General features: G+C 40.0%; 24 non-coding genes and 1 pseudogene across 24 annotated transcripts; 15 read left to right on the top strand and 10 right to left on the bottom strand.

Annotated features, from left to right (window-relative positions):
• The first annotated feature begins 37,922 nt into the window (after positions 1-37,922).
• LOC135004635 (U1 spliceosomal RNA) lies at positions 37,923-38,086 on the top strand. Its single transcript, XR_010205366.1, has one exon. It is a non-coding gene; the product is annotated as a U1 spliceosomal RNA (small nuclear RNA).
• Positions 38,087-39,058: 972 nt separating this feature from the next.
• Positions 39,059-39,223, top strand: LOC135005048 (U1 spliceosomal RNA). Its single transcript, XR_010205740.1, has one exon. It is a non-coding gene; the product is annotated as a U1 spliceosomal RNA (small nuclear RNA).
• A 152-nt stretch (positions 39,224-39,375) lies between these two features.
• LOC135004906 (U1 spliceosomal RNA) lies at positions 39,376-39,538 on the top strand. The gene has a single exon (XR_010205623.1). It is a non-coding gene; the product is annotated as a U1 spliceosomal RNA (small nuclear RNA).
• Positions 39,539-40,209: 671 nt separating this feature from the next.
• LOC135004843 (U1 spliceosomal RNA) lies at positions 40,210-40,374 on the top strand. The gene has a single exon (XR_010205566.1). It is a non-coding gene; the product is annotated as a U1 spliceosomal RNA (small nuclear RNA).
• A 152-nt stretch (positions 40,375-40,526) lies between these two features.
• LOC135004826 (U1 spliceosomal RNA) lies at positions 40,527-40,689 on the top strand. Its single transcript, XR_010205549.1, has one exon. It is a non-coding gene; the product is annotated as a U1 spliceosomal RNA (small nuclear RNA).
• Positions 40,690-41,363: 674 nt separating this feature from the next.
• LOC135004669 (U1 spliceosomal RNA) lies at positions 41,364-41,527 on the top strand. The gene has a single exon (XR_010205399.1). It is a non-coding gene; the product is annotated as a U1 spliceosomal RNA (small nuclear RNA).
• A 152-nt stretch (positions 41,528-41,679) lies between these two features.
• LOC135004917 (U1 spliceosomal RNA) lies at positions 41,680-41,842 on the top strand. The gene has a single exon (XR_010205632.1). It is a non-coding gene; the product is annotated as a U1 spliceosomal RNA (small nuclear RNA).
• A 674-nt stretch (positions 41,843-42,516) lies between these two features.
• LOC135004734 (U1 spliceosomal RNA) lies at positions 42,517-42,680 on the top strand. Its single transcript, XR_010205462.1, has one exon. It is a non-coding gene; the product is annotated as a U1 spliceosomal RNA (small nuclear RNA).
• Positions 42,681-42,832: 152 nt separating this feature from the next.
• On the top strand, positions 42,833-42,995 carry LOC135004888 (U1 spliceosomal RNA). Its single transcript, XR_010205606.1, has one exon. It is a non-coding gene; the product is annotated as a U1 spliceosomal RNA (small nuclear RNA).
• Positions 42,996-43,669: 674 nt separating this feature from the next.
• LOC135004763 (U1 spliceosomal RNA) lies at positions 43,670-43,831 on the top strand. The gene has a single exon (XR_010205490.1). It is a non-coding gene; the product is annotated as a U1 spliceosomal RNA (small nuclear RNA).
• Positions 43,832-43,985: 154 nt separating this feature from the next.
• On the top strand, positions 43,986-44,148 carry LOC135004886 (U1 spliceosomal RNA). Its single transcript, XR_010205604.1, has one exon. It is a non-coding gene; the product is annotated as a U1 spliceosomal RNA (small nuclear RNA).
• Positions 44,149-44,822: 674 nt separating this feature from the next.
• LOC135004754 (U1 spliceosomal RNA) lies at positions 44,823-44,986 on the top strand. Its single transcript, XR_010205482.1, has one exon. It is a non-coding gene; the product is annotated as a U1 spliceosomal RNA (small nuclear RNA).
• A 152-nt stretch (positions 44,987-45,138) lies between these two features.
• Positions 45,139-45,301, top strand: LOC135004863 (U1 spliceosomal RNA). Its single transcript, XR_010205585.1, has one exon. It is a non-coding gene; the product is annotated as a U1 spliceosomal RNA (small nuclear RNA).
• A 674-nt stretch (positions 45,302-45,975) lies between these two features.
• On the top strand, positions 45,976-46,139 carry LOC135004739 (U1 spliceosomal RNA). The gene has a single exon (XR_010205467.1). It is a non-coding gene; the product is annotated as a U1 spliceosomal RNA (small nuclear RNA).
• A 152-nt stretch (positions 46,140-46,291) lies between these two features.
• Positions 46,292-46,454, top strand: LOC135004885 (U1 spliceosomal RNA). Its single transcript, XR_010205603.1, has one exon. It is a non-coding gene; the product is annotated as a U1 spliceosomal RNA (small nuclear RNA).
• An 825-nt stretch (positions 46,455-47,279) lies between these two features.
• LOC135004815 (U1 spliceosomal RNA) lies at positions 47,280-47,442 on the bottom strand. The gene has a single exon (XR_010205538.1). It is a non-coding gene; the product is annotated as a U1 spliceosomal RNA (small nuclear RNA).
• A 152-nt stretch (positions 47,443-47,594) lies between these two features.
• LOC135004746 (U1 spliceosomal RNA) lies at positions 47,595-47,758 on the bottom strand. Its single transcript, XR_010205474.1, has one exon. It is a non-coding gene; the product is annotated as a U1 spliceosomal RNA (small nuclear RNA).
• Positions 47,759-48,432: 674 nt separating this feature from the next.
• On the bottom strand, positions 48,433-48,595 carry LOC135004833 (U1 spliceosomal RNA). The gene has a single exon (XR_010205556.1). It is a non-coding gene; the product is annotated as a U1 spliceosomal RNA (small nuclear RNA).
• A 152-nt stretch (positions 48,596-48,747) lies between these two features.
• On the bottom strand, positions 48,748-48,911 carry LOC135004678 (U1 spliceosomal RNA). Its single transcript, XR_010205407.1, has one exon. It is a non-coding gene; the product is annotated as a U1 spliceosomal RNA (small nuclear RNA).
• Positions 48,912-49,596: 685 nt separating this feature from the next.
• LOC135004972 (U1 spliceosomal RNA) lies at positions 49,597-49,748 on the bottom strand (annotated as a pseudogene).
• A 152-nt stretch (positions 49,749-49,900) lies between these two features.
• Positions 49,901-50,064, bottom strand: LOC135004769 (U1 spliceosomal RNA). The gene has a single exon (XR_010205496.1). It is a non-coding gene; the product is annotated as a U1 spliceosomal RNA (small nuclear RNA).
• A 674-nt stretch (positions 50,065-50,738) lies between these two features.
• Positions 50,739-50,901, bottom strand: LOC135004832 (U1 spliceosomal RNA). Its single transcript, XR_010205555.1, has one exon. It is a non-coding gene; the product is annotated as a U1 spliceosomal RNA (small nuclear RNA).
• Positions 50,902-51,053: 152 nt separating this feature from the next.
• LOC135004935 (U1 spliceosomal RNA) lies at positions 51,054-51,217 on the bottom strand. The gene has a single exon (XR_010205645.1). It is a non-coding gene; the product is annotated as a U1 spliceosomal RNA (small nuclear RNA).
• Positions 51,218-51,891: 674 nt separating this feature from the next.
• Positions 51,892-52,054, bottom strand: LOC135004846 (U1 spliceosomal RNA). Its single transcript, XR_010205569.1, has one exon. It is a non-coding gene; the product is annotated as a U1 spliceosomal RNA (small nuclear RNA).
• Positions 52,055-52,206: 152 nt separating this feature from the next.
• LOC135004638 (U1 spliceosomal RNA) lies at positions 52,207-52,370 on the bottom strand. The gene has a single exon (XR_010205370.1). It is a non-coding gene; the product is annotated as a U1 spliceosomal RNA (small nuclear RNA).
• Between the last annotated feature and the right edge of the window lie 16,797 nt (positions 52,371-69,167).

Here is a 69,167-nt window from a genome sequence, read left to right as displayed (position 1 = left end):
GATATCTCTCTTTTGCAAAGAGATAGGCATTGGAAAATTCAGGGCTATAACGTGTAGATGAAGCACTAACAGGAGGCTTTAAAATTTTCATTCTAGTGTTTTTCGTTTGGGAGAAAAATGCAAAGGTACAATACAGCTTTTCCTTGCCGATATCTCTCTTTTGCAAAGAGATAGGCATTGGAAAATTCAGGACTATTACGTGTAGATGAAGCACTAAAAGGAGGCTTTAAAATTTTCATTCTAGTGTCTTTCGTTTGGGAGAAAAATGCAAAAGTACAATGCAGCTTTTCCTTGCCAAATTCTCTCTTTTGCAAAGAGCTAGGCATTGGAAAATGCAGGGCTATAACGTGTAGATGAAGCACTAACAGGAGGCTTTACAATTTTCATTCTAGTGTCTTTCGTTTGGGAGAAAAATGCAAAGGTACAATGCAGCTTTTCCTTGCCGATATCTCTCTTTTGCAAAGAGATAGGCATTGGAAAATGCAGGGCTATAACGTGTAGATGAAGCACTAACAGGAGGCTTTAAAATTTTCAATCTAGTGTCCTTCGTTTGGGAGAAAAATGCAAAGGTACAATACAGCTTTTCCTTGCCAATATCTCTCTTTTGCAAAGAGCTAGGCATTGGAAAATTCAGGGCAATAACGTGTAGATGAAGCACTAACAGGAGGCTTTAAAATTTTCATTCTAGTGTCTTTCGTTTGGGAGAAAAATGCAAAGGTACAATACAATTTTTCCTTGCCGATATCTCTCTTTTGCAAAGAGATAGGCATTGGAAAATTCAGGGCTATAACGTGTAGATGAAGCACTAACAGGAGGCTTTACAATTTTCATTCTAGTGTCTTTCGTTTGGGAGAAAAATGCAAAGGTACAATACAGCTTTTCCTTGCCGATATCTCTCTTTTGCAAAGAGATAGGCATTGGAAAATGCAGGGCTATAACGTGTAGATGAAGCACTAACAGGAGGCTTTAAAATTTTCATTCTAGTGTCTTTCGTTTGGGAGAAAAATGCAAAGGTACAATACAGCATTTCCTTGCCGATATCTCTCTTTTGCAAAGAGATAGGCATTGGAAAATTCAGGACTATTACGTGTAGATGAAGCACTAAAAGGAGGCTTTAAAATTTTCATTCTAGTGTCTTTCGTTTGGGAGAAAAATGCAAAAGTACAATGCAGCTTTTCCTTGCCGATATCTCTCTTTTGCAAAGAGATAGGCATTGGAAAATTCAGGGCTATAACGTGTAGATGAAGCACTAATAGGAGGCTTTAAAATTTTCAATCTAGTGTCCTTCGTTTGGGAGAAAAATGCAAAGGTACAATGCAGCTTTCCTTGCCGATATCTCTCTTTTGCAAAGAGATAGGCATTGGAAAATGCAGGGCTATAACGTGTAGATGAAGCACTAACGGGAGGCTTTAAAATTTTCATTCTAGTGTCTTTCGTTTGGGAGAAAAATGCAAAGGTACAATACAGCATTTCCTTGCCGATATCTCTCTTTTGCACAGAGATAGGCATTGGAAAATTCAGGGCTATAACGTGTAGATGAAGCACTAACAGGAGGCTTTAAAATTTTCATTCTAGTGTCTTTCTTTTGGGAGAAAAATGCAAAGGTACAATACAGCTTTTCCTTGCCGATATCTCTCTTTTGCAAAGAGATAGGCATTGGAAAATTCAGGGCTATAACGTGTAGATGAAGCACTAACAGGAGGCTTTAAAATTTTCATTCTAGTGTCCTTCGTTTGGGAGAAAAATGCAAAGGTACAATACAGCTTTTCCTTGCCGATATCTCTCTTTTGCAAAGAGATAGGCATTGGAAAATGCAGGGCTATAACGTGTAGATGAAGCACTAACAGGAGGCTTTAAAATTTTCATTCTAGTGTCTTTCGTTTGGGAGAAAAATGCAAAGGTACAATACAGCATTTCCTTGCCGATATCTCTCTTTTGCAAAGAGATAGGCATTGGAAAATTCAGGACTATTACGTGTAGATGAAGCACTAAAAGGAGGCTTTAAAATTTTCATTCTAGTGTCTTTCGTTTGGGAGAAAAATGCAAAAGTACAATGCAGCTTTTCCTTGCCGATATCTCTCTTTTGCAAAGAGATAGGCATTGGAAAATTCAGGACTATTACGTGTAGATGAAGCACTAAAAGGAGGCTTTAAAATTTTCATTCTAGTGTCTTTCGTTTGGGAGAAAAATGCAAAAGTACAATGCAGCTTTTCCTTGCCGATATCTCTCTTTTGCAAAGAGATAGGCATTGGAAAATTCAGGGCTATAACGTGTAGATGAAGCACTAACAGGAGGCTTTACAATTTTCATTCTAGTGTCTTTCGTTTGGGAGAAAAATGCAAAGGTACAATGCAGCTTTTCCTTGCCGATATCTCTCTTTTGCAAAGAGATAGGCATTGGAAAATGCAGGGCTATAACGTGTAGATGAAGCACTAACAGGAGGCTTTAAAATTTTCATTCTAGTGTCTTTCGTTTGGGAGAAAAATGCAAAAGTACAATGCAGCTTTTCCTTGCCGATATCTCTCTTTTGCAAAGAGATAGGCATTGGAAAATTCAGGGCTATAACGTGTAGATGAAGCACTAACAGGAGGCTTTACAATTTTCATTCTAGTGTCTTTCGTTTGGGAGAAAAATGCAAAGGTACAATGCAGCTTTTCCTTGCCGATATCTCTCTTTTGCAAAGAGATAGGCATTGGAAAATGCAGGGCTATAACGTGTAGATGAAGCACTAACAGGAGGCTTTAAAATTTTCATTCTAGTGTCTTTCGTTTGGGAGAAAAATGCAAAGGTACAATACAGCATTTCCTTGCCGATATCTCTCTTTTGCACAGAGATAGGCATTGGAAAATTCAGGGCTATAACGTGTAGATGAAGCACTAACAGGAGGCTTTAAAATTTTCATTCTAGTGTCTTTCGTTTGGGAGAAAAATGCAAAAGTACAATGCAGCTTTTCATTGCCGATATCTCTCTTTTGCAAAGAGATAGGCATTGGAAAATTCAGGGCTATAACGTGTAGATGAAGCACTAATAGGAGGCTTTAAAATTTTCAATCTAGTGTCCTTCGTTTGGGAGAAAAATGCAAAGGTAAAATGCAGCTTTTCCTTGCCGATATCTCTCTTTTGCAAAGAGATAGGCATTGGAAAATGCAGGGCTATAACGTGTAGATGAAGCACTAACGGGAGGCTTTAAAATTTTCATTCTAGTGTCTTTCGTTTGGGAGAAAAATGCAAAGGTACAATACAGCATTTCCTTGCCGATATCTCTCTTTTGCACAGAGATAGGCATTGGAAAATTCAGGGCTATAACGTGTAGATGAAGCACTAACAGGAGGCTTTAAAATTTTCATTCTAGTGTCTTTCGTTTGGGAGAAAAATGCAAAGGTACAATACAGCTTTTCCTTGCCGATATCTCTCTTTTGCAAAGAGATAGGCATTGGAAAATTCAGGGCTATAACGTGTAGATGAAGCACTAACAGGAGGCTTTAAAATTTTCATTCTAGTGTCCTTCGTTTGGGAGAAAAATGCAAAGGTACAATACAGCTTTTCCTTGCCGATATCTCTCTTTTGCAAAGAGATAGGCATTGGAAAATGCAGGGCTATAACGTGTAGATGAAGCACTAACAGGAGGCTTTAAAATTTTCATTCTAGTGTCTTTCGTTTGGGAGAAAAATGCAAAGGTACAATACAGCATTTCCTTGCCGATATCTCTCTTTTGCAAAGAGATAGGCATTGGAAAATTCAGGACTATTACGTGTAGATGAAGCACTAAAAGGAGGCTTTAAAATTTTCATTCTAGTGTCTTTCGTTTGGGAGAAAAATGCAAAAGTACAATGCAGCTTTTCCTTGCCGATATCTCTCTTTTGCAAAGAGATAGGCATTGGAAAATTCAGGGCTATAACGTGTAGATGAAGCACTAACAGGAGGCTTTAAAATTTTCATTCTAGTGTCTTTCGTTTGGGAGAAAAATGCAAAGGTACAATACAGCTTTTCCTTGCCGATATCTCTCTTTTGCAAAGAGATAGGCATTGGAAAATTCAGGGCTATAACGTGTAGATGAAGCACTAACAGGAGGCTTTAAAATTTTCATTCTAGTGTCTTTCGTTTGGGAGAAAAATGCAAAGGTACAATACAGTTTTTCCTTGCCGATATCTCTCTTTTGCAAAGAGATAGGCATTGGAAAATTCAGGGCTATAACGTGTAGATGAAGCACTAACAGGAGGCTTTACAATTTTCATTCTAGTGTCCTTCGTTTGGGAGAAAAATGCAAAGGTACAATACAGCTTTTCCTTGCCGATATCTCTCTTTTGCAAAGAGATAGGCATTGGAAAATGCAGGGCTATAACGTGTAGATGAAGCACTAACAGGAGGCTTTAAAATTTTCATTCTAGTGTCTTTCGTTTGGGAGAAAAATGCAAAGGTACAATACAGCATTTCCTTGCCGATATCTCTCTTTTGCAAAGAGATAGGCATTGGAAAATTCAGGGCTATTACGTGTAGATGAAGCACTAACAGGAGGCTTTACAATTTTCATTCTAGTGTCTTTCGTTTGGGAGAAAAATGCAAAGGTACAATACAGCTTTTCCTTGCCGATATCTCTCTTTTGCAAAGAGATAGGCATTTGAAAATGCAGGGCTATAACGTGTAGATGAAGCACTAACAGGAGGCTTTACAATTTTCATTCTAGTGTCTTTCGTTTGGGAGAAAAATGCAAAAGTACAATGCAGCTTTTCCTTGCCGATATCTCTCTTTTGCAAAGAGATAGGCTTTGGAAAATTCAGGGCTATAACGTGTAGATGAAGCACTAACAGGAGGCTTTACAATTTTCATTCTAGTGTCTTTCGTTTGGGAGAAAAATGCAAAGGTACAATGCAGCTTTTCCTTGCCGATATCTCTCTTTTGCAAAGAGATAGGCATTGGAAAATGCAGGGCTATAACGTGTAGATGAAGCACTAACAGGAGGCTTTAAAATTTTCATTCTAGTGTCTTTCGTTTGGGAGAAAAATGCAAAGGTACAATACAGCTTTTCCTTGCCGATATCTCTCTTTTGCAAAGAGATAGGCATTGGAAAATTCAGGGCTATAACGTGTAGATGAAGCACTAACAGGAGGCTTTAAAATTTTCATTCTAGTGTCCTTCGTTTGGGAGAAAAATGCAAAGGTACAATACAGCTTTTCCTTGCCGATATCTCTCTTTTGCAAAGAGATAGGCATTGGAAAATTCAGGGCTATAACGTGTAGATGAAGCACTAATAGGAGGCTTTAAAATTTTCAATCTAGTGTCCTTCGTTTGGGAGAAAAATGCAAAGGTACAATACAGCTTTTCCTTGCCGATATCTCTCTTTTGCAAAGAGCTAGGCATTGGAAAATTCAGGGCAATAACGTGTAGATGAAGCACTAACAGGAGGCTTTAAAATTTTCATTCTAGTGTCTTTCGTTTGGGAGAAAAATGCAAAGGTACAATACAATTTTTCCTTGCCGATATCTCTCTTTTGCAAAGAGATAGGCATTGGAAAATTCAGGGCTATAACGTGTAGATGAAGCACTAACAGGAGGCTTTACAATTTTCATTCTAGTGTCTTTCGTTTGGGAGAAAAATGCAAAGGTACAATACAGCTTTTCCTTGCCGATATCTCTCTTTTGCAAAGAGATAGGCATTGGAAAATGCAGGGCTATAACGTGTAGATGAAGCACTAACGGGAGGCTTTAAAATTTTCATTCTAGTGTCTTTCGTTTGGGAGAAAAATGCAAAGGTACAATACAGTATTTCCTTGCCGATATCTCTCTTTTGCACAGAGATAGGCATTGGAAAATTCAGGGCTATAACGTGTAGATGAAGCACTAACAGGAGGCTTTAAAATTTTCATTCTAGTGTCTTTCGTTTGGGAGAAAAATGCAAAGGTACAATACAGCTTTTCCTTGCCGATATCTCTCTTTTGCAAAGAGATAGGCATTGGAAAATTCAGGGCTATAACGTGTAGATGAAGCACTAACAGGAGGCTTTAAAATTTTCATTCTAGTGTCCTTCGTTTGGGAGAAAAATGCAAAGGTACAATACAGCTTTTCCTTGCCGATATCTCTCTTTTGCAAAGAGATAGGCATTGGAAAATGCAGGGCTATAACGTGTAGATGAAGCACTAACAGGAGGCTTTAAAATTTTCATTCTAGTGTCTTTCGTTTGGGAGAAAAATGCAAAGGTACAATACAGCATTTCCTTGCCGATATCTCTCTTTTGCAAAGAGATAGGCATTGGAAAATTCAGGACTATTACGTGTAGATGAAGCACTAAAAGGAGGCTTTAAAATTTTCATTCTAGTGTCTTTCGTTTGGGAGAAAAATGCAAAAGTACAATGCAGCTTTTCCTTGCCGATATCTCTCTTTTGCAAAGAGATAGGCATTGGAAAATTCAGGGCTATAACGTGTAGATGAAGCACTAACAGGAGGCTTTACAATTTTCATTCTAGTGTCTTTCGTTTGGGAGAAAAATGCAAAGGTACAATGCAGCTTTTCCTTGCCGATATCTCTCTTTTGCAAAGAGATAGGCATTGGAAAATGCAGGGCTATAACGTGTAGATGAAGCACTAACAGGAGGCTTTAAAATTTTCATTCTAGTGTCTTTCGTTTGGGAGAAAAATGCAAAGGTACAATACAGCTTTTCCTTGCCGATATCTCTCTTTTGCAAAGAGATAGGCATTGGAAAATTCAGGGCTATAACGTGTAGATGAAGCACTAACAGGAGGCTTTAAAATTTTCATTCTAGTGTCTTTCGTTTGGGAGAAAAATGCAAAGGTACAATACAGTTTTTCCTTGCCGATATCTCTCTTTTGCAAAGAGATAGGCATTGGAAAATTCAGGGCTATAACGTGTAGATGAAGCACTAACAGGAGGCTTTACAATTTTCATTCTAGTGTCTTTCGTTTGGGAGAAAAATGCAAAGGTACAATGCAGCTTTTCCTTGCCGATATCTCTCTTTTGCAAAGAGATAGGCATTGGAAAATGCAGGGCTATAACGTGTAGATGAAGCACTAACAGGAGGCTTTAAAATTTTCATTCTAGTGTCTTTCGTTTGGGAGAAAAATGCAAAGGTACAATACAGCATTTCCTTGCCGATATCTCTCTTTTGCACAGAGATAGGCATTGGAAAATTCAGGGCTATAACGTGTAGATGAAGCACTAACAGGAGGCTTTAAAATTTTCATTCTAGTGTCTTTCGTTTGGGAGAAAAATGCAAAAGTACAATGCAGCTTTTCCTTGCCGATATCTCTCTTTTGCAAAGAGATAGGCATTGGAAAATTCAGGGCTATAACGTGTAGATGAAGCACTAATAGGAGGCTTTAAAATTTTCAATCTAGTGTCCTTCGTTTGGGAGAAAAATGCAAAGGTACAATGCAGCTTTTCCTTGCCGATATCTCTCTTTTGCAAAGAGATAGGCATTGGAAAATGCAGGGCTATAACGTGTAGATGAAGCACTAACGGGAGGCTTTAAAATTTTCATTCTAGTGTCTTTCGTTTGGGAGAAAAATGCAAAGGTACAATACAGCATTTCCTTGCCGATATCTCTCTTTTGCACAGAGATAGGCATTGGAAAATTCAGGGCTATAACGTGTAGATGAAGCACTAACAGGAGGCTTTAAAATTTTCATTCTAGTGTCTTTCGTTTGGGAGAAAAATGCAAAGGTACAATACAGCTTTTCCTTGCCGATATCTCTCTTTTGCAAAGAGATAGGCATTGGAAAATTCAGGGCTATAACGTGTAGATGAAGCACTAACAGGAGGCTTTAAAATTTTCATTCTAGTGTCCTTCGTTTGGGAGAAAAATGCAAAGGTACAATACAGCTTTTCCTTGCCGATATCTCTCTTTTGCAAAGAGATAGGCATTGGAAAATGCAGGGCTATAACGTGTAGATGAAGCACTAACAGGAGGCTTTAAAATTTTCATTCTAGTGTCTTTCGTTTGGGAGAAAAATGCAAAGGTACAATACAGCATTTCCTTGCCGATATCTCTCTTTTGCAAAGAGATAGGCATTGGAAAATTCAGGACTATTACGTGTAGATGAAGCACTAAAAGGAGGCTTTAAAATTTTAATTCTAGTGTCTTTCGTTTGGGAGAAAAATGCAAAAGTACAATGCAGCTTTTCCTTGCCGATATCTCTCTTTTGCAAAGAGATAGGCATTGGAAAATTCAGGGCTATAACGTGTAGATGAAGCACTAACAGGAGGCTTTACAATTTTCATTCTAGTGTCTTTCGTTTGGGAGAAAAATGCAAAGGTACAATGCAGCTTTTCCTTGCCGATATCTCTCTTTTGCAAAGAGATAGGCATTGGAAAATGCAGGGCTATAACGTGTAGATGAAGCACTAACAGGAGGCTTTAAAATTTTCATTCTAGTGTCTTTCGTTTGGGAGAAAAATGCAAAGGTACAATACAGCTTTTCCTTGCCGATATCTCTCTTTTGCAAAGAGATAGGCATTGGAAAATTCAGGGCTATAACGTGTAGATGAAGCACTAACAGGAGGCTTTAAAATTTTCATTCTAGTGTCTTTCGTTTGGGAGAAAAATGCAAAAGTACAATGCAGCTTTTCCTTGCCGATATCTCTCTTTTGCAAAGAGATAGGCATTGGAAAATTCAGGGCTATAACGTGTAGATGAAGCACTAACAGGAGGCTTTACAATTTTCATTCTAGTGTCTTTCGTTTGGGAGAAAAATGCAAAGGTACAATGCAGCTTTTCCTTGCCGATATCTCTCTTTTGCAAAGAGATAGGCATTGGAAAATGCAGGGCTATAACGTGTAGATGAAGCACTAACAGGAGGCTTTAAAATTTTCATTCTAGTGTCTTTCGTTTGGGAGAAAAATGCAAAGGTACAGTGCAGCTTTTCCTTGCCGATATCTCTCTTTTGCAAAGAGATAGGCATTGGAAAATGCAGGGCTATAACGTGTAGATGAAGCACTAACAGGAGGCTTTAAAATTTTCATTCTAGTGTCTTTCGTTTGGGAGAAAAATGCAAAGGTACAATACAGCATTTCCTTGCCGATATCTCTCTTTTGCACAGAGATAGGCATTGGAAAATTCAGGGCTATAACGTGTAGATGAAGCACTAACAGGAGGCTTTACAATTTTCATTCTAGTGTCTTTCGTTTGGGAGAAAAATGCAAAGGTACAATGCAGCTTTTCCTTGCCGATATCTCTCTTTTGCAAAGAGATAGGCATTGGAAAATGCAGGGCTATAACGTGTAGATGAAGCACTAACAGGAGGCTTTAAAATTTTCATTCTAGTGTCTTTCGTTTGGGAGAAAAATGCTAAGGTACAATACAGCTTTTCCTTGCCGATATCTCTCTTTTGCAAAGAGATAGGCATTGGAAAATTCAGGGCTATAACGTGTAGATGAAGCACTAACAGGAGGCTTTAAAATTTTCATTCTAGTGTCTTTCGTTTGGGAGAAAAATGCAAAAGTACAATGCAGCTTTTCCTTGCCGATATCTCTCTTTTGCAAAGAGATAGGCATTGGAAAATTCAGGGCTATAACGTGTAGATGAAGCACTAACAGGAGGCTTTACAATTTTCATTCTAGTGTCTTTCGTTTGGGAGAAAAATGCAAAGGTACAATGCAGCTTTTCCTTGCCGATATCTCTCTTTTGCAAAGAGATAGGCATTGGAAAATGCAGGGCTATAACGTGTAGATGAAGCACTAACAGGAGGCTTTAAAATTTTCATTCTAGTGTCTTTCGTTTGGGAGAAAAATGCAAAAGTACAATGCAGCTTTTCCTTGCCGATATCTCTCTTTTGCAAAGAGATAGGCATTGGAAAATTCAGGGCTATAACGTGTAGATGAAGCACTAACAGGAGGCTTTACAATTTTCATTCTAGTGTCTTTCGTTTGGGAGAAAAATGCAAAGGTACAATGCAGCTTTTCCTTGCCGATATCTCTCTTTTGCAAAGAGATAGGCATTGGAAAATGCAGGGCTATAACGTGTAGATGAAGCACTAACAGGAGGCTTTAAAATTTTCATTCTAGTGTCTTTCGTTTGGGAGAAAAATGCAAAGGTACAATACAGCATTTCCTTGCCGATATCTCTCTTTTGCACAGAGATAGGCATTGGAAAATTCAGGGCTATAACGTGTAGATGAAGCACTAACAGGAGGCTTTAAAATTTTCATTCTAGTGTCTTTCGTTTGGGAGAAAAATGCAAAAGTACAATGCAGCTTTTCCTTGCCGATATCTCTCTTTTGCAAAGAGATAGGCATTGGAAAATTCAGGGCTATAACGTGTAGATGAAGCACTAATAGGAGGCTTTAAAATTTTCAATCTAGTGTCCTTCGTTTGGGAGAAAAATGCAAAGGTACAATGCAGCTTTTCCTTGCCGATATCTCTCTTTTGCAAAGAGATAGGCATTGGAAAATGCAGGGCTATAACGTGTAGATGAAGCACTAACGGGAGGCTTTAAAATTTTCATTCTAGTGTCTTTCGTTTGGGAGAAAAATGCAAAGGTACAATACAGCATTTCCTTGCCGATATCTCTCTTTTGCACAGAGATAGGCATTGGAAAATTCAGGGCTATAACGTGTAGATGAAGCACTAACAGGAGGCTTTAAAATTTTCATTCTAGTGTCTTTCGTTTGGGAGAAAAATGCAAAGGTACAATACAGCTTTTCCTTGCCGATATCTCTCTTTTGCAAAGAGATAGGCATTGGAAAATTCAGGGCTATAACGTGTAGATGAAGCACTAACAGGAGGCTTTAAAATTTTCATTCTAGTGTCCTTCGTTTGGGAGAAAAATGCAAAGGTACAATACAGCTTTTCCTTGCCGATATCTCTCTTTTGCAAAGAGATAGGCATTGGAAAATGCAGGGCTATAACGTGTAGATGAAGCACTAACAGGAGGCTTTAAAATTTTCATTCTAGTGTCTTTCGTTTGGGAGAAAAATGCAAAGGTACAATACAGCATTTCCTTGCCGATATCTCTCTTTTGCAAAGAGATAGGCATTGGAAAATTCAGGACTATTACGTGTAGATGAAGCACTAAAAGGAGGCTTTAAAATTTTAATTCTAGTGTCTTTCGTTTGGGAGAAAAATGCAAAAGTACAATGCAGCTTTTCCTTGCCGATATCTCTCTTTTGCAAAGAGATAGGCATTGGAAAATTCAGGGCTATAACGTGTAGATGAAGCACTAACAGGAGGCTTTACAATTTTCATTCTAGTGTCTTTCGTTTGGGAGAAAAATGCAAAGGTACAATGCAGCTTTTCCTTGCCGATATCTCTCTTTTGCAAAGAGATAGGCATTGGAAAATGCAGGGCTATAACGTGTAGATGAAGCACTAACAGGAGGCTTTAAAATTTTCATTCTAGTGTCTTTCGTTTGGGAGAAAAATGCAAAGGTACAATACAGCTTTTCCTTGCCGATATCTCTCTTTTGCAAAGAGATAGGCATTGGAAAATTCAGGGCTATAACGTGTAGATGAAGCACTAACAGGAGGCTTTAAAATTTTCATTCTAGTGTCTTTCGTTTGGGAGAAAAATGCAAAGGTACAATACAGTTTTTCCTTGCCGATATCTCTCTTTTGCAAAGAGATAGGCATTGGAAAATTCAGGGCTATAACGTGTAGATGAAGCACTAACAGGAGGCTTTACAATTTTCATTCTAGTGTCTTTCGTTTGGGAGAAAAATGCAAAGGTACAATACAGCTTTTCCTTGCCGATATCTCTCTTTTGCAAAGAGATAGGCATTGGAAAATGCAGGGCTATAACGTGTAGATGAAGCACTAACAGGAGGCTTTAAAATTTTCATTCTAGTGTCTTTCGTTTGGGAGAAAAATGCAAAGGTACAATACAGCATTTCCTTGCCGATATCTCTCTTTTGCAAAGAGATAGGCATTGGAAAATTCAGGACTATTACGTGTAGATGAAGCACTAAAAGGAGGCTTTAAAATTTTCATTCTAGTGTCTTTCGTTTGGGAGAAAAATGCAAAAGTACAATGCAGCTTTTCCTTGCCGATATCTCTCTTTTGCAAAGAGATAGGCATTGGAAAATTCAGGGCTATAACGTGTAGATGAAGCACTAACAGGAGGCTTTACAATTTTCATTCTAGTGTCTTTCGTTTGGGAGAAAAATGCAAAGGTACAATGCAGCTTTTCCTTGCCGATATCTCTCTTTTGCAAAGAGATAGGCATTGGAAAATGCAGGGCTATAACGTGTAGATGAAGCACTAACAGGAGGCTTTAAAATTTTCATTCTAGTGTCCTTCGTTTGGGAGAAAAATGCAAAGGTACAATACAGCTTTTCCTTGCCGATATCTCTCTTTTGCAAAGAGATAGGCATTGGAAAATTCAGGGCTATAACGTGTAGATGAAGCACTAATAGGAGGCTTTAAAATTTTCAATCTAGTGTCCTTCGTTTGGGAGAAAAATGCAAAGGTAAAATACAGTTTTTCCTTGCCGATATCTCTCTTTTGCAAAGAGCTAGGCATTGGAAAATTCAGGGCTATAACGTGTAGATGAAGCACTAACAGGAGGCTTTAAAATTTTCATTCTAGTGTCTTTCGTTTGGGAGAAAAATGCAAAGGTACAATACAGTTTTTCCTTGCCGATATCTCTCTTTTGCAAAGAGATAGGCATTGGAAAATTCAGGGCTATAACGTGTAGATGAAGCACTAACAGGAGGCTTTAAAATTTTCATTCTAGTGTCCTTCGTTTGGGAGAAAAATGCAAAGGTACAATACAGCTTTTCCTTGCCGATATCTCTCTTTTGCAAAGAGATAGGCATTGGAAAATTCAGGGCTATAACGTGTAGATGAAGCACTAACAGGAGGCTTTAAAATTTTCATTCTAGTGTCCTTCGTTTGGGAGAAAAATGCAAAGGTACAATACAGCTTTTCCTTGCCGATATCTCTCTTTTGCAAAGAGATAGGCATTGGAAAATTCAGGGCTATAACGTGTAGATGAAGCACTAATAGGAGGCTTTAAAATTTTCAATCTAGTGTCCTTCGTTTGGGAGAAAAATGCAAAGGTACAATACAGCTTTTCCTTGCCAATATCTCTCTTTTGCAAAGAGCTAGGCATTGGAAAATTCAGGGCTATAACGTGTAGATGAAGCACTAACAGGAGGCTTTAAAATTTTCATTCTAGTGTCTTTCGTTTGGGAGAAAAATGCAAAGGTACAATACAGCATTTCCTTGCCGATATCTCTCTTTTGCAAAGAGATAGGCATTGGAAAATTCAGGACTATTACGTGTAGATGAAGCACTAAAAGGAGGCTTTAAAATTTTCATTCTAGTGTCTTTCGTTTGGGAGAAAAATGCAAAAGTACAATGCAGCTTTTCCTTGCCGATATCTCTCTTTTGCAAAGAGATAGGCATTGGAAAATTCAGGGCTATAACGTGTAGATGAAGCACTAACAGGAGGCTTTACAATTTTCATTCTAGTGTCTTTCGTTTGGGAGAAAAATGCAAAGGTACAATGCAGCTTTTCCTTGCCAATATCTCTCTTTTGCAAAGAGCTAGGCATTGGAAAATGCAGGGCTATAACGTGTAGATGAAGCACTAACAGGAGGCTTTACAATTTTCATTCTAGTGTCTTTCGTTTGGGAGAAAAATGCAAAGGTACAATGCAGCTTTTCCTTGCCGATATCTCTCTTTTGCAAAGAGATAGGCATTGGAAAATGCAGGGCTATAACGTGTAGATGAAGCACTAACAGGAGGCTTTAAAATTTTCATTCTAGTGTCTTTCGTTTGGGAGAAAAATGCAAAGGTACAATACAGCATTTCCTTGCCGATATCTCTCTTTTGCACAGAGATAGGCATTGGAAAATTCAGGGCTATAACGTGTAGATGAAGCACTAACAGGAGGCTTTAAAATTTTCATTCTAGTGTCTTTCGTTTGGGAGAAAAATGCAAAGGTACAATACAGCATTTCCTTGCCGATATCTCTCTTTTCAAAGAGATAGGCATTGGAAAATTCAGGACTATTACGTGTAGATGAAGCACTAAAAGGAGGCTTTAAAATTTTCATTCTAGTGTCTTTCGTTTGGGAGAAAAATGCAAAAGTACAATGCAGCTTTTCCTTGCCGATATCTCTCTTTTGCAAAGAGATAGGCATTGGAAAATTCAGGGCTATAACGTGTAGATGAAGCACTAATAGGAGGCTTTAAAATTTTCAATCTAGTGTCCTTCGTTTGGGAGAAAAATGCAAAGGTACAATACAGCTTTTCCTTGCCAATATCTCTCTTTTGCAAAGAGCTAGGCATTGGAAAATGCAGGGCTATAACGTGTAGATGAAGCACTAACAGGAGGCTTTACAATTTTCATTCTAGTGTCTTTCGTTTGGGAGAAAAATGCAAAGGTACAATGCAGCTTTTCCTTGCCGATATCTCTCTTTTGCAAAGAGATAGGCATTGGAAAATGCAGGGCTATAACGTGTAGATGAAGCACTAACAGGAGGCTTTAAAATTTTCATTCTAGTGTCTTTCGTTTGGGAGAAAAATGCAAAGGTACAATACAGCATTTCCTTGCCGATATCTCTCTTTTGCACAGAGATAGGCATTGGAAAATTCAGGGCTATAACGTGTAGATGAAGCACTAACAGGAGGCTTTAAAATTTTCATTCTAGTGTCTTTCGTTTGGGAGAAAAATGCAAAGGTACAATACAGTTTTTCCTTGCCGATATCTCTCTTTTGCAAAGAGATAGGCATTGGAAAATTCAGGGCTATAACGTGTAGATGAAGCACTAACAGGAGGCTTTACAATTTTTATTCTAGTGTCTTTCGTTTGGGAGAAAAATGCAAAGGTACAATACAGCTTTTCCTTGCCGATATCTCTCTTTTGCAAAGAGATAGGCATTGGAAAATGCAGGGCTATAACGTGTAGATGAAGCACTAACAGGAGGCTTTAAAATTTTCATTCTAGTGTCTTTCGTTTGGGAGAAAAATGCAAAGGTACAATACAGCATTTCCTTGCCGATATCTCTCTTTTCAAAGAGATAGGCATTGGAAAATTCAGGACTATTACGTGTAGATGAAGCACTAAAAGGAGGCTTTAAAATTTTCATTCTAGTGTCTTTCGTTTGGGAGAAAAATGCAAAAGTACAATGCAGCTTTTCCTTGCCGATATCTCTCTTTTGCAAAGAGATAGGCATTGGAAAATTCAGGGCTATAACGTGTAGATGAAGCACTAATAGGAGGCTTTAAAATTTTCAATCTAGTGTCCTTCGTTTGGGAGAAAAATGCAAAGGTACAATACAGCTTTTCCTTGCCAATATCTCTCTTTTGCAAAGAGCTAGGCATTGGAAAATGCAGGGCTATAACGTGTAGATGAAGCACTAACAGGAGGCTTTACAATTTTCATTCTAGTGTCTTTCGTTTGGGAGAAAAATGCAAAGGTACAATGCAGCTTTTCCTTGCCGATATCTCTCTTTTGCAAAGAGATAGGCATTGGAAAATGCAGGGCTATAACGTGTAGATGAAGCACTAACAGGAGGCTTTAAAATTTTCATTCTAGTGTCTTTCGTTTGGGAGAAAAATGCAAAGGTACAATACAGCATTTCCTTGCCGATATCTCTCTTTTGCACAGAGATAGGCATTGGAAAATTCAGGGCTATAACGTGTAGATGAAGCACTAACAGGAGGCTTTAAAATTTTCATTCTAGTGTCTTTCGTTTGGGAGAAAAATGCAAAGGTACAATACAGCTTTTCCTTGCCGATATCTCTCTTTTGCAAAGAGATAGGCATTGGAAAATTCAGGGCTATAACGTGTAGATGAAGCACTAACAGGAGGCTTTAAAATTTTCATTCTAGTGTCCTTCGTTTGGGAGAAAAATGCAAAGGTACAATACAGCTAATCCTTGCCGATATCTCTCTTTTGCAAAGAGATAGGCATTGGAAAATTCAGGGCTATAACGTGTAGATGAAGCACTAATAGGAGGCTTTAAAATTTTCAATCTAGTGTCCTTCGTTTGGGAGAAAAATGCAAAGGTACAATGCAGCTTTTCCTTGCCAATATCTCTCTTTTGCAAAGAGCTAGGCATTGGAAAATGCAGGGCTATAACGTGTAGATGAAGCACTAACAGGAGGCTTTACAATTTTCATTCTAGTGTCTTTCGTTTGGGAGAAAAATGCAAAGGTACAATACAGTTTTTCCTTGCCGATATCTCTCTTTTGCAAAGAGATAGGCATTGGAAAATTCAGGGCTATAACGTGTAGATGAAGCACTAATAGGAGGCTTTAAAATTTTCAATCTAGAGTCCTTCGTTTGGGAGAAAAATGCAAAGGTACAATACAGCTTTTCCTTGCCGATATCTCTCTTTTGCAAAGAGCTAGGCATTGGAAAATTCAGGCCTATAACGTGTAGATGAAGCACTAACAGGAGGCTTTAAAATTTTCATTCTAGTGTCTTTCGTTTGGGAGAAAAATGCAAAGGTACAATACAGTTTTTCCTTGCCGATATCTCTCTTTTGCAAAGAGATAGGCATTGGAAAATTCAGGGCTATAACGTGTAGATGAAGCACTAACAGGAGGCTTTACAATTTTCATTCTAGTGTCTTTCGTTTGGGAGAAAAATGCAAAGGTACAATACAGTTTTTCCTTGCCGATATCTCTCTTTTGCAAAGAGATAGGCATTGGAAAATTCAGGGCTATAACGTGTAGATGAAGCACTAATAGGAGGCTTTAAAATTTTCAATCTAGAGTCCTTCGTTTGGGAGAAAAATGCAAAGGTACAATACAGCTTTTCCTTGCCGATATCTCTCTTTTGCAAAGAGCTAGGCATTGGAAAATTCAGGCCTATAACGTGTAGATGAAGCACTAACAGGAGACTTTAAAATTTTCATTCTAGTGTCTTTCGTTTGGGAGAAAAATGCAAAGGTACAATACAGTTTTTCCTTGCCGATATCTCTCTTTTGCAAAGAGATAGGCATTGGAAAATTCAGGGCTATAACGTGTAGATGAAGCACTAACAGGAGGCTTTACAATTTTCATTCTAGTGTCTTTCGTTTGGGAGAAAAATGCAAAGGTACAATACATCTTTTCCTTGCCGATATCTCTCTTTTGCAAAGAGATAGGCATTGGAAAATGCAGGGCTATAACGTGTAGATGAAGCACTAACAGGAGGCTTTAAAATTTTCATTCTAGTGTCTTTCGTTTGGGAGAAAAATGCAAAGGTACAATACAGCTTTTCCTTGCCGATATCTCTCTTTTGCAAAGAGATAGGCATTGGAAAATTCAGGGCTATAACGTGTAGATGAAGCACTAATAGGAGGCTTTAAAATTTTCAATCTAGTGTCCTTCGTTTGGGAGAAAAATGCAAAGGTACAATACAGCTTTTCCTTGCCAATATCTCTCTTTTGCAAAGAGCTAGGCATTGGAAAATGCAGGGCTATAACGTGTAGATGAAGCACTAACAGGAGGCTTTACAATTTTCATTCTAGTGTCTTTCGTTTGGGAGAAAAATGCAAAGGTACAATGCAGCTTTTCCTTGCCGATATCTCTCTTTTGCAAAGAGATAGGCATTGGAAAATGCAGGGCTATAACGTGTAGATGAAGCACTAACAGGAGGCTTTAAAATTTTCATTCTAGTGTCTTTCGTTTGGGAGAAAAATGCAAAGGTACAATACAGCATTTCCTTGCCGATATCTCTCTTTTGCACAGAGATAGGCATTGGAAAATTCAGGGCTTTAACGTGTAGATGAAGCACTAACAGGAGGCTTTAAAATTTTCATTCTAGTGTCTTTCGTTTGGGAGAAAAATGCAAAGGTACAATACAGCTTTTCCTTGCCGATATCTCTCTTTTGCAAAGAGATAGGCATTGGAAAATTCAGGGCTATAACGTGTAGATGAAGCACTAACAGGAGGCTTTAAAATTTTCATTCTAGTGTCCTTCGTTTGGGAGAAAAATGCAAAGGTACAATACAGCTTTTCCTTGCCGATATCTCTCTTTTGCAAAGAGATAGGCATTGGAAAATTCAGGGCTATAACGTGTAGATGAAGCACTAATAGGAGGCTTTAAAATTTTCAATCTAGTGTCCTTCGTTTGGGAGAAAAATGCAAAGGTACAATACAGCTTTTCCTTGCCAATATCTCTCTTTTGCAAAGAGCTAGGCATTGGAAAATTCAGGGCTATAACGTGCAGATGAAGCACTAACAGGAGGCTTTAAAATTTTCATTCTAGTGTCTTTCGTTTGGGAGAAAAATGCAAAGGTACAATACAGTTTTTCCTTGCCGATATCTCTCTTTTGCAAAGAGATAGGCATTGGAAAATTCAGGGCTATAACGTGTAGATGAAGCACTAACAGGAGGCTTTACAATTTTCATTCTAGTGTCTTTCGTTTGGGAGAAAAATGCAAAGGTACAATACAGCTTTTCCTTGCCGATATCTCTCTTTTGCAAAGAGATAGGCATTGGAAAATGCAGGGCTATAACGTGTAGATGAAGCACTAACAGGAGGCTTTAAAATTTTCATTCTAGTGTCTTTCGTTTGGGAGAAAAATGCAAAGGTACAATACAGCATTTCCTTGCCGATATCTCTCTTTTGCAAAGAGATAGGCATTGGAAAATTCAGGACTATTACGTGTAGATGAAGCACTAAAAGGAGGCTTTAAAATTTTCATTCTAGTGTCTTTCGTTTGGGAGAAAAATGCAAAGGTACAATACAGCATTTCCTTGCCGATATCTCTCTTTTGCAAAGAGATAGGCATTGGAAAATTCAGGACTATTACGTGTAGATGAAGCACTAAAAGGAGGCTTTAAAATTTTCATTCTAGTGTCTTTCGTTTGGGAGAAAAATGCAAAAGTACAATGCAGCTTTTCCTTGCCGATATCTCTCTTTTGCAAAGAGATAGGCATTGGAAAATTCAGGGCTATAACGTGTAGATGAAGCACTAATAGGAGGCTTTAAAATTTTCAATCTAGTGTCCTTCGTTTGGGAGAAAAATGCAAAGGTACAATACAGCTTTTCCTTGCCAATATCTCTCTTTTGCAAAGAGCTAGGCATTGGAAAATGCAGGGCTATAACGTGTAGATGAAGCACTAACAGGAGGCTTTACAATTTTCATTCTAGTGTCTTTCGTTTGGGAGAAAAATGCAAAGGTACAATGCAGCTTTTCCTTGCCGATATCTCTCTTTTGCAAAGAGATAGGCATTGGAAAATGCAGGGCTATAACGTGTAGATGAAGCACTAACAGGAGGCTTTAAAATTTTCATTCTAGTGTCTTTCGTTTGGGAGAAAAATGCAAAGGTACAATACAGCATTTCCTTGCCGATATCTCTCTTTTGCACAGAGATAGGCATTGGAAAATTCAGGGCTATAACGTGTAGATGAAGCACTAACAGGAGGCTTTAAAATTTTCATTCTAGTGTCTTTCGTTTGGGAGAAAAATGCAAAGGTACAATACAGCTTTTCCTTGCCGATATCTCTCTTTTGCAAAGAGATAGGCATTGGAAAATTCAGGGCTATAACGTGTACATGAAGCACTAACAGGAGGCTTTAAAATTTTCATTCTAGTGTCCTTCGTTTGGGAGAAAAATGCAAAGGTACAATACAGCTTTTCCTTGCCGATATCTCTCTTTTGCAAAGAGATAGGCATTGGAAAATTCAGGGCTATAACGTGTAGATGAAGCACTAATAGGAGGCTTTAAAATTTTCAATCTAGTGTCCTTCGTTTGGGAGAAAAATGCAAAGGTACAATGCAGCTTTTCCTTGCCAATATCTCTCTTTTGCAAAGAGCTAGGCATTGGAAAATGCAGGGCTATAACGTGTAGATGAAGCACTAACAGGAGGCTTTACAATTTTCATTCTAGTGTCTTTCGTTTGGGAGAAAAATGCAAAGGTACAATACAGTTTTTCCTTGCCGATATCTCTCTTTTGCAAAGAGATAGGCATTGGAAAATTCAGGGCTATAACGTGTAGATGAAGCACTAATAGGAGGCTTTAAAATTTTCAATCTAGTGTCCTTCGTTTGGGAGAAAAATGCAAAGGTACAATACAGCTTTTCCTTGCCAATATCTCTCTTTTGCAAAGAGCTAGGCATTGGAAAATTCAGGCCTATAACGTGTAGATGAAGCACTAACAGGAGGCTTTAAAATTTTCATTCTAGTGTCTTTCGTTTGGGAGAAAAATGCAAAGGAACAATACAGTTTTTCCTTGCCGATATCTCTCTTTTGCAAAGAGATAGGCATTGGAAAATTCAGGGCTATAACGTGTAGATGAAGCACTAACAGGAGGCTTTACAATTTTCATTCTAGTGTCTTTCGTTTGGGAGAAAAATGCAAAGGTACAATACAGCATTTCCTTGCCGATATCTCTCTTTTGCAAAGAGATAGGCATTGGAAAATTCAGGGCTATTACGTGTAGATGAAGCACTAAAAGGAGGCTTTAAAATTTTCATTCTAGTGTCTTTCGTTTGGGAGAAAAATGCAAAAGTACAATGCAGCTTTTCCTTGCCGATATCTCTCTTTTGCAAAGAGATAGGCATTGGAAAATTCAGGGCTATAACGTGTAGATGAAGCACTAAAAGGAGGCTTTAAAATTTTCAATCTAGTGTCCTTCGTTTGGGAGAAAAATGCAAAGGTACAATACAGCTTTTCCTTGCCAATATCTCTCTTTTGCAAAGAGCTAGGCATTGGAAAATGCAGGGCTATAACGTGTAGATGAAGCACTAACAGGAGGCTTTACAATTTTCATTCTAGTGTCTTTCGTTTGGGAGAAAAATGCAAAGGTACAATGCAGCTTTTCCTTGCCGATATCTCTCTTTTGCAAAGAGATAGGCATTGGAAAATGCAGGGCTATAACGTGTAGATGAAGCACTAACAGGAGGCTTTAAAATTTTCATTCTAGTGTCTTTCGTTTGGGAGAAAAATGCAAAGGTACAATACAGCATTTCCTTGCCGATATCTCTCTTTTGCACAGAGATAGGCATTGGAAAATTCAGGGCTATAACGTGTAGATGAAGCACTAACAGGAGGCTTTAAAATTTTCATTCTAGTGTCTTTCGTTTGGGAGAAAAATGCAAAGGTACAATACAGCTTTTCCTTGCCAATATCTCTCTTTTGCAAAGAGCTAGGCATTGGAAAATTCAGGCCTATAACGTGTAGATGAAGCACTAACAGGAGGCTTTACAATTTTCATTCTAGTGTCTTTCGTTTGGGAGAAAAATGCAAAGGTACAATACAGTTTTTCCTTGCCGATATCTCTCTTTTGCAAAGAGATAGGCATTGGAAAATTCAGGGCTATAACGTGTAGATGAAGCACTAACAGGAGGCTTTACAATTTTCATTCTAGTGTCTTTCGTTTGGGAGAAAAATGCAAAGGTACAATACAGCTTTTCCTTGCCGATATCTCTCTTTTGCAAAGAGATAGGCATTGGAAAATGCAGGGCTATAACGTGTAGATGAAGCACTAACAGGAGGCTTTAAAATTTTCATTCTAGTGTCTTTCGTTTGGGAGAAAAATGCAAAGGTACAATACAGCATTTCCTTGCCGATATCTCTCTTTTGCACAGAGATAGGCATTGGAAAATTCAGGGCTATAACGTGTAGATGAAGCACTAAAAGGAGGCTTTAAAATTTTCATTCTAGTGTCTTTCGTTTGGGAGAAAAATGCAAAAGTACAATGCAGCTTTTCCTTGCCGATATCTCTCTTTTGCAAAGAGATAGGCATTGGAAAATTCAGGGCTATAACGTGTAGATGAAGCACTAATAGGAGGCTTTAAAATTTTCAATCTAGTGTCCTTCGTTTGGGAGAAAAATGCAAAGGTACAATACAGCTTTTCCTTGCCAATATCTCTCTTTTGCAAAGAGCTAGGCATTGGAAAATGCAGGGCTATAACGTGTAGATGAAGCACTAACAGGAGGCTTTACAATTTTCATTCTAGTGTCTTTCGTTTGGGAGAAAAATGCAAAGGTACAATGCAGCTTTTCCTTGCCGATATCTCTCTTTTGCAAAGAGATAGGCATTGGAAAATTCAGGGCTATAACGTGTAGATGAAGCACTAATAGGAGGCTTTAAAATTTTCAATCTAGTGTCCTTCGTTTGGGAGAAAAATGCAAAGGTACAATACAGCTTTTCCTTGCCAATATCTCTCTTTTGCAAAGAGCTAGGCATTGGAAAATGCAGGGCTATAACGTGTAGATGAAGCACTAACAGGAGGCTTTACAATTTTCATTCTAGTGTCTTTCGTTTGGGAGAAAAATGCAAAGGTACAATGCAGCTTTTCCTTGCCGATATCTCTCTTTTGCAAAGAGATAGGCATTGGAAAATGCAGGGCTATAACGTGTAGATGAAGCACTAACAGGAGGCTTTAAAATTTTCATTCTAGTGACTTTCGTTTGGGAGAAAAATGCAAAGGTACAATACAGCTTTTCCTTGCCGATATCTCTCTTTTGCACAGAGATAGGCATTGGAAAATTCAGGGCTATAACGTGTAGATGAAGCACTAACAGGAGGCTTTAAAATTTTCATTCTAGTGTCTTTCGTTTGGGAGAAAAATGCAAAGGTACAATACAGCTTTTCCTTGCCGATATCTCTCTTTTGCAAAGAGATAGGCATTGGAAAATTCAAGGCTATAACGTGTAGATGAAGCACTAACAGGAGGCTTTAAAATTTTCATTCTAGTGTCCTTCGTTTGGGAGAAAAATGCAAAGGTACAATACAGCTAATCCTTGCCGATATCTCTCTTTTGCAAAGAGATAGGCATTGGAAAATTCAGGGCTATAACGTGTAGATGAAGCACTAATAGGAGGCTTTAAAATTTTCAATCTAGTGTCCTTCGTTTGGGAGAAAAATGCAAAGGTACAATGCAGCTTTTCCTTGCCAATATCTCTCTTTTGCAAAGAGCTAGGCATTGGAAAATGCAGGGCTATAACGTGTAGATGAAGCACTAACAGGAGGCTTTACAATTTTCATTCTAGTGTCTTTCGTTTGGGAGAAAAATGCAAAGGTACAATACAGTTTTTCCTTGCCGATATCTCTCTTTTGCAAAGAGATAGGCATTGGAAAATTCAGGGCTATAACGTGTAGATGAAGCACTAATAGGAGGCTTTAAAATTTTCAATCTAGTGTCCTTCGTTTGGGAGAAAAATGCAAAGGTACAAAACAGCTTTTCCTTGCCAATATCTCGCCAATATCTCTCTTTTGCAAAGAGCTAGGCATTGGAAAATGCAGGGCTATAACGTGTAGATGAAGCACTAACAGGAGGCTTTACAATTTTCATTCTAGTGTCTTTCGTTTGGGAGAAAAATGCAAAGGTACAATGCAGCTTTTCCTTGCCGATATCTCTCTTTTGCAAAGAGATAGGCATTGGAAAATGCAGGGCTATAACGTGTAGATGAAGCACTAACAGGAGGCTTTAAAATTTTCATTCTAGTGTCTTTCGTTTGGGAGAAAAATGCAAAGGTACAATACAGCATTTCCTTGCCGATATCTCTCTTTTGCACAGAGATAGGCATTGGAAAATTCAGGGCTATAACGTGTAGATGAAGCACTAACAGGAGGCTTTAAAATTTTCATTCTAGTGTCTTTCGTTTGGGAGAAAAATGCAAAGGTACAATACAGCTTTTCCTTGCCGATATCTGTCTTTTGCAAAGAGATAGGCAGTGGAAAATTCAGGGCTATAACGTGTAGATGAAGCACTAACAGGAGGCTTTAAAATTTTCATTCTAGTGTCCTTCGTTTGGGAGAAAAATGCAAAGGTACAATACAGCTTTTCCTTGCCGATATCTCTCTTTTGCAAAGAGATAGGCATTGGAAAATTCAGGGCTATAACGTGTAGATGAAGCACTAATAGGAGGCTTTAAAATTTTCAATCTAGTGTCCTTCGTTTGGGAGAAAAATGCAAAGGTACAATACAGCTTTTCCTTGCCAATATCTCTCTTTTGCAAAGAGCTAGGCATTGGAAAATTCAGGGCTATAACGTGCAGATGAAGCACTAACAGGAGGCTTTAAAATTTTCATTCTAGTGTCTTTCGTTTGGGAGAAAAATGCAAAGGTACAATACCGTTTTTCCTTGCCGATATCTCTCTTTTGCAAAGAGATAGGCATTGGAAAATTCAGGGCTATAACGTGTAGATGAAGCACTAACAGGAGGCTTTACAATTTTCATTCTAGTGTCTTTCGTTTGGGAGAAAAATGCAAAGGTACAATACAGCTTTTCCTTGCCGATATCTCTCTTTTGCAAAGAGATAGGCATTGGAAAATGCAGGGCTATAACGTGTAGATGAAGCACTAACAGGAGGCTTTAAAATTTTCATTCTAGTGTCTTTCGTTTGGGAGAAAAATGCAAAGGTACAATACAGCATTTCCTTGCCGATATCTCTCTTTTGCAAAGAGATAGGCATTGGAAAATTCAGGACTATTACGTGTAGATGAAGCACTAAAAGGAGGCTTTAAAATTTTCATTCTAGTGTCTTTCGTTTGGGAGAAAAATGCAAAGGTACAATACAGCATTTCCTTGCCGATATCTCTCTTTTGCAAAGAGATAGGCATTGGAAAATTCAGGACTATTACGTGTAGATGAAGCACTAAAAGGAGGCTTTAAAATTTTCATTCTAGTGTCTTTCGTTTGGGAGAAAAATGCAAAAGTACAATGCAGCTTTTCCTTGCCGATATCTCTCTTTTGCAAAGAGATAGGCATTGGAAAATTCAGGGCTATAACGTGTAGATGAAGCACTAATAGGAGGCTTTAAAATTTTCAATCTAGTGTCCTTCGTTTGGGAGAAAAATGCAAAGGTACAATACAGCTTTTCCTTGCCAATATCTCTCTTTTGCAAAGAGCTAGGCATTGGAAAATGCAGGGCTATAACGTGTAGATGAAGCACTAACAGGAGGCTTTACAATTTTCATTCTAGTGTCTTTCGTTTGGGAGAAAAATGCAAAGGTACAATGCAGCTTTTCCTTGCCGATATCTCTCTTTTGCAAAGAGATAGGCATTGGAAAATGCAGGGCTATAACGTGTAGATGAAGCACTAACAGGAGGCTTTAAAATTTTCATTCTAGTGTCTTTCGTTTGGGAGAAAAATGCAAAGGTACAATACAGCATTTCCTTGCCGATATCTCTCTTTTGCACAGAGATAGGCATTGGAAAATTCAGGGCTATAACGTGTAGATGAAGCACTAACAGGAGGCTTTAAAATTTTCATTCTAGTGTCTTTCGTTTGGGAGAAAAATGCAAAGGTACAATACAGCTTTTCCTTGCCGATATCTCTCTTTTGCAAAGAGATAGGCATTGGAAAATTCAGGGCTATAACGTGTACATGAAGCACTAACAGGAGGCTTTAAAATTTTCATTCTAGTGTCCTTCGTTTGGGAGAAAAATGCAAAGGTACAATACAGCTTTTCCTTGCCGATATCTCTCTTTTGCAAAGAGATAGGCATTGGAAAATTCAGGGCTATAACGTGTAGATGAAGCACTAATAGGAGGCTTTAAAATTTTCAATCTAGTGTCCTTCGTTTGGGAGAAAAATGCAAAGGTACAATGCAGCTTTTCCTTGCCAATATCTCTCTTTTGCAAAGAGCTAGGCATTGGAAAATGCAGGGCTATAACGTGTAGATGAAGCACTAACAGGAGGCTTTACAATTTTCATTCTAGTGTCTTTCGTTTGGGAGAAAAATGCAAAGGTACAATACAGTTTTTCCTTGCCGATATCTCTCTTTTGCAAAGAGATAGGCATTGGAAAATTCAGGGCTATAACGTGTAGATGAAGCACTAATAGGAGGCTTTAAAATTTTCAATCTAGTGTCCTTCGTTTGGGAGAAAAATGCAAAGGTACAATACAGCTTTTCCTTGCCAATATCTCTCTTTTGCAAAGAGCTAGGCATTGGAAAATTCAGGCCTATAACGTGTAGATGAAGCACTAACAGGAGGCTTTAAAATTTTCATTCTAGTGTCTTTCGTTTGGGAGAAAAATGCAAAGGTACAATACAGTTTTTCCTTGCCGATATCTCTCTTTTGCAAAGAGATAGGCATTGGAAAATTCAGGGCTATAACGTGTAGATGAAGCACTAACAGGAGGCTTTACAATTTTCATTCTAGTGTCTTTCGTTTGGGAGAAAAATGCAAAGGTACAATACAGCTTTTCCTTGCCGATATCTCTCTTTTGCAAAGAGATAGGCATTGGAAAATGCAGGGCTATAACGTGTAGATGAAGCACTAACAGGAGGCTTTAAAATTTTCATTCTAGTGTCTTTCGTTTGGGAGAAAAATGCAAAGGTACAATACAGCATTTCCTTGCCGATATCTCTCTTTTGCACAGAGATAGGCATTGGAAAATTCAGGGCTATAACGTGTAGATGAAGCACTAACATGAGGCTTTAAAATTTTCATTCTAGTGTCTTTCGTTTGGGAGAAAAATGCAAAGGTACAATACAGCTTTTCCTTACCGATATCTCTCTTTTGCAAAGAGATAGGCATTGGAAAATTCAGGGCTATAACGTGTAGATGAAGCACTAATAGGAGGCTTTAAAATTTTCAATCTAGTGTCCTTCGTTTGGGAGAAAAATGCAAAGGTACAATACAGCTTTTCCTTGCCAATATCTCTCTTTTGCAAAGAGCTAGGCATTGGAAAATGCAGGGCTATAACGTGTAGATGAAGCACTAACAGGAGGCTTTACAATTTTCATTCTAGTGTCTTTCGTTTGGGAGAAAAATGCAAAGGTACAATGCAGCTTTTCCTTGCCGATATCTCTCTTTTGCAAAGAGATAGGCATTGGAAAATGCAGGGCTATAACGTGTAGATGAAGCACTAACAGGAGGCTTTAAAATTTTCATTCTAGTGTCTTTCGTTTGGGAGAAAAATGCAAAGGTACAATACAGCATTTCCTTGCCGATATCTCTCTTTTGCACAGAGATAGGCATTGGAAAATTCAGGGCTATAACGTGTAGATGAAGCACTAACAGGAGGCTTTAAAATTTTCATTCTAGTGTCTTTCGTTTGGGAGAAAAATGCAAAGGTACAATACAGCTTTTCCTTGCCGATATCTCTCTTTTGCAAAGAGATAGGCATTGGAAAATTCAGGGCTATAACGTGTAGATGAAGCACTAACAGGAGGCTTTAAAATTTTCATTCTAGTGTCCTTCGTTTGGGAGAAAAATGCAAAGGTACAATACAGCTTTTCCTTGCCGATATCTCTCTTTTGCAAAGAGATAGGCATTGGAAAATTCAGGGCTATAACGTGTAGATGAAGCACTAATAGGAGGCTTTAAAATTTTCAATCTAGTGTCCTTCGTTTGGGAGAAAAATGCAAAGGTACAATACAGCTTTTCCTTGCCAATATCTCTCTTTTGCAAAGAGCTAGGCATTGGAAAATTCAGGGCTATAACGTGTAGATGAAGCACTAACAGGAGGCTTTAAAATTTTCATTCTAGTGTCTTTCGTTTGGGAGAAAAATGCAAAGGTACAATACAGTTTTTCCTTGCCGATATCTCTCTTTTGCAAAGAGATAGGCATTGGAAAATTCAGGGCTATAACGTGTAGATGAAGCACTAACAGGAGGCTTTACAATTTTCATTCTAGTGTCTTTCGTTTGGGAGAAAAATGCAAAGGTACAATACAGCTTTTCCTTGCCGATATCTCTCTTATGCAAAGAGATAGGCATTGGAAAATGCAGGGCTATAACGTGTAGATGAAGCACTAACAGGAGGCTTTAAAATTTTCATTCTAGTGTCTTTCGTTTGGGAGAAAAATGCAAAGGTACAATACAGCATTTCCTTGCCGATATCTCTCTTTTGCAAAGAGATAGGCATTGGAAAATTCAGGACTATTACGTGTAGATGAAGCACTAACAGGAGGCTTTAAAATTTTCATTCTAGTGTCTTTCGTTTGGGAGAAAAATGCAAAAGTACAATGCAGCTTTTCCTTGCCGATATCTCTCTTTTGCAAAGAGATAGGCATTGGAAAATTCAGGGCTATAACGTGTAGATGAAGCACTAATAGGAGGCTTTAAAATTTTCAATCTAGTGTCCTTCGTTTGGGAGAAAAATGCAAAGGTACAATACAGCTTTTCCTTGCCAATATCTCTCTTTTGCAAAGAGCTAGGCATTGGAAAATTCAGGGCTATAACGTGTAGATGAAGCACTAATAGGAGGCTTTAAAATTTTCAATCTAGTGTCCTTCGTTTGGGAGAAAAATGCAAAGGTACAATACAGCTTTTCCTTGCCAATATCTCTCTTTTGCAAAGAGCTAGGCATTGGAAAATGCAGGGCTATAACGTGTAGATGAAGCACTAACAGGAGGCTTTACAATTTTCATTCTAGTGTCTTTCGTTTGGGAGAAAAATGCAAAGGTACAATGCAGCTTTTCCTTGCCGATATCTCTCTTTTGCAAAGAGATAGGCATTGGAAAATGCAGGGCTATAACGTGTAGATGAAGCACTAACAGGAGGCTTTAAAATTTTCATTCTAGTGTCTTTCGTTTGGGAGAAAAATGCAAAGGTACAATACAGCTTTTCCTTGCCGATATCTCTCTTTTGCAAAGAGATAGGCATTGGAAAATTCAGGGCTATAACGTGTAGATGAAGCACTAACAGGAGGCTTTAAAATTTTCATTCTAGTGTCCTTCGTTTGGGAGAAAAATGCAAAGGTACAATACAGCTTTTCCTTGCCGATATCTCTCTTTTGCAAAGAGATAGGCATTGGAAAATTCAGGGCTATAACGTGTAGATGAAGCACTAACAGGAGGCTTTAAAATTTTCATTCTAGTGTCTTTCGTTTGGGAGAAAAATGCAAAGGTACAATACAGTTTTTCCTTGCCGATATCTCTCTTTTGCAAAGAGATAGGCATTGGAAAATTCAGGGCTATAACGTGTAGATGAAGCACTAACAGGAGGCTTTACAATTTTCATTCTAGTGTCTTTCGTTTGGGAGAAAAATGCAAAGGTACAATACAGCTTTTCCTTGCCGATATCTCTCTTTTGCAAAGAGATAGGCATTGGAAAATGCAGGGATATAACGTGTAGATGAAGCACTAACAGGAGGCTTTAAAATTTTCATTCTAGTGTCTTTCGTTTGGGAGAAAAATGCAAAGGTACAATACAGCATTTCCTTGCCGATATCTCTCTTTTGCAAAGAGATAGGCATTGGAAAATTCAGGACTATTACGTGTAGATGAAGCACTAAAAGGAGGCTTTAAAATTTTCATTCTAGTGTCTTTCGTTTGGGAGAAAAATGCAAAAGTACATTGCAGCTTTTCCTTGCCGATATCTCTCTTTTGCAAAGAGATAGGCATTGGAAAATTCAGGGCTATAACGTGTAGATGAAGCACTAATAGGAGGCTTTAAAATTTTCAATCTAGTGTCCTTCGTTTGGGAGAAAAATGCAAAGGTACAATACAGCTTTTCCTTGCCAATATCTCTCTTTTGCAAAGAGCTAGGCATTGGAAAATGCAGGGCTATAACGTGTAGATGAAGCACTAACAGGAGGCTTTACAATTTTCATTCTAGTGTCTTTCGTTTGGAGAAAAATGCAAAGGTACAATACAGTTTTTCCTTGCCGATATCTCTCTTTTGCAAAGAGATAGGCATTGGAAAATTCAGGGCTATAACGTGTAGATGAAGCACTAATAGGAGGCTTTAAAATTTTCAATCTAGTGTCCTTCGTTTGGGAGAAAAATGCAAAGGTACAATACAGCTTTTCCTTGCCAATATCTCTCTTTTGCAAAGAGCTAGGCATTGGAAAATTCAGGGCTATAACGTGTAGATGAAGCACTAACAGGAGGCTTTAAAATTTTCATTCTAGTGTCTTTCGTTTGGGAGAAAAATGCAAAGGTACAATACAGTTTTTCCTTGCCGATATCTCTCTTTTGCAAAGAGATAGGCATTGGAAAATTCAGGGCTATAACGTGTAGATGAAGCACTAACAGGAGGCTTTACAATTTTCATTCTAGTGTCTTTCGTTTGGGAGAAAAATGCAAAGGTACAATACAGCTTTTCCTTGCCGATATCTCTCTTTTGCAAAGAGATAGGCATTGGAAAATGCAGGGCTATAACGTGTAGATGAAGCACTAACAGGAGGCTTTAAAATTTTCATTCTAGTGTCTTTCGTTTGGGAGAAAAATGCAAAGGTACAATACAGCATTTCCTTGCCGATATCTCTCTTTTGCAAAGAGATAGGCATTGGAAAATTCAGGACTATTACGTGTAGATGAAGCACTAAAAGGAGGCTTTAAAATTTTCATTCTAGTGTCTTTCGTTTGGGAGAAAAATGCAAAAGTACAATGCAGCTTTTCCTTGCCGATATCTCTCTTTTGCAAAGAGATAGGCATTGGAAAATTCAGGGCTATAACGTGTAGATGAAGCACTAATAGGAGGCTTTAAAATTTTCAATCTAGTGTCCTTCGTTTGGGAGAAAAATGCAAAGGTACAATACAGCTTTTCCTTGCCAATATCTCTCTTTTGCAAAGAGCTAGGCATTGGAAAATTCAGGGCTATAACGTGTAGATGAAGCACTAATAGGAGGCTTTAAAATTTTCAATCTAGTGTCCTTCGTTTGGGAGAAAAATGCAAAGGTACAATACAGCTTTTCCTTGCCAATATCTCTCTTTTGCAAAGAGATAGGCATTGGAAAATTCAGGGCTATAACGTGTAGATGAAGCACTAATAGGAGGCTTTAAAATTTTCAATCTAGTGTCCTTCGTTTGGGAGAAAAATGCAAAGGTACAATACAGCTTTTCCTTGCCAATATCTCTCTTTTGCAAAGAGCTAGGCATTGGAAAATTCAGGGCTATAACGTGTAGATGAAGCACTAACAGGAGGCTTTCAAATTTTCATTCTAGTGTCTTTCGTTTGGGAGAAAAATGCAAAGGTACAATACAGTTTTTCCTTGCCGATATCTCTCTTTTGCAAAGAGATAGGCATTGGAAAATTCAGGGCTATAACGTGTAGATGAAGCACTAACAGGAGGCTTTACAATTTTCATTCTAGTGTCTTTCGTTTGGGAGAAAAATGCAAAGGTACAATACAGCTTTTCCTTGCCGATATCTCTCTTTTGCAAAGAGATAGGCATTGGAAAATGCAGGGCTATAACGTGTAGATGAAGCACTAACAGGAGGCTTTAAAATTTTCATTCTAGTGTCTTTCGTTTGGGAGAAAAATGCAAAGGTACAATACAGCATTTCCTTGCCGATATCTCTCTTTTGCAAAGAGATAGGTATTGGAAAATTCAGGACTATTACGTGTAGATGAAGCACTAAAAGGAGGCTTTAAAATTTTCATTCTAGTGTCTTTCGTTTGGGAGAAAAATGCAAAAGTACAATGCAGCTTTTCCTTGCCGATATCTCTCTTTTGCAAAGAGATAGGCATTGGAAAATTCAGGGCTATAACGTGTAGATGAAGCACTAATAGGAGGCTTTAAAATTTTCAATCTAGTGTCCTTCGTTTGGGAGAAAAATGCAAAGGTACAATACAGCTTTTCCTTGCCAATATCTCTCTTTTGCAAAGAGCTAGGCATTGGAAAATTCAGGGCTATAACGTGTAGATGAAGCACTAATAGGAGGCTTTAAAATTTTCAATCTAGTGTCCTTCGTTTGGGAGAAAAATGCAAAGGTACAATACAGCTTTTCCTTGCCAATATCTCTCTTTTGCAAAGAGCTAGGCATTGGAAAATGCAGGGCTATAACGTGTAGATGAAGCACTAACAGGAGGCTTTACAATTTTCATTCTAGTGTCTTTCGTTTGGGAGAAAAATGCAAAGGTACAATGCAGCTTTTCCTTGCCGATATCTCTCTTTTGTAAAGAGATAGGCATTGGAAAATGCAGGGCTATAACGTGTAGATGAAGCACTAACAGGAGGCTTTAAAATTTTCATTCTAGTGTCTTTCGTTTGGGAGAAAAATGCAAAGGTACAATACAGCATTTCCTTGCCGATATCTCTCTTTTGCAAAGAGATAGGCATTGGAAAATTCAGGACTATTACGTGTAGATGAAGCACTAAAAGGAGGCTTTAAAATTTTCATTCTAGTGTCTTTCGTTTGGGAGAAAAATGCAAAAGTACATTGCAGCTTTTCCTTGCCGATATCTCTCTTTTGCAAAGAGATAGGCATTGGAAAATTCAGGGCTATAACGTGTAGATGAAGCACTAATAGGAGGCTTTAAAATTTTCAATCTAGTGTCCTTCGTTTGGGAGAAAAATGCAAAGGTACAATACAGCTTTTCCTTGCCAATATCTCTCTTTTGCAAAGAGCTAATCATTGGAAAATTCAGGGCTATAACGTGTAGATGAAGCACTAATAGGAGGCTTTAAAATTTTCAATCTAGTGTCCTTCGTTTGGGAGAAAAATGCAAAGGTACAATACAGCTTTTCCTTGCCAATATCTCTCTTTTGCAAAGAGCTAGGCATTGGAAAATGCAGGGCTATAACGTGTAGATGAAGCACTAACAGGAGGCTTTACAATTTTCATTCTAGTGTCTTTCGTTTGGGAGAAAAATGCAAAGGTACAATGCAGCTTTTCCTTGCCGATATCTCTCTTTTGTAAAGAGATAGGCATTGGAAAATGCAGGGCTATAACGTGTAGATGAAGCACTAACAGGAGGCTTTAAAATTTTCATTCTAGTGTCTTTCGTTTGGGAGAAAAATGCAAAGGTACAATACAGCTTTTCCTTGCCGATATCTCTCTTTTGCAAAGAGATAGGCATTGGAAAATTCAGGGCTATAACGTGTAGATGAAGCACTAACAGGAGGCTTTAAAATTTTCATTCTAGTGTCCTTCGTTTGGGAGAAAAATGCAAAGGTACAATACAGCTTTTCCTTGCCGATATCTCTCTTTTGCAAAGAGATAGGCATTGGAAAATTCAGGGCTATAACGTGTAGATGAAGCACTAATAGGAAGCTTTAAAATTTTCAATCTAGTGTCCTTCGTTTGGGAGAAAAATGCAAAGGTACAATACAGCTTTTCCTTGCCAATATCTCTCTTTTGCAAAGAGCTAGGCATTGGAAAATTCAGGGCTATAACGTGTAGATGAAGCACTAACAGGAGGCTTTAAAATTTTCATTCTAGTGTCTTTCGTTTGGGAGAAAAATGCAAAGGTACAATACAGTTTTTCCTTGCCGATATCTCTCTTTTGCAAAGAGATAGGCATTGGAAAATTCAGGGCTATAACGTGTAGATGAAGCACTAACAGGAGGCTTTACAATTTTCATTCTAGTGTCTTTCGTTTGGGAGAAAAATGCAAAGGTACAATACAGCTTTTCCTTGCCGATATCTCTCTTTTGCAAAGAGATAGGCATTGGAAAATGCAGGGCTATAACGTGTAGATGAAGCACTAACAGGAGGCTTTAAAATTTTCATTCTAGTGTCTTTCGTTTGGGAGAAAAATGCAAAGGTACAATACAGCATTTCCTTGACGATATCTCTCTTTTGCAAAGAGATAGGCATTGGAAAATTCAGGACTATTACGTGTAGATGAAGCACTAAAAGGAGGCTTTAAAATTTTCATTCTAGTGTCTTTCGTTTGGGAGAAAAATGCAAAAGTACATTGCAGCTTTTCCTTGCCGATATCTCTCTTTTGCAAAGAGATAGGCATTGGAAAATGCAGGGCTATAACGTGTAGATGAAGCACTAATAGGAGGCTTTAAAATTTTCAATCTAGTGTCCTTCGTTTGGGAGAAAAATGCAAAGGTACAATACAGCTTTTCCTTGCCAATATCTCTCTTTTGCAAAGAGCTAGGCATTGGAAAATGCAGGGCTATAACGTGTAGATGAAGCACTAACAGGAGGCTTTACAATTTTCATTCTAGTGTCTTTCGTTTGGGAGAAAAATGCAAAGGTACAATACAGTTTTTCCTTGCCGATATCTCTCTTTTGCAAAGAGATAGGCATTGGAAAATTCAGGGCTATAACGTGTAGATGAAGCACTAACAGGAGGCTTTACAATTTTCATTCTAGTGTCTTTCGTTTGGGAGAAAAATGCAAAGGTACAATACAGCTTTTCCTTGCCGATATCTCTCTTTTGCAAAGAGATAGGCATTGGAAAATGCAGGGCTATAACGTGTAGATGAAGCACTAACAGGAGGCTTTAAAATTTTCATTCTAGTGTCTTTCGTTTGGGAGAAAAATGCAAAGGTACAATACAGTTTTTCCTTGCCGATATCTCTCTTTTGCAAAGAGATAGGCATTGGAAAATTCAGGGCTATAACGTGTAGATGAAGCACTAACAGGAGGCTTTACAATTTTCATTCTAGTGTCTTTCGTTTGGGAGAAAAATGCAAAGGTACAATACAGCTTTTCCTTGCCGATATCTCTCTTTTGCAAAGAGATAGGCATTGGAAAATGCAGGGCTATAACGTGTAGATGAAGCACTAAAAGGAGGCTTTAAAATTTTCATTCTAGTGTCTTTCGTTTGGGAGAAAAATGCAAAAGTACAATGCAGCTTTTCCTTGCCGATATCTCTCTTTTGCAAAGAGATAGGCATTGGAAAATTCAGGGCTATAACGTGTAGATGAAGCACTAATAGGAGGCTTTAAAATTTTCAATCTAGTGTCCTTCGTTTGGGAGAAAAATGCAAAGGTACAATACAGCTTTTCCTTGCCAATATCTCTCTTTTGCAAAGAGCTAGGCATTGGAAAATGCAGGGCTATAACGTGTAGATGAAGCACTAACAGGAGGCTTTACAATTTTCATTCTAGTGTCTTTCGTTTGGGAGAAAAATGCAAAGGTACAATACAGTTTTTCCTTGCCGATATCTCTCTTTTGCAAAGAGATAGGCATTGGAAAATTCAGGGCTATAACGTGTAGATGAAGCACTAACAGGAGGCTTTACAATTTTCATTCTAGTGTCTTTCGTTTGGGAGAAAAATGCAAAGGTACAATACAGCTTTTCCTTGCCGATATCTCTCTTTTGCAAAGAGATAGGCATTGGAAAATGCAGGGCTATAACGTGTAGATGAAGCACTAACAGGAGGCTTTAAAATTTTCATTCCTAGTGTCTTTCGTTTGGGAGAAAAATGCAAAGGTACAATACAGCATTTCCTTGCCGATATCTCTCTTTTGCAAAGAGATAGGCATTGGAAAATTCAGGACTATTACGTGTAGATGAAGCACTAAAAGGAGGCTTTAAAATTTTCATTCTAGTGTCTTTCGTTTGGGAGAAAAATGCAAAAGTACAATGCAGCTTTTCCTTGCCGATATCTCTCTTTTGCAAAGAGATAGGCATTGGAAAATTCAGGGCTATAACGTGTAGATGAAGCACTAATAGGAGGCTTTAAAATTTTCAATCTAGTGTCCTTCGTTTGGGAGAAAAATGCAAAGGTACAATACAGCTTTTCCTTGCCAATATCTCTCTTTTGCAAAGAGCTAGGCATTGGAAAATGCAGGGCTATAACGTGTAGATGAAGCACTAACAGGAGGCTTTACAATTTTCATTCTAGTGTCTTTCGTTTGGGAGAAAAATGCAAAGGTACAATGCAGCATTTCCTTGCCGATATCTCTCTTTTGCAAAGAGATAGGCATTGGAAAATGCAGGGCTATAACGTGTAGATGAAGCACTAACAGGAGGCTTTAAAATTTTCATTCTAGTGTCTTTCGTTTGGGAGAAAAATGCAAAGGTACAATACAGCATTTCCTTGCCGATATCTCTCTTTTGCACAGAGATAGGCATTGGAAAATTCAGGGCTATAACGTGTAGATGAAGCACTAACAGGAGGCTTTAAAATTTTCATTCTAGTGTCTTTCGTTTGGGAGAAAAATGCAAAGGTACAATACAGCTTTTCCTTGCCGATATCTCTCTTTTGCAAAGAGATAGGCATTGGAAAATTCAGGGCTATAACGTGTAGATGAAGCACTAACAGGAGGCTTTAAAATTTTCATTCTAGTGTCCTTCGTTTGGGAGAAAAATGCAAAGGTACAATACAGCTTTTCCTTGCCGATATCTCTCTTTTGCAAAGAGCTAGGCATTGGAAAATTCAGGGCTATAACGTGTAGATGAAGCACTAACAGGAGGCTTTAAAATTTTCATTCTAGTGTCTTTCGTTTGGGAGAAAAATGCAAAGGTACAATACAGTTTTTCCTTGCCGATATCTCTCTTTTGCAAAGAGATAGGCATTGGAAAATTCAGGGCTATAACGTGTAGATGAAGCACTAACAGGAGGCTTTACAATTTTCATTCTAGTGTCTTTCGTTTGGGAGAAAAATGCAAAGGTACAATACAGCTTTTCCTTGCCGATATCTCTCTTTTGCAAAGAGATAGGCATTGGAAAATGCAGGGCTATAACGTGTAGATGAAGCACTAAAAGGAGGCTTTAAAATTTTCATTCTAGTGTCTTTCGTTTGGGAGAAAAATGCAAAAGTACAATGCAGCTTTTCCTTGCCGATATCTCTCTTTTGCAAAGAGATAGGCATTGGAAAATTCAGGGCTATAACGTGTAGATGAAGCACTAATAGGAGGCTTTAAAATTTTCAATCTAGTGTCCTTCGTTTGGGAGAAAAATGCAAAGGTACAATACAGCTTTTCCTTGCCAATATCTCTCTTTTGCAAAGAGCTAGGCATTGGAAAATTCAGGGCTATAACGTGTAGATGAAGCACTAACAGGAGGCTTTAAAATTTTCATTCTAGTGTCTTTCGTTTGGGAGAAAAATGCAAAGGTACAATACAGTTTTTCCTTGCCGATATCTCTCTTTTGCAAAGAGATAGGCATTGGAAAATTCAGGGCTATAACGTGTAGATGAAGCACTAACAGGAGGCTTTACAATTTTCATTCTAGTGTCTTTCGTTTGGGAGAAAAATGCAAAGGTACAATACAGCTTTTCCTTGCCGATATCTCTCTTTTGCAAAGAGATAGGCATAGGAAAATGCAGGGCTATAACGTGTAGATGAAGCACTAACAGGAGGCTTTAAAATTTTCATTCTAGTGTCTTTCGTTTGGGAGAAAAATGCAAAGGTACAATACAGCATTTCCTTGCCGATATCTCTCTTTTGCAAAGAGATAGGCATTGGAAAATTCAGGACTATTACGTGTAGATGAAGCACTAAAAGGAGGCTTTAAAATTTTCATTCTAGTGTCTTTCGTTTGGGAGAAAAATGCAAAAGTACAATGCAGCTTTTCCTTGCCGATATCTCTCTTTTGCAAAGAGATAGGCATTGGAAAATTCAGGGCTATAACGTGTAGATGAAGCACTAATAGGAGGCTTTAAAATTTTCAACCTAGTGTCCTTCGTTTGGGAGAAAAATGCAAAGGTACAATACAGCTTTTCCTTGCCAATATCTCTCTTTTGCAAAGAGCTAGGCATTGGAAAATGCAGGGCTATAACGTGTAGATGAAGCACTAACAGGAGGCTTTACAATTTTCATTCTAGTGTCTTTCGTTTGGGAGAAAAATGCAAAGGTACAATGCAGCTTTTCCTTGCCGATATCTCTCTTTTGCAAAGAGATAGGCATTGGAAAATGCAGGGCTATAACGTGTAGATGAAGCACTAACAGGAGGCTTTAAAATTTTCATTCTAGTGTCTTTCGTTTGGGAGAAAAATGCAAAGGTACAATACAGCATTTCCTTGCCGATATCTCTCTTTTGCACAGAGATAGGCATTGGAAAATTCAGGGCTATAACGTGTAGATGAAGCACTAACAGGAGGCTTTAAAATTTTCATTCTAGTGTCTTTCGTTTGGGAGAAAAATGCAAAGGTACAATACAGCTATTCCTTGCCGATATCTCTCTTTTGCAAAGAGATAGGCATTGGAAAATTCAGGGCTATAACGTGTAGATGAAGCACTAACAGGAGGCTTTAAAATTCATCTGCTGCAGGCCTTCCCCCAGGAATGCTTGCACTAGTTGTTGCATTTGGTTTGTTGTTTGGGGGTGCTTCAGTATTAGGCAGCCTTCTGCCCTCCCATGTTCATCTGAAAATATGTGTTCTCCCTGCAGTTGTTGTCCCCAGATGAGAGTTCCCTTGTGCTGCCTCAGTTGAATCTCCTTTACTTGACAGAGATGTGCCTGAGCAGCGGCCCTCCCCAGCCCTATCCCAAATCATACTTATTTTGCATAGGAGATACCATGGTCATGAAGATTGTTCTCCCAGGGTGAGGTTCATTCATTGTATTCTGGGTATGCTGACCCCTGTGATTTCCCCAAATGTGGGAAACTCGACTGCATTATTTGTGGTAGTGGGGGACTGTGTTTGTGCTTTCCTCTGGTCAGCTCTGGTAAAAGTCAGATTTATTTGTCTCAGATCTTCCTCTAGCCTTGTTCTTCTTTCGAGAGTTCCCTTGTGCTGCCTCAGTTGGATCTCTTTCACTTGACAGGGGGGTGCCCGAGCAGCGACCCTCCCCAGCTCTAGCCCAACTCCTACTTACCTGCCAGGTGAGATACTATGATCATAAAGGTGCTTCTCCCAGGGCAAGGCTCACCCATTGCACTCTGATTTCCCCAAATGTGGGAAGCTTGACTGCATAATTTGTGTTTCCCCTGGTCGGCTCTCGTATAATTCAGATCTCTTTGTCTCAGGTCTCTCTCCAGCCTAGTTTGCTGTCTGTTTCCACTTCTTTTTTCATGAGCCCCTCCCTTTTATACCCTTGTGCACTATCCTGACTTCTCCTCCTGTCTGCTTACTTTGTGCCTTCCAATGCACAATGCAAACTACAGGTAGTGCTGCAGGGCCCACACCCTTTTACTTGCCGTACAGAGCAGCTCTGGAGCTGTTACAGTGCCCAGCTGCTGCAAGAAATCAGCTTGAATGCTTCAGGGGCTGGGGCATAGCCAACATGAGCCCCACACCGAAGGAGGGTGGAGTTGTTTAATGCGAACTAGGGGTCATCCAAGCGCCGCAAAAGGCCGCCATGCCCTGCACGCCCCTTTTCTCTTTTCATATGCAGACGAGGGTTGAAGCCAACTTTGACCCACTGCTTGGATGACATCACCGTATGCAAATCCATCTGCTGCAGGCCTTCCCCCAGGAATGCTTGCACTAGTTGTTGCATTTGGTTTGTTGTTTGGGGGTGCTTCAGTATTAGGCAGCCTTCTGCCCTCCCATGTTCATCTGAAAATATGTGTTCTCCCTGCAGTTGTTGTCCCCAGATGAGAGTTCCCTTGTGCTGCCTCAGTTGAATCTCCTTTACTTGACAGAGATGTGCCTGAGCAGCGGCCCTCCTCAGCCCTATCCTAAATCATACTTATTTTGCATAGGAGATACCATGGTCATGAAGATTGTTCTCCCAGGGTGAGGTTCATTCATTGCATTCTGGGTATGCTGACCCCTGTGATTTTCCCAAATTTGGGGAAACTCGACTGCATTATTTGTGGTAGTGGGGGACTGTGTTTGTGCTTTCCTCTGGTCAGCTCTGGTAAAAGTCAGATTTCTTTGTCTCAGATCTTCCTCTAGCCTTGTTCTTCTTTCGAGAGTTTCCTTGTGCTGCCTCAGTTGGATCTCCTTCACTTGACAGGGGGGTGCCCGAGCAGCGACCCTCCCAAGCTCTAGCCCAACTCCTACTTACCTGCCAGGTGAGATACTATAATCAGGAAGGTGCTTCTCCCAGGGCAAGGCTCACCCATTGCACTCTGGGTGTGCTGCTCCTGCGATTTCCCCAAATGTGGGAAACTTGACTGCATAATTTGTGTTTCCCCTGGTCGGCTCTCGTATAATTCAGATCTCTTTGTCTCAGGTCTCTCTCCAGCCTAGTTTGCTGTCTGTTTCAACTTCTCTTTTCTTGAGCCGCTCCCTTCTATGCCCTTGCGCACTATCCTGACTTCTCCCGTCTGCTTACTTTGTGCCTTCCAATGTACAATGCAAACTACAGGTAGTGCTGCAGGGCCCACACCCTTTTACTTGCCGTTCAGAGCAGCTCTGGAGCTGTTACAGTGCCCAGCTGCTGCAATAAATCAGCTTGAATGCTTCAGGGGATGGGGCATGGCAAACATGAGCCCCACACCAAAGGAGGGTGGGGGTGTTTAATGCGAACTAGGGGTCATCCAAGCACCGCAAAAGGCCGCCATGCCCTGCACGCCCCTTTTCTCTTTTCATATGCAGATGAGGGTTGAAGCCAACTTTGACCCACTGCTTGGATGACATCACCGTATGCAAATCCGTCTTCTGCAGAACTTCCCCCAGGAATGCTTGCACTAGTTGTTGCATTTGGTTTGTTGTTTGGGGGTGCTTCAGTATTAGGCAGCCTTCTGCCCTCCCATGTTCATCTGAAAATATGTGTTCTCCCTGCAGTTGTTGTCCCCAGATGAGAGTTCCCTTGTGCTGCCTCAGTTGAATCTCCTTTACTTGACAGAGATGTGCATGAGCAGCGGCCCTCCCCAGCCCTATCCCAAATCATACTTATTTTGCATAGGAGATACCATGGTCATGAAGATTACTCTCCCAGGGTGAGGTTCATTCATTGCATTCTGGGTATGCTGACCCCTGTGATTTCCCCAAATGTGGGAAACGCGACTGCTTTATTTGTTGGTAGTGGGGGACTGTGTTTGTGTTTTCCTCTGGTCAGCTCTGGTAAAAGTCAAATTTCTTTGTTTCAGATCTTCCTCTAGCCTTGTTCTTCTTTCGAGAGTTTCCTTGTGCTGCCTCAGTTGGATCTCCTTCACTTGACAGGGGGGTGCCCGAGCAGCGACCCTCCCCAGCTCTAGCCCAACTCCTACTTACCTGCCAGGTGAGATACTATGATCATGAAGGTGCTTCTCCCAGGGCAAGGCTCACCCATTGCACTCTGGGTGTGCTGCCCCTGCGATTTCCCCAAATGTGGGAAACTTGACTGCATAATTTGTGTTTCCCCTGGTCAGGTCTCGTATAATTCAGATCTCTTTGTCTCAGGTCTCTCTCCAGCCTAGTTTGCTGTCTGTTTCAACTTCTCTTTTCTTGAGCCGCTCCCTTTTATACCCTTGTGCACTATCCTGACTTCTCCTCCTGTCTGCTTACTTTGTGCCTTCCAATGCGCAATGCAAACTACAGGTAGTGCTGCAGGGCCCACACCCTTTTACTTGCCTTACTGAACAGCTCTGGAGCTGTTACAGTGCCAAGCTGCTGCAAGAAATCAGCTTGAATGCTTCAGGGGATGGGGCATGGCCAACATGAGCCCCACACCGAAGGAGGGTGGAGGTGTTTAATGCGAACTAAGGGTCATCCAAGCGCCGCAAAAGGCCGCCATGCCCTGCATACCCCTTTTCTCTTTTCATATGCAGATGAGGGTTCCAGCCAACTTTGGCCCACTGCTTGGATGACATCACCGTATGCAATTCCGTCTTCTGCAGAACTTCCCCCAGGAATGCTTGTACTAGTTGTTGCATTTGGTTTGTTGTTTGGGGGTGCTTCAGTATTAGGCAGCCTTCTGCCCTCCCATGTTCATCTGAAAATATGTGTTCTCCCTGCAGTTGTTGTCCCCAGATGAGAGTTTCCTTGTGCTGCCTCAGTTGAATCTCCTTTACTTGACAGAGATGTGCATGAGCAGCGGCCCTCCCCAGCCCTATCCCAAATCATACTTATTTTGCATAGGAGATACCATGGTCATGAAGATTGTTCTCCCAGGGTGAGGTTCATTCATTGCATTTTGGGTATGCTGACCCCTGTGATTTCCCCAAATGTGGGAAACTCGACTGCATTATTTGTGGTAGTGGGGGACTGTGTTTGTGCTTTCCTCTGGTCAGCTCTGGAAAAAGTCAGATTTCTTTGTCTCAGATCTTCCTCTAGCCTTGTTCTTCTTTCGAGAGTTCCCTTGTGCTGCCTCAGTTGGATCTCTTTCACTTGACAGGGGGGTGCCCGAACAGCGACTTTCCCCAGCTCTAGCCCAACTCCTACTTACCTGCCAGGTGAGATACTATGATCATGAAGGTGCTTCTCCCAGGGCAAGGCTCACCCATTGCACTCTGAGTGTGCTGCCCCTGCGATTTCCCCAAATGTGGGAAACTTGACTGCATAATTTGTGTTTCCCCTGGTCGGCTCTCGTATAATTCAGATCTCTTTGTCTCAGGTCTCTCTCCAGCCTAGTTTGCTGTCTGTTTCCACTTCTCTTTTCTTCAGCCGCTCCCTTCTATACCCTTGTGCACTATCCTGACTTCTCCTCCCGTCTGCTTACTTTGTGCCTTCCAATGCACAATGCACACTACATGTAGTGCTGCAGGGCCCACACCCTTTTACTTGCCTTACAGAGCAGCTCTGGAGCTGTTACAGTGCCCAGCTGCTGCAAGAAATCAGCTTGAATGCTTCAGGGGATGGGGCATGGCCAACATGAGCCCCACACCAAAGGAGGGTGGAGGTGTTTAATGCGAACTAGGGGTCATCCAAGCACCGCAAAAGGCCGCCATGCCCTGCACGCCCCTTTTCTCTTTTCATATGCAGATGAGGGTTGAAGCCAACTTTGACCCACTGCTTGGATGACATCACCGTATGCAAATCCGTCTTCTGCAGAACTTCCCCCAGGAATGCTTGCACTAGTTGTTGCATTTGGTTTGTTGTTTGGGGGTGCTTCAGTATTAGGCAGCCTTTTGCCCTCCCATGTTCATCTGAAAATATGTGTTCTCCCTGCAGTTGTTGTCCCAAGATGAGAGTTCCCTTGTGCTGCCTCAGTTGAATCTCCTTTACTTGACAGAGATGTGCATGAGCAGCGGCCCTCCCCAGCCCTATTCCAAATCATACTTATTTTGCATAGGAGATACCATGGTCATGAAGATTTTTCTCCCAGGGTGAGGTTCATTCATTGCATTTTGGGTATGCTGACCCCTGTGATTTCCCCAAATGTGGGAAACTTGACTGCATTATTTGTGGTAGTGGGAGACTGTGTTTGTGCTTTCCTCTGGTCAGCTCTGGTAAAAGTCAGATTTCTTTGTCTCAGATTTTCCTTTAGCCTTGTTCTTCTTTCGAGAGTTCCCTTGTGCTGCCTCAGTTGGATCTCCTTCACTTTACAGGGGGGTACCCGAGCAGCGACCCTCCCCAGCTCTAGCCCAACTCCTACTTACCTGCCAGGTGAGATACTATGATCATGAAGGTGCTTCTCCCAGGGCAAGGCTCACCCATTGTACTCTGGGTGTGCTGCTCCTGCGATTTCCCCAAATGTGGGAAACTTGACTGCATAATTTGTGTTTCCCCTGGTCGGCTCTCGTATAATTCAGATCTCTTTGTCTCAGGTCTCTCTACAGCCTAGTTTGCTGTCTGTTTCCACTTCTCTTTTCTTCAGCCGCTCCCTTCTATACCCTTGTGCACTATCCTGACTTCTCCTCCCGTCTGCTTACTTTGTGCCTTCCAATGCACAATGCAAACTACAGGTAGTGCTGCAGGGCCCACACCCTTTTACTTGCCTTACAGAGCAGCTCTGGAGCTGTTACAGTGCCCAGCTGCTGCAAGAAATCAGCTTGAATGCTTCAGGGGCTGGGGCATAGCCAACATGAGCCCCACACCGAAGGAGGGTGGAGGTGTTTAATGCAAACTAGGGGTCAGACAAGCGCCGCAAAAGGCCACCATGCCCTGCACGCCCCTTTTCTGTTTTCATATGCAGACGAGGGTTGAAGCCAACTTTGACCCACTGCTTGGATGACATCACCATATGCAAATCCATCTGCGGCAGGCCTTCCCCCAGGAATGCTTGCACTAGTTGTTGCATTTGGTTTGTTGTTTGGAGGTGCTTCAGTATTAGGCAGCCTTCTGCCCTCCCATGTTCATCTGAAAATATGTGTTCTCCCTGCAGTTGTTGTCCCAAGATGAGAGTTCCCTTGTGCTGCCTCAGTTGAATCTCCTTTACTTGACAGAGATGTGCATGAGCAGCGGCCCTCCCCAGCCCTATTCCAAATCATACTTATTTTGCATAGGAGATACCATGGTCATGAAGATTTTTCTCCCAGGGTGAGGTTCATTCATTGCATTTTGGGTATGCTGACCCCTGTGATTTCCCCAAATGTGGGAAACTTGACTGCATTATTTGTGGTAGTGGGAGACTATGTTTGTGCTTTCCTCTGGTCAGCTCTGGTAAAAGTCAGATTTCTTTGTCTCAGATTTTCCTTTAGCCTTGTTCTTCTTTCGAGAGTTCCCTTGTGCTGCCTCAGTTGGATCTCCTTCACTTTACAGGGGGGTACCCGAGCAGCGACCCTCCCCAGCTCTAGCCCAACTCCTACTTACCTGCCAGGTGAGATACTATGATCATGAAGGTGCTTCTCCCAGGGCAAGGCTCACCCATTGTACTCTGGGTGTGCTGCTCCTGCGATTTCCCCAAATGTGGGAAACTTGACTGCATAATTTGTGTTTCCCCTGGTCGGCTCTCGTATAATTCAGATCTCTTTGTCTCAGGTCTCTCTCCAGCCTAGTTTGCTGTCTGTTTCCACTTCTCTTTTCTTCAGCCGCTCCCTTCTATACCCTTGTGCACTATCCTGACTTCTCCTCCCGTCTGCTTACTTTGTGCCTTCCAATGCACAATGCAAACTACAGGTAGTGCTGCAGGGCCCACACCCTTTTACTTGCCTTACAGAGCAGCTCTGGAGCTGTTACAGTGCCCAGCTGCTGCAAGAAATCAGCTTGAATGCTTCAGGGGATGGGGCATGGCCAACATGAGCCCCACACCAAAGGAAGGTGGAGGTGTTTAATGCGAACTAGGGGTCATCCAAGCACCGCAAAAAGCCGCCATGCCCTGCACGCCCCTTTTCTCTTTTCATATGCAGATGAGGGTTGAAGCCAACTTTGACCCACTGCTTGGATGACATCACCGTATGCAAATCCGTCTTCTGCAGAACTTCCCCCAGGAATGCTTGCACTAGTTGTTGCATTTGGTTTGTTGTTTGGGGGTGCTTCAGTATTAGGCAGCCTTCTGCCCTCCCATGTTCATCTGAAAAGATGTGGTCTCCCTGCAGTTGTTGTCCCCAGATGAGAGTTCCCTTGTGCTGCCTCAGTTGAATCTCCTTAACTTGACAGAGATGTGCCTGAGCAGCGGCCCACCCCAGCTCTATCCCAAATCATACTTATTTTGCATAGGACATACCATGGTCATGAAGATTATTCTCCCAGGGTGAGGTTCATTCATTGCATTCTGGGTATGCTGACCCCTGTGATTTCCCCAAATGTGGGAAACTCGACTGCTTTATTTGTGGTAGTGGGGGACTGTGTTTGTGTTTTCCTCTGGTCAGCTCTGGTAAAAGTCAGATTTCTTTGTTTCAGATCTTCCTCTAGCCCTGTTCTTCTTTTGAGAGTTCCCTTGTGCTGCCTCAGTTGGATCTCCTTCACTTGACAGGGGGGTGCCCGAGCAGAGACCCTCCCCAGCTCTAGCCCAACTCCTACTTACCTGCCAGGTGAGATACTATGATCATGATGGTGCTTCTCCCAGGGCAAGGCTCACCCATTGCACTCTGGGTGTGCTGCCCCTGCGATTTCCCCAAATGTGGGAAACTTGACTGCATAATTTGTGTTTCCCCTGGTCGGCTCTCGTATAATTCAGATCTCTTTGTCTCAGGTCTCTCTCCAGCCTAGTTTGCTGTCTGTTTCCACTTCTCTTTTCTTCAGCCGCTCCCTTCTATAACCTTGTGCACTATCCTGACTTCTCCTCCCGTCTGCTTACTTTGTGCCTTCCAATGCACAATGCAAACTACAGGTAGTGCTGCAGGGCCCACACCCTTTTACTTGCCTTACAGAGCAGCTCTGGAGCTGTTACAGTGCCCAGCTGCTGCAAGAAATCTGCTTGAATGCTTCAGGGGATGGGGCATGGCCAACATGAGCCCCACACCAAAAGAGGGTGGAGGTGTTTAATGCGAACTAGGGGTCATCCAAGCACCGCAAAAGGCCGCCATGCCCTGCATGCCCCTTTTCTCTTTTCATATGCAGATGAGGGTTGAAGCCAACTTTGACCCACTGCTTGGATGACATCACCATATGCAAATCCATCTGCGGCAGGCCTTCCCCCAGGAATGCTTGCACTAGTTGTTGCATTTGGTTTGTTGTTTGGGGGTGCTTCAGTATTAGGCAGCCTTCTGCCCTCCCATGTTCATCTGAAAATATATGTTCTCCCTGCAGTTGTTGTCCCCAGATGAGAGTTCCCTTGTGTTGCCTCAGTTAAATCTCCTTTACTTGACAGAGATGTGCATGAGCAGCGGCCCTCCCCAGCCCTATTCCAAATCATACTTATTTTGCATAGGAGATACCATGGTCATGAAGATTTTTCTCCCAGGGTGAGGTTTATTCATTGCATTTTGGGTATGCTGACCCCTGTGATTTCCCCAAATGTGGGAAACTTGACTGCATTATTTGTGGTAGTGGGAGGCTGTGTTTGTGATTTCTTCTGGTCAGCTCTGGTAAAAGTCAGATTTCTTTGTCTCAGATTTTCCTTTAGCCTTGTTCTTCTTTCGAGAGTTCCCTTGTGCTGCCTCAGTTGGATCTCCTTCACTTTACAGGGGGGTACCCGAGCAGCGACCCTCCCCAGCTCTAGCCCAACTCCTACTTACCTGCCAGGTGAGATACTATGATCATGAAGGTGCTTCTCCCAGGGCAAGGCTCACCCATTGTACTCTGGGTGTGCTGCTCCTGCGATTTCCCCAAATGTGGGAAACTTGACTGCATAATTTGTGTTTCCCCTGGTCGGCTCTCGTATAATTCAGATCTCTTTGTCTCAGGTCTCTCTCCAGCCTAGTTTGCTGTCTGTTTCCACTTCTCTTTTCTTCAGCCGCTCCCTTCTATACCCTTGTGCACTATCCTGACTTCTCCCGTCTGCTTACTTTGTGCCTTCCAATGCACAATGCAAACTACAGGTAGTGCTGCAGGGCCCACACCCTTTTACTTGCCTTACAGAGCAGCTCTGGAGCTGTTACAGTGGCCAGCTGCTGCAAGAAATCAGCTTGAATGCTTCAGGGGCTGGGGCATAGCCAACATGAGCCCCACACCGAAGGAGGGTGGAGGTGTTTAATGCAAACTAGGGGTCAGTCAAGCGCCGCAAAAGGCCACCATGCCCTGCACGCCCCTTTTCTGTTTTTATATGCAGACGAGGGTTGAAGCCACCTTTGACCCACTGCTTGGATGACATCACCATATGCAAATCCATCTGCGGCAGGCCTTCCCCCAGGAATGCTTGCACTAGTTGTTGCATTTGGTTTGTTGTTTGGGGGTGCTTCAGTATTAGGCAGCCTTCTGCTCCACCCTCCTTTGGTGTGGGGCTCATGTTGGCCATGTCCCATCCCCTGAAGCATTCAAGCAGATTTCTTGCAGCAGCTGGGCACTGTAACAGCTCCAGAGACGCTCTGTAAGGCAAGTAAAAGGGTGTGGGCCCTGCAGCACTACCTGTAGTTTGCATTGTGCATTGGAAGGCACAAAGTAAGCAGACGGGAGGAGAAGTCAGGATAGTGCACAAGGGTATAGAAGGGAGCGGCTGAAGAAAAGAGAAGTGGAAACAGACAGCAAACTAGGCTGGAGAGAGATCTGAGACAAAGAGATCTGAATTATACGAGAGCCGACCAGGGGAAACACAAATTATGCAGTCAAGTTTCCCACATTTGGGGAAATCGCAGGGGCAGCACACCCAGAGTGCAATGGGTGAGCCTTGCCCTGGGAGAAGCACCTTCATGATCATAGTATCTCACCTGGCAGGTAAGTAGGAGTTGGGCTAGAGCTAGGGAGGGTCGCTGCTCGGGCACCCCCCTGTTAAGTGAAGGAGATCCAACTGAGGCAGCACAAGGGAACTCTCGAAAGAAGAACAAGGCTAAAGGAAAATCTGAAACAAAGAAATCTGACTTTTACCAGAGCTGACCAGAAGAAATCACAAACACAGCCTCCCACTACCACAAATAATGCAGTCGAGTTTCCCACATTTGGGGAAATCACAGGGGTCAGCATACCCAAAATGCAATGAATGAACCTCACCCTGGGAGAAAAATCTTCATGACCATGGTATCTCCTATGCAAAATAAGTATGATTTGGAAGAGGGCTGGGGAGGGCCGCTGCTCATGCACATCTCTGTCAAGTAAAGGAGATTCAACTGAGGCAGCACAAGGGAACTCTCATCTTGGGACAACAACTGCAGGGAGAACATATATTTTCAGATGAACATGGGAGGGCAGAAGGCTGCCTAATACTGAAGCACCCCCAAACAACAAACCAAATGCAACAACTAGTGCAAGCATTCCTGGGGGAAGGCCTGCCGCAGATGGATTTGCATATGGTGATGTCATCCAAGCAGTTGGTCAAAGTTGGCTTCAACCCTCGTCTGCATATGAAAAGAGAAAAGGGGCGTGCAGGGCATGGTGGCCTTTTGCGGCGCTTGGCTGACCCCTAGTTTGCATTAAACACCTCCACCCTCCTTTGGTGTGGGGCTCATGTTGGCTATGCCCCAGCCCCTGAAGCATTCAAGCTGAATTCTTGCAGCAGCTGGGCACTGTAACAGCTCCAGAGCTGCTCTGTAAGGCAAGTAAAAGGGTGTGGGCCCTGCAGCACTACCTGTAGTTCGCATTGTGCGTTGGAAGGCACAAAGTAAGCAGACAGGAGGAGAAGTCAGGATAGTGCGCAAGGGCATAGAAGGGAGCGGCTCAAGAAAAGAGAAGTGGAAACAGACAGCAAACTAGGCTGGAGAGAGACCTGAGACAAAGAGATCTGAATTATACGAGAGCCGACCAGGGGAAACACAAATTATGCAGTCAAGTTTCCCACATTTGGGGAAATCGCAGGAGCAGCACACCCAGAGTGCAATGGGTGAGCCTTGCCCTGGGAGAAGCACCTTCATGATCATAGTATCTCACCTGGCAGGTAAGTAGGAGTTGGGCTAGAGCTGGGGAGGGTCGCTGCTCGGGTACCCCCCTGTAAAGTGAAGGAGATCCAACTGAGGCAGCACAAGGGAACTCTCGAAAGAAGAACAAGGCTAGAGGAAGATCTGAGACAAAGAAATCTGACTTTTACCAGAGCTGACCAGAGGAAAGCACAAACACAGTCCCCCACTACCACAAATAATGCAGTCAAGTTTCCCACATTTGGGGAAATCACAGAGGTCAGCATACCCAAAATGCAATGAATGAACCTCACCCTGGGAGAACAATCTTCATGACCATGGTATCTCCTATGCAAAATAAGTATGATTTGGAATAGGGCTGGGAAGGGCCGCTGCTCATGCACATCTCTGTCAAGTAAAGGAGATTCAACTGAGGCAGCACAAGGGAACTCTCATCTGGGGACAACAACTGCAGGGAGAACACATATTTTCAGATGAACATGGGAGGGCAGAAGGCTGCCTAATACTGAAGCACCCCCAAACAACAAACCAAATGCAACAACTAGTGCAAGCATTCCTGGGGGAAGTTCTGCAGAAGATGGATTTGCATACGGTGATGTCATCCAAGCAGTGGGTCAAAGTTGGCTTCAACCCTCATCTGCATATGAAAAGAGAAAAGGGGCGTGCAGGGCATGGCGGCCTTTTGCGGTGCTTGGATGACCCCTAGTTCGCATTAAACACCTCCACCCTCCTTCGGTGTGGGGCTCATGTTGGCTATGCCCCAGCCCCTGAAGCATTCAAGCTGATTTCTTGCAGCAGCTGGGCACTGTAACAGCTCCAGAGCTGCTCTGTAAGGCAAGTAAAAGGGTGTGGGCCCTGCAGCACTACCTGTAGTTTGCATTGTGCATTGGAAGGCACAAAGTAAGCAGATGGGAGGAGAAGTCAGGATAGTGCACAAGGGTATAGAAGGGAGCGGCTGAAGAAAAGAGAAGTGGAAACAGACAGCAAACTAGGCTGGAGAGAGACCTGAGACAAAGAGATCTGAATTATACGTGAGCCGACCAGGGGAAACACAAATTATGCAGTCAAGATTCCCACATTTGGGGAAATCGCAGGAGCATCACACCCAGAGTACAATGGGTGAGCCTTGCCCTGGGAGAAGCACCTTCATGATCATAGTATCTCACCTGGCAGGTAAGTAGGAGTTGGGCTAGAGCTGGGGAGGGTCGCTGCTCGGGTACCCCCCTGTAAAGTGAAGGAGATCCAACTGAGGCAGCACAAGGGAACTCTCGAAAGAAGAACAAGGCTAAAGGAAAATCTGAGACAAAGAAATCTGACTTTTACCAGAGCTGACCAGAGGAAAGCACAAACACAGTCTCCCACTACCACAAATAATGCAGTCAAGTTTCCGACATTTGGGGAAATCACAGGGGTCAGCATACCCAAAATGCAATGAATGAACCTCACCCTGGGAGAAAAATCTTCATGACCATGGTATCTCCTATGCAAAATAAGTATGATTTGGAATAGGGCTGGGGAGGGCCGCTGCTCATGCACATCTCTGTCAAGTAAAGGAGATTCAACTGAGGCAGCACAAGGGAACTCTCATCTTGGGACAACAACTGCAGGGAGAACATATATTTTCAGATGAACATGGGAGGGCAGAAGGCTGCCTAATACTGAAGCACCCCCAAACAACAAACCAAATGCAACAACTAGTGCAAGCATTCCTGGGGGAAGGCCTGCCGCAGATGGATTTGCATATGGTGATGTCATCCAAGCAGTGGGTCAAAGTTGGCTTCAACCCTCGTCTGCATATGAAAAGAGAAAAGGGGCGTGCAGGGCATGGTGGCCTTTTGCGGCGCTTGGCTGACCCCTAGTTTGCATTAAACACCTCCACCCTCCTTTGGTGTGGGGCTCATGTTGGCTATGCCCCAGCCCCTGAAGCATTCAAGCTGATTTCTTGCAGCAGCTGGGCACTGTAACAGCTCCAGAGCTGCTCTGTAAGGCAAGTAAAAGGGTGTGGGCCCTGCAGCACTACCTGTAGTTCGCATTGTGCATTGGAAGGCACAAAGTAAGCAGACGGGAGGAGAAGTCAGGATAGTGCACAAGGGTATAGAAGGGAGCAGTTGAAGAAAAGAGAAGTGGAAACAGACAGCAAACTAGGCTGGAGAGAGACCTGAGACAAAGAGATCTGAATTATACGAGAGCCGACCAGGGGAAACACAAATTATGCAGTCAAGTTTCCCACATTTGGGGAAATCGCAGGAGCAGCACACCCAGAGTGCAATGGGTGAGCCTTGCCCTGGGAGAAGCACCTTCATGATCATAGTATCTCACCTGGCAGGTAAGTAGGAGTTGGGCTAGAGCTGGGGAGGGTCGCTGCTCGGGTTCCCCCCTGTGAAGTGAAGGAGATCCAACTGAGGCAGCACCAGGGAACTCTCGAAAGAAGAACAAGGCTAGAGGAAGATCTGAGACAAAGAAATCTGACTTTTACCAGAGCTGACCAGAGGAAAGCACAAACACAGTCCCCCACTACCACAAATAATGCAGTCGAGTTTCCCACATTTGGGAAAATCACAGGGGTCAGCATACCCAGAATGCAATGAATGAACCTCACCCTGGGAGAACAATCTTCATGACCATGGTATCTCCTATGCAAAATAAGTATGATTTGGGATAGGGCTGGTGAGGGCCGCTGCTCAGGCACATCTCTGTCAAGCAAAGGAGATTCAACTGAGGCAGCACAAGGGAACTCTCATCTGGGGACAACAACTGCAGGGAGACCACATCTTTTCAGATGAACATGGGAGGGCGGAAGGCTGCCTAATACTGAAGCACCATCAAATATCAAACCATATGCAACAACTAGTACAAGCACTCCTGGGGGAAGGTCTGCAGCAGACGGATTTGCATATGGTGATGTTATCCAAGCAGTGGGCCAAAGTTGACTGGAACCCTCATCTGCATATGAAAAGAGAAAAGGGGCATGCAGGGCATGGCGGCCTTTTGCAGTGCTTGGATGACCCCTAGTTCGCATTAAACACCCCCACCCTCCTTTGGTGTGGGGCTCATGTTGGCCATGCCCCATCCCCTGAAGCATTCAAGCTGATTTCTTGCAGCAGCTGGGCACTGTAACAGCTCCAGAGCTGCTCTGTAAGGCAAGTAAAAGGGTGTGGGCCCTGAAGCACTACCTGTAGTTTGCATTGTGCATTGGAAGGCACAAAGTAAGCAGACGGGAGGAGAAGTCAGGATAGTGCACAAGGGTATAGAAGGGAGCGGCTGAAGAAAAGAGAAGTGGAAACAGACAGCAAACTAGGCTGGAGAGAGACCTGAGACAAAGAGATCTGAATTATACGAGAGCCGACCAAGGGAAACACAAATTATGCAGTCAAGTTTCCCACATTTGGGGAAATCGCAGGGGCAGCACACCCAGAGTGCAATGGGTGAGCCTTGCCCTGGGAGAAGCACCTTCATGATCATAGTATCTCACCTGGCAGGTAAGTAGGAGTTGGGCTAGAGCTGGGGAGGGTCGCTGCTCGGGCACCCCCCTGTAAAGTGAAGGAGATCCAACTGAGGCAGCACAAGGGAACTCTCGAAAGAAGAACAAGGCTAGAGGAAAATCTGAGACAAAGAAATCTGACTTTTACCAGAGCTGACCAGAGGAAAGCACAAACACAGTCCCCCACTACCACAAATAATGCAGTCAAGTTTCCCACATTTGGGGAAATCACAGGGGTCAGCATACCCAAAATGCAATGAATGAACCTCACCCTGGGAGAACAATCTTCATGACCATGGTATCTCCTATGCAAAATAAGTATGATTTGGAATAGGGCTGGGGAGGGCCGCTGCTCATGCACATCTCTGTCAAGTAAAGGAGATTCAACTGAGGCAGCACAAGGGAACTCTCATCTGGGGACAACAACTGCAGGGAGAACACATATTTTCAGATGAACATGGGAGGGCAGAAGGCTGCCTAATACTGAAGCACCCCCAAACAACAAACCAAATGCAACAACTAGTGCAAGCATTCCTGGGGGAAGTTCTGCAGAAGACGGATTTGCATACGGTGATGTCATCCAAGCAGTGGGTCAAAGTTGGCTTCAACCCTCATCTGCATATGAAAAGAGAAAATGGGCGTGCAGGGCATGGCGGCCTTTTGCGGTGCTTGGATGACCCCTAGTTCGCATTAAACACCTCCACCCTCCTTTGGTGTGGGGCTCATGTTGGCCATGCCCCATCCCCTGAAGCATTCAAGCTGATTTCTTGCAGCAGCTGGGCACTGTAACAGCTCCAGAGCTGCTCTGTAAGGCAAGTAAAAGGGTGTGGGCCCTGCAGCACTTCCTGTAGTTTGCATTGTGCATTGGAAGGCACAAAGTAAGCAGACTGGAGGAGAAGTCAGGATAGTGCACAAGGGTATAGAAGGGAGCGGCTGAAGAAAAGAGAAGTGGAAACAGACAGCAAACTAGGCTGGAGAGAGACCTGAGACAAAGAGATCTGAATTATACGAGAGCCGACCAGGGGAAACACAAATTATGCAGTCAAGTTTCCCACATTTGGGGAAATCGCAGGGGCAGCACACCCAGAGTGCAATGGGTGAGCCTTGCCCTGGGAGAAGCACCTTCATGTTAGCATAAAAATAAAGCCAGAAAATGAAGAGCTGTTTAATCAGTCAATTGGATTTTTTTGCCAGCATATTTCTTTTTTCTCTGCAACCCACTGCTAAATTGTGCTTCCTAGCTGTTTTTATAAAATCACTGAATCAAATCTAACTCTGATTACATCAGAGAAGGCCAGGTACCCTACACCATAACAGGGGTTTTCGAAATTTTGACTTGTCTACTTAAATATCACCAAAATCTGATCACAAGGTCAATTACGTCCCTGGGTGGGATTGAACCACCAACCTTTTGATTAATAGCTGAACACACTAACCGATTGCGCCACAGAGACACTTTGCAAAAAGTACATACTGACAAAGACTAATAAGCATTCATCTAGAACGTTTCCTAGAAAAACTTTAAAAAGTCAATAATCTGGAGAGTTTTTGTAAGATGTTTCTTCCAGCAACCAATGAAGAAACACATTGGTACTTTCGCATGATGAGTGAGTGCTTCAGGATCTCTTGCACTTACATGTGCAGCAGAGTACTGCACTGGAAGCATGCTGGGCCCATAACCCAGAGGTAGGCAGATTGAAACTATCCTTTGCTATATGCATTTTTTTTTTGTTCATTAAAGTAATCCAAAACTGGGATTGATATTTTAGCTTTTATTTTTACTTAAAGTACAATAACTTTTACCATTTTAATTTTTTTTAATAGTATATTGACAGTATTGTTTTCTTTCAAAAATCCAATTAATTTTCTTTACCCGATTATTAAAATGGTAATTGACAAAAACAAACTACATTGTCACCAGAAGAGCAATACAAAATGTACAAGTGATATATTAAAATCATCTTTTCAGCTTGAATTTCAATGATGCATTGGGGCAACGATTTTGTGAGAAACATCTTCACCCTTAAATAAAGATTTTCTTAATTCCTTACCTGTGTGCTAATTAGATATCACCTTGTTTTCACATTAAACAGACTTCCACATGAGAAAGCAGCAAGGATGCAGTGGCGTTAATGTTTCCTGGTGTCAACCTGTATTATTTCAGTAGATATTGAAATGAGGATGCATCTTGCTGCCTTTCCAATGAAGCAAGTTTAATTTAGTAATAGGTGAAAAACCATCACTACAAATATGTTAATCAGATACTTGGCTTTGTGGACACTTTTCAGAGAACAAATTAGTTAGCATAAAAATAAAGCCAGAAAATGAAGAGCTGTTTAATCATTCAATTGGATTTTTCTGCCAGCATATTTCTTTTTCTCTGCAACCCACTGCTAAATTGTGCTTCCTAGCTGTTTTTATAACATCACTGAATCAAATCTAACTCTGATTACATCAGAGAAGGCCAGGTACCCTACACCATAAGAGGGGGTTTGCAATTTTGACTTGTCTACTTAAATATCACCAAAATCTGATCACAAGGTCAATTACGTCCCTGGGTGGGATTGAACCACCAACCTTTTGATTAATAGCTGCACACACTAACCGATTGCGCCACAGAGACACTTTGCGAAAAGTATATACTGACAAAGACTAATAAGCATTCATCTAGAACGTTTCCTAGAAAAACTTTAAAAAGTCAATAATCTGGAGAGTGTTTGTAAGATGTTTCTTCCAGCAACCAATGAAGAAACACATTGGTACTTTCGCATGATGAGTGAGTGCTTCAGGATCTCTTGCACTTACATGTGCAGCAGAGTACTGCAATGGAAGCATGCTGGGTCCATAACCCAGAGGTAGGCAGATTGAAACTATCCTTTGCTATATGCATTTTTTTTTGTTCATTAAAGTAATCCAAAACTGGGATTGATATTTTAGCTTTTATTTTTACTTAAAGTACAATAACTTTTACCATTTTAATTTGTTTTAATAGTATATTGACAGTATTGTTTTCTTTCAAAAATCCACTTAATTTTCTTTACCCTATTATTAAAATGGTAATTGACAAAAACAAACTACATTGTCACCAGAAGAGCAATACAAAATGTACAAGTGATATATTAAAATCATCTTTCCAGCTTGAATTTCAATGATGCATTGGGGCAACGATTTTGTGAGAAACATCTTCACCCTTAAATAAAGATTTTCTTAATTCCTTACCTGTGTGCTAATTAGATATCACCTTGTTTTCACATTAAACAGACTTCCACATGAGAAAGCAGCAAGGATGCAGTGGCGTTAATGTTTCCTGGTGTCAACCTGTATTATTTCAGTAGATATTGAAATGAGGATGCATCTTGCTGCCTTTCCAATGAAGCAAGTTTAATTTAGTAATAGGTGAAAAACCATCCCTACAAATATGTTAATCAGATACTTGGCTTTGTGGACACTTTTCAGAGAACAAATTAGTTAGCATAAAAATAAAGCCAGAAAATGAAGAGCTGTTTAATCACTCAATTGGATTTTTCTGCCAGCATTTTTCTTTTTCTCTGCAACCCACTGCTAAATTGTGCTTCCTAGCTGTTTTTATAAAATCACTGAATCAAATCTAACTCTGATTACATCAGAGAAGGCCAGGTACCCTACACCATAACAGGGGGTTTGAAATTTTGACTTGTCTACTTAAAGATCACCAAAATCTGATAACAAGGTCAATTAAGTCCCTGGGTGGGATTGAACCACCAACCTTTTGGTTAATAGCCTTACACACTAACTGATTGCGCCACTGCGACACTTTGCAAAAGTACATACTGACAAAGGCTAATAAGCATTCATCTAGAACGATTCCTAGAAACATTTTAAAAAGTCAATAATGTGGAGAGTTTTTGTATGATGTTTCTTCCATCAACCAATGAAGAAACACATTGGTACTTTCCCATGATGAGTGAGTGCTTCAGGATCTCTTGCACTTACATGTGCAGCAGAGTACTGTAATGGAAGCATGCTGGGTCCATAACCCAGAGGTAGGCAGATTGAAACTATCCTCTGCTATATGCATTTTTTTTTTGTTAATTAAAGTAATCCAAAACTGGGATTGATATTTTTGCTCTTTTATTTTTACTTAAAGTACAATAACTTTTACCATTTTAATTTGTTTTAATAGTATATTGACAGTATTGTTTTCTTTCAAAAATCCAATTAATTTTCTTTACCCGATTATTAAAATGGTTATTGACAAAAGCAAACTACATTGTCACCAGAAGAGCAATACAAAATGTACAAGTGATATATTAAAATCATCTTTCCAGCTTGAATTTCAATGATGCATTGGGGCAACGATTTTGTGAGAAACATCTTTACCCTTAAATAAAGATTTTCTTAATTCCTTACCTGTGTGCTAATTAGATATCACCTTGTTTTCACATTAAACAGACTTCCACATGAGAAAGCAGCAAGGATGCAGTGGCGTTAATGTTTCCTGGTGTCAACCTGTATTATTTCAGTAGATATTGAAATGAGGATGCATCTTGCTGCCTTTCCAATGAAGCAAGTTTAATTTAGTAATAGGTGAAAAACCATCACTACAAAGATGTTAATCAGATACTTGGCTTTGTGGACACTTTTCAGAGAACAAATTTGTTAGCATAAAAATAAAGCCAGAAAATGAAGAGCTGTTTAATCAGTCAATTGGATTTTTTTGCCAGCATATTTCTTTTTCTCTGCAACCCACTGCTAAATTGTGCTTCCTAGCTGTTTTTATAAAATCACTGAATCAAATCTAACTCTGATTACATCAGAGAAGGCCAGGTACCCTACACCATAACAGGGGTTTTCGAAATTTTGACTTGTCTACTTAAATATCACCAAAATCTGATCACAAGGTCAATTACATCCCTGGGTGGGATTGAACCACCAACCTTTTGATTAATAGCTGAACACACTAACCGATTGCACCACAGAGACACTTTGCAAAAAGTACATACTGACAAAGACTAATAAGCATTCATCTAGAACGTTTCCTAGAAAAACTTTAAAAAGTCAATAATCTGGAGAGTTTTTGTAAGATGTTTCTTCCAGCAACCAATGAAGAAACACATTGGTACTTTCGCATGATGAGTGAGTGCTTCAGGATCTCTTGCACTTACATGTGCAGCAGAGTACTGCACTGGAAGCATGCTGGGCCCATAACCCAGAGGTAGGCAGATTGAAACTATCCTTTGCTATATGCATTTTTTTTTTGTTCATTAAAGTAATCCAAAACTGGGATTGATATTTTAGCTTTTATTTTTACTTAAAGTACAATAACTTTTACCATTTTAATTTGTTTTAATAGTATATTGACAGTATTGTTTTCTTTCAAAAATCCAATTAATTTTCTTTACCCGATTATTAAAATGGTAATTGACAAAAACAAACTACATTGTCACCAGAAGAGCAATACAAAATGTACAAGTGATATATTAAAATCATCTTTCCAGCTTGAATTTCAATGATGCATTGGGGCAACGATTTTGTGAGAAACATCTTCACCCTTAAATAAAGATTTTCTTAATTCCTTACCTGTGTGCTAATTAGATATCACCTTGTTTTCACATTAAACAGACTTCCACATGAGAAAGCAGCAAGGATGCAGCGGCGTTAATGTTTCCTGGTGTCAACCTGTATTATTTCAGTAGATATTGAAATGAGGATGCATCTTGCTGCCTTTCCAATGAAGCAAGTTTAATTTAGTAATAGGTGAAAAACCATCCCTACAAAGATGTTAATCAGATACTTGGCTTTGTGGACACTTTTCAGAGAACAAATTTGTTAGCATAAAAATAAAGCCAGAAAATGAAGAGCTGTTTAATCAGTCAATTGGATTTTTTTGCCAGCATATTTCTTTTTCTCTGCAACCCACTGCTAAATTGTGCTTCCTAGCTGTTTTTATAAAATCACTGAATCAAATCTAACTCTGATTACATCAGAGAAGGCCAGGAACCCTACACCATAACAGGGGTTTTCGAAATTTTGACTTGTCTACTTAAATATCACCAAAATCTGATCACAAGGTCAATTACGTCCCTGGGTGGGATTGAACCACCAACCTTTTGATTAACAGCTGAACACACTAACCGATTGCGCCACAGAGACACTTTGCAAAAAGTACGTACTGACAAAGACTAATAAGCATTCATCTAGAACGTTTCCTAGAAAAACTTTAAAAAGTCAATAATCTGGAGAGTTTTTGTAAGATGTTTCTTCCAGCAACCAATGAAGAAACACATTGGTACTTTCGCATGATGAGTGAGTGCTTCAGGATCTCTTGCACTTACATGTGCAGCAGAGTACTGCACTGGAAGCATGCTGGGCCCATAACCCAGAGGTAGGCAGATTGAAACTATCCTTTGCTATATGCATTTTTTTTTTGTTCATTAAAGTAATCCAAAACTGGGATTGATATTTTAGCTTTTATTTTTACTTAAAGTACAATAACTTTTACCATTTTAATTTGTTTTAATAGTATATTGACAGTATTGTTTTCTTTCAAAAATCCAATTAATTTTCTTTACCCGATTATTAAAATGGTAATTGACAAAAACAAACTACATTGTCACCAGAAGAGCAATACAAAATGTACAAGTGATATATTAAAATCATCTTTCCAGCTTGAATTTCAATGATGCATTGGGGCAACGATTTTGTGAGAAACATCTTCACCCTTAAATAAAGATTTTCTTAATTCCTTACCTGTGTGCTAATTAGATATCACCTTGTTTTCACATTAAACAGACTTCCACATGAGAAAGCAGCAAGGATGCAGTGGCGTTAATGTTTCCTGGTGTCAACCTGTATTATTTCAGTAGATATTGAAATGAGGATGCATCTTGCTGCCTTTCCAATGAAGCAAGTTTAATTTAGTAATAGGTGAAAAACCATCACTACAAATATGTTAATCAGATACTTGGCTTTGTGGACACTTTTCAGAGAACAAATTAGTTAGCATAAAAATAAAGCCAGAAAATGAAGAGCTGTTTAATCACTCAATTGGATTTTTCTGCCAGCATATTTCTTTTTCTCTGCAACCCACTGCTAAATTGTGCTTCCTAGCTGTTTTTATAAAATCACTGAATCAAATCTAACTCTGATTACATCAGAGAAGGCCAGGTACCCTACACCATAACAGGGGGTTTGAAATTTTGACTTGTCTACTTAAAGATCACCAAAATCTGATAACAAGGTCAATTAAGTCCCTGGGTGGGATTGAACCACCAACCTTTTGGTTAATAGCCTTACACACTAACTGATTGCGCCACAGCGACACTTTGCAAAACTATATACTGACAAAGGCTAATAAGCATTCATCTAGAACGATTCCTAGAAACATTTTAAAAAGTCAATAATGTGGAGAGTTTTTGTAAGATGTTTCTTCCATCAACCAATGAAGAAACACATTGGTACTTTCCCACGATGAGTGAGTGCTTCAGGATCTCTTGCACTTACATGTGCAGCAGAGTACTGTAATGGAAGCATGCTGGGTCCATAACCCAGAGGTAGGCAGATTGAAACTATCCTCTGCTATATGCATTTTTTTTGTTAATTAAAGTAATCCAAAACTGGGATTGATATTTTTGCTCTTTTATTTTTACTTAAAGTACAATAACTTTTACCATTTTAATTTGTTTTAATAGTATATTGACAGTATTGTTTTCTTTCAAAAATCCAATTAATTTTCTTTACCCGATTATTAAAATGGTAATTGACAAAAACAAACTACATTGTCACCAGAAGAGCAATACAAAATGTACAAGTGATATATTAAAATCATCTTTCCAGCTTGAATTTCAATGATGCATTGGGGCAACGATTTTGTGAGAAACATCTTCACCCTTAAATAAAGATTTTCTTAATTCCTTACCTGTGTGCTAATTAGATATCACCTTGTTTTCACATTAAACAGACTTCCACATGAGAAAACAGCAAAGATGCAGTGGCGTTAATGTTTCCTGGTGTCAACCTGTATTATTTCCGTAGATATTGAAATGAGGATGCATCTTGCTGCCTTTCCAATGAAGCAAGTTTAATTTAGTAATAGGTGAAAAACCATCACTACAAATATGTTAATCAGATACTTGGCTTTGTGGACACTTTTCAGAGAACAAATTAGTTAGCATAAAAATAAAGCCAGAAAATGAAGAGCTGTTTAATCACTCAATTGGATTTTTCTGCCAGCATTTTTCTTTTTCTCTGCAACCCACTGCTAAATTGTGCTTCCTAGCTGATTTTTTATAAAATCACTTAATCAAATCTAACTCTGATTACATCAGAGAAGGCCAGGTACCCTACACCATAAGAGGGGGTTTGCAATTTTGACTTGTCTACTTAAATATCACCAAAATCTGATCACAAGGTCAATTACGTCCCTGGGTGGGATTGAACCACCAACCTTTTGACTAATAGCTGAACACACTAACCGATTGCGCCACAGAGACACTTTGCAAAAAGTCCATACTGACAAAGACTAATAAGCATTCATCTAGAACGTTTCCTAGAAAAACTTTAAAAAGTCATTAATCTGGAGAGTTTTTGTAAGATGTTTCTTCCAGCAACCAATGAAGAAACACATTGGTACTTTCCCATGATGAGTGAGTGCTTCAGGATCTCTTGCACTTACATGTGCAGCAGAGTACTGTAATGGAAGCATGCTGGGTCCATAACCCAGAGGTAGGCAGATTGAAACTATCCTCTGCTATATGCATTTTTTTTTTGTTAATTAAAGTAATCCAAAACTGGGATTGATATTTTTGCTCTTTTATTTTTACTTAAAGTACAATAACTTTTACCATTTTAATTTGTTTTAATAGTATATTGACAGTATTGTTTTCTTTCAAAAATCCAATTAATTTTCTTTACCCGATTATTAAAATGGTAATTGACAAAAGCAAACTACATTGTCACCAGAAGAGCAATACAAAATGTACAAGTGATATATTAAAATCATCTTTCCAGCTTGAATTTCAATGATGCATTGGGGCAACGATTTTGTGAGAAACATCTTCACCCTTAAATAAAGATTTTCTTAATTCCTTACCTGTGTGCTAATTAGATATCACCTTGTTTTCACATTAAACAGACTTCCACATGAGAAAGCAGCAAGGATGCAGTGGCGTTAATGTTTCCTGGTGTCAACCTGTATTATTTCAGTAGATATTGAAATGAGGATGCATCTTGCTGCCTTTCCAATGAAGCAAGTTTAATTTAGTAATAGGTGAAAAACCATCCCTACAAAGATGTTAATCAGATACTTGGCTTTGTGGACACTTTTCAGAGAACAAATTTGTTAGCATAAAAATAAAGCCAGAAAATGAAGAGCTGTTTAATCAGTCAATTGGATTTTTTTGCCAGCATATTTCTTTTTCTCTGCAACCCACTGCTAAATTGTGCTTCCTAGCTGTTTTTATAAAATCACTGAATCAAATCTAACTCTGATTACATCAGAGAAGGCCAGGTACCCTACACCATAACAGGGGTTTTCGAAATTTTGACTTGTCTACTTAAATATCACCAAAATCTGATCACAAGGTCAATTACGTCCCTGGGTGGGATTGAACCACCAACCTTTTGATTAATAGCTGAACACACTAACCGATTGCGCCACAGAGACACTTTGCAAAAAGTACATACTGACAAAGACTAATAAGCATTCATCTAGAACGTTTCCTAGAAAAACTTTAAAAAGTCAATAATCTGGAGAGTTTTTGTAAGATGTTTCTTCCAGCAACCAATGAAGAAACACATTGGTACTTTCGCATGATGAGTGAGTGCTTCAGGATCTCTTGCACTTACATGTGCAGCAGAGTACTGCACTGGAAGCATGCTGGGCCCATAACCCAGAGGTAGGCAGATTGAAACTATCCTTTGCTATATGCATTTTTTTTTGTTCATTAAAGTAATCCAAAACTGGGATTGATATTTTAGCTTTTATTTTTACTTAAAGTACAATAACTTTTACCATTTTAATTTTTTTTAATAGTATATTGACAGTATTGTTTTCTTTCAAAAATCCAATTAATTTTCTTTACCCGATTATTAAAATGGTAATTGACAAAAACAAACTACATTGTCACCAGAAGAGCAATACAAAATGTACAAGTGATATATTAAAATCATCTTTCCAGCTTGAATTTCAATGATGCATTGGGGCAACGATTTTGTGAGAAACATCTTCACCCTTAAATAAAGATTTTCTTAATTCCTTACCTGTGTGCTAATTAGATATCACCTTGTTTTCACATTAAACAGACTTCCACATGAGAAAGCAACAAGGATGCAGTGGCGTTAATGTTTCCTGGTGTCAACCTGTATTATTTCAGTAGATATTGAAATGAGGATGCATCTTGCTGCCTTTCCAATGAAGCAAGTTTAATTTAGTAATAGGTGAAAAACCATCACTACAAATATGTTAATCAGATACTTGGCTTTGTGGACACTTTTCAGAGAACAAATTAGTTAGCATAAAAATAAAGCCAGAAAATGAAGAGCTGTTTAATCACTCAATTGGATTTTTCTGCCAGCATATTTCTTTTTCTCTGCAACCCACTGCTAAATTGTGCTTCCTAGCTGTTTTTATAAAATCACTGAATCAAATCTAACTCTGATTACATCAGAGAAGGCCAGGTACCCTACACCATAACAGGGGGTTTGAAATTTTGACTTGTCTACTTAAAGATCACCAAAATCTGATAACAAGGTCAATTAAGTCCCTGGGTGGGATTGAACCACCAACCTTTTGGTTAATAGCCTTACACACTAACTGATTGCGCCACAGCGACACTTTGCAAAACTATATACTGACAAAGGCTAATAAGCATTCATCTAGAACGATTCCTAGAAACATTTTAAAAAGTCAATAATGTGGAGAGTTTTTGTAAGATGTTTCTTCCATCAACCAATGAAGAAACACATTGGTACTTTCCCATGATGAGTGAGTGCTTCAGGATCTCTTGCACTTACATGTGCAGCAGAGTACTGTAATGGAAGCATGCTGGGTCCATAACCCAGAGGTAGGCAGATTGAAACTATCCTCTGCTATATGCATTTTTTTTGTTAATTAAAGTAATCCAAAACTGGGATTGATATTTTTGCTCTTTTATTTTTACTTAAAGTACAATAACTTTTACCATTTTAATTTGTTTTAATAGTATATTGACAGTATTGTTTTCTTTCAAAAATCCAATTAATTTTCTTTACCCGATTATTAAAATGGTAATTGACAAAAACAAACTACATTGTCACCAGAAGAGCAATACAAAATGTACAAGTGATATATTAAAATCATCTTTCCAGCTTGAATTTCAATGATGCATTGGGGCAACGATTTTGTGAGAAACATCTTCACCCTTAAATAAAGATTTTCTTAATTCCTTACCTGTGTGCTAATTAGATATCACCTTGTTTTCACATTAAACAGACTTCCACATGAGAAAACAGCAAAGATGCAGTGGCGTTAATGTTTCCTGGTGTCAACCTGTATTATTTCCGTAGATATTGAAATGAGGATGCATCTTGCTGCCTTTCCAATGAAGCAAGTTTAATTTAGTAATAGGTGAAAAACCATCCCTACAAAGATGTTAATCAGATACTTGGCTTTGTGGACACTTTTCAGAGAACAAATTTGTTATCATAAAAATAAAGCCAGAAAATGAAGAGCTGTTTAATCACTCAATTGGATTTTTCTGCCAGCATTTTTCTTTTTCTCTGCAACCCACTGCTAAATTGTGCTTCCTAGCTGATTTTTTATAAAATCACTTAATCAAATCTAACTCTGATTACATCAGAGAAGGCCAGGTACCCTACACCATAAGAGGGGGTTTGCAATTTTGACTTGTCTACTTAAATATCACCAAAATCTGATCACAAGGTCAATTACGTCCCTGGGTGGGATTGAACCACCAACCTTTTGACTAATAGCTGAACACACTAACCGATTGCGCCACAGAGACACTTTGCAAAAAGTCCATACTGACAAAGACTAATAAGCATTCATCTAGAACGTTTCCTAGAAAAACTTTAAAAAGTCATTAATCTGGAGAGTTTTTGTAAGATGTTTCTTCCAGCAACCAATGAAGAAACACATTGGTACTTTCCCATGATGAGTGAGTGCTTCAGGATCTCTTGCACTTACATGTGCAGCAGAGTACTGTAATGGAAGCATGCTGGGTCCATAACCCAGAGGTAGGCAGATTGAAACTATCCTCTGCTATATGCATTTTTTTTTTGTTAATTAAAGTAATCCAAAACTGGGATTGATATTTTTGCTCTTTTATTTTTACTTAAAGTACAATAACTTTTACCATTTTAATTTGTTTTAATAGTATATTGACAGTATTGTTTTCTTTCAAAAATCCAATTAATTTTCTTTACCCGATTATTAAAATGGTAATTGACAAAAGCAAACTACATTGTCACCAGAAGAGCAATACAAAATGTACAAGTGATATATTAAAATCATCTTTCCAGCTTGAATTTCAATGATGCATTGGGGCAACGATTTTGTGAGAAACATCTTCACCCTTAAATAAAGATTTTCTTAATTCCTTACCTGTGTGCTAATTAGATATCACCTTGTTTTCACATTAAACAGACTTCCACATGAGAAAGCAGCAAGGATGCAGTGGCGTTAATGTTTCCTGGTGTCAACCTGTATTATTTCAGTAGATATTGAAATGAGGATGCATCTTGCTGCCTTTCCAATGAAGCAAGTTTAATTTAGTAATAGGTGAAAAACCATCCCTACAAAGATGTTAATCAGATACTTGGCTTTGTGGACACTTTTCAGAGAACAAATTTGTTAGCATAAAAATAAAGCCAGAAAATGAAGAGCTGTTTAATCAGTCAATTGGATTTTTTTGCCAGCATATTTCTTTTTCTCTGCAACCCACTGCTAAATTGTGCTTCCTAGCTGTTTTTATAAAATCACTGAATCAAATCTAACTCTGATTACATCAGAGAAGGCCAGGTACCCTACACCATAACAGGGGTTTTCGAAATTTTGACTTGTCTACTTAAATATCACCAAAATCTGATCACAAGGTCAATTACGTCCCTGGGTGGGATTGAACCACCAACCTTTTGATTAATAGCTGAACACACTAACCGATTGCGCCACAGAGACACTTTGCAAAAAGTACATACTGACAAAGACTAATAAGCATTCATCTAGAACGTTTCCTAGAAAAACTTTAAAAAGTCAATAATCTGGAGAGTTTTTGTAAGATGTTTCTTCCAGCAACCAATGAAGAAACACATTGGTACTTTCGCATGATGAGTGAGTGCTTCAGGATCTCTTGCACTTACATGTGCAGCAGAGTACTGCACTGGAAGCATGCTGGGCCCATAACCCAGAGGTAGGCAGATTGAAACTATCCTTTGCTATATGCATTTTTTTTTGTTCATTAAAGTAATCCAAAACTGGGATTGATATTTTTGCTCTTTTATTTTTACTTAAAGTACAATAACTTTTACCATTTTAATTTGTTTTAATAGTATATTGACAGTATTGTTTTCTTTCAAAAATCCAATTAATTTTCTTTACCCGATTATTAAAATGGTAATTGACAAAAACAAACTACATTGTCACCAGAAGAGCAATACAAAATGTACAAGTGATATATTAAAATCATCTTTCCAGCTTGAATTTCAATGATGCATTGGGGCAACGATTTTGTGAGAAACATCTTCACCCTTAAATAAAGATTTTCTTAATTCCTTACCTGTGTGCTAATTAGATATCACCTTGTTTTCACATTAAACAGACTTCCACATGAGAAAGCAACAAGGATGCAGTGGCGTTAATGTTTCCTGGTGTCAACCTGTATTATTTCAGTAGATATTGAAATGAGGATGCATCTTGCTGCCTTTCCAATGAAGCAAGTTTAATTTAGTAATAGGTGAAAAACCATCACTACAAATATGTTAATCAGATACTTGGCTTTGTGGACACTTTTCAGAGAACAAATTAGTTAGCATAAAAATAAAGCCAGAAAATGAAGAGCTGTTTAATCACTCAATTGGATTTTTCTGCCAGCATATTTCTTTTTCTCTGCAACCCACTGCTAAATTGTGCTTCCTAGCTGTTTTTATAAAATCACTGAATCAAATCTAACTCTGATTACATCAGAGAAGGCCAGGTACCCTACACCATAAGAGGGGGTTTGCAATTTTGACTTGTCTACTTAAACATCACCAAAATCTGATCACAAGGTCAATTACATCCCTGGGTGGGATTGAACCACCAACCTTTTGATTAATAGCTGAACACACTAACCGATTGCGCCACAGAGACACTTTGCAAAAAGTATATACTGACAAAGACTAATAAGCATTCATCTAGAACGTTTCCTAGAAAAACTTTAAAAAGTCAATAATCTGGAGAGTGTTTGTAAGATGTTTCTTCCAGCAACCAATGAAGAAACACATTGGTACTTTCGCATGATGAGTGAGTGCTTCAGGATCTCTTGCACTTACATGTGCAGCAGAGTACTGCAATGGAAGCATGCTGGGTCCATAACCCAGAGGTAGGCAGATTGAAACTATCCTTTGCTATATGCATTTTTTTTTGTTCATTAAAGTAATCCAAAACTGGGATTGATATTTTAGCTTTTATTTTTACTTAAAGTACAATAACTTTTACCATTTTAATTTGTTTTAATAGTATATTGACAGTATTGTTTTCTTTCAAAAATCCACTTAATTTTCTTTACCCTATTATTAAAATGGTAATTGACAAAAACAAACTACATTGTCACCAGAAGAGCAATACAAAATGTACAAGTGATATATTAAAATCATCTTTCCAGCTTGAATTTCAATGATGCATTGGGGCAACGATTTTGTGAGAAACATCTTCACCCTTAAATAAAGATTTTCTTAATTCCTTACCTGTGTGCTAATTAGATATCACCTTGTTTTCACATTAAACAGACTTCCACATGAGAAAGCAGCAAGGATGCAGTGGCGTTAATGTTTCCTGGTGTCAACCTGTATTATTTCAGTAGATATTGAAATGAGGATGCATCTTGCTGCCTTTCCAATGAAGCAAGTTTAATTTAGTAATAGGTGAAAAACCATCCCTACAAATATGTTAATCAGATACTTGGCTTTGTGGACACTTTTCAGAGAACAAATTAGTTAGCATAAAAATAAAGCCAGAAAATGAAGAGCTGTTTAATCACTCAATTGGATTTTTCTGCCAGCATTTTTCTTTTTCTCTGCAACCCACTGCTAAATTGTGCTTCCTAGCTGTTTTTATAAAATCACTGAATCAAATCTAACTCTGATTACATCAGAGAAGGCCAGGTACCCTACACCATAACAGGGGGTTTGAAATTTTGACTTGTCTACTTAAAGATCACCAAAATCTGATAACAAGGTCAATTAAGTCCCTGGGTGGGATTGAACCACCAACCTTTTGGTTAATAGCCTTACACACTAACTGATTGCGCCACCGCGACACTTTGCAAAAGTACATACTGACAAAGGCTAATAAGCATTCATCTAGAACGATTCCTAGAAACATTTTAAAAAGTCAATAATGTGGAGAGTTTTTGTATGATGTTTCTTCCATCAACCAATGAAGAAACACATTGGTACTTTCCCATGATGAGTGAGTGCTTCAGGATCTCTTGCACTTACATGTGCAGCAGAGTACTGTAATGGAAGCATGCTGGGTCCATAACCCAGAGGTAGGCAGATTGAAACTATCCTCTGCTATATGCATTTTTTTTGTTAATTAAAGTAATCCAAAACTGGGATTGATATTTTTGCTCTTTTATTTTTACTTAAAGTACAATAACTTTTACCATTTTAATTTGTTTTAATAGTATATTGACAGTATTGTTTTCTTTCAAAAATCCAATTAATTTTCTTTACCCGATTATTAAAATGGTAATTGACAAAAACAAACTACATTGTCACCAGAAGAGCAATACAAAATGTACAAGTGATATATTAAAATCATCTTTCCAGCTTGAATTTCAATGATGCATTGGGGCAACGATTTTGTGAGAAACATCTTCACCCTTAAATAAAGATTTTCTTAATTCCTTACCTGTGTGCTAATTAGATATCACCTTGTTTTCACATTAAACAGACTTCCACATGAGAAAACAGCAAAGATGCAGTGGCGTTAATGTTTCCTGGTGTCAACCTGTATTATTTCAGTAGATATTGAAATGAGGATGCATCTTGCTGCCTTTCCAGTGAAGCAAGTTTAATTTAGTAATAGGTGAAAAACCATCACTACAAATATGTTAATCAGATACTTGGCTTTGTGGACACTTTTCAGAGAACAAATTAGTTAGCATAAAAATAAAGCCAGAAAATGAAGAGCTGTTTAATCACTCAATTGGATTTTTCTGCCAGCATATTTCTTTTTCTCTGCAACCCACTGCTAAATTGTGCTTCCTAGCTGTTTTTATAAAATCACTGAATCAAATCTAACTCTGATTACATCAGAGAAGGCCAGGTACCCTACACCATAAGAGGGGGTTTGCAATTTTGACTTGTCTACTTAAACATCACCAAAATCTGATCACAAGGTCAATTACGTCCCTGGGTGGGATTGAACCACCAACCTTTTGATTAATAGCTGAACACACTAACCGATTGCGCCACAGAGACACTTTGCAAAAAGTATATACTGACAAAGACTAATAAGCATTCATCTAGAACGTTTCCTAGAAAAACTTTAAAAAGTCAATAATCTGGAGAGTGTTTGTAAGATGTTTCTTCCAGCAACCAATGAAGAAACACATTGGTACTTTCGCATGATGAGTGAGTGCTTCAGGATCTCTTGCACTTACATGTGCAGCAGAGTACTGCAATGGAAGCATGCTGGGTCCATAACCCAGAGGTAGGCAGATTGAAACTATCCTTTGCTATATGCATTTTTTTTTGTTCATTAAAGTAATCCAAAACTGGGATTGATATTTTAGCTTTTATTTTTACTTAAAGTGCAATAACTTTTACCATTTTAATTTGTTTTAATAGTATATTGACAGTATTGTTTTCTTTCAAAAATCCACTTAATTTTCTTTACCCTATTATTAAAATGGTAATTGACAAAAACAAACTACATTGT

The sequence above is a fragment of the Pseudophryne corroboree genome, unplaced genomic scaffold (genome assembly GCF_028390025.1).
Source record: "Pseudophryne corroboree isolate aPseCor3 unplaced genomic scaffold, aPseCor3.hap2 scaffold_195, whole genome shotgun sequence".
NCBI lineage: Eukaryota > Metazoa > Chordata > Amphibia > Anura > Myobatrachidae > Pseudophryne > Pseudophryne corroboree.
The sequence above is the reverse complement of the archived record's forward strand: the minus strand, read 5'-3'. Positions and strand labels throughout refer to the sequence as shown.